The 72,089-nt window shown below is 36.1% G+C and overlaps 1 protein-coding gene, 1 long non-coding RNA gene and 1 other non-coding gene across 4 annotated transcripts; 2 read left to right on the top strand and 1 right to left on the bottom strand.

Annotated features, from left to right (window-relative positions):
* The first annotated feature begins 16,791 nt into the window (after positions 1 to 16,791).
* Positions 16,792 to 20,144, top strand: LOC145801409 (uncharacterized). Its single transcript, XR_014342832.1, has 2 exons — positions 16,792 to 17,028; positions 19,491 to 20,144. It is a non-coding gene; the product is annotated as an uncharacterized LOC145801409 (long non-coding RNA).
* A 17,722-nt stretch (positions 20,145 to 37,866) lies between these two features.
* On the bottom strand, positions 37,867 to 38,884 carry LOC145800822 (uncharacterized). The gene is made up of 2 exons (XM_082890568.1): positions 38,779 to 38,884; positions 37,867 to 38,285 (listed from the first exon to the last, which is right to left on the bottom strand). Exons 1-2 carry the CDS (start codon positions 38,882 to 38,884, stop codon positions 37,867 to 37,869), a joined length of 525 nt encoding a protein of 174 aa, XP_082746694.1.
* Positions 38,885 to 41,560: 2,676 nt separating this feature from the next.
* Positions 41,561 to 43,465, top strand: LOC114282609 (uncharacterized). 2 transcript variants are annotated; one of them, XR_014342834.1, is made up of 3 exons: positions 41,629 to 41,906; positions 42,882 to 43,011; positions 43,249 to 43,465. It is a non-coding gene; the product is annotated as an uncharacterized LOC114282609 (transcript). The 2 variants fall into 2 exon arrangements; XR_014342833.1 differs by lacking the exon at positions 42,882 to 43,011 and having other exon boundaries at positions 41,561 to 41,906.
* Positions 43,466 to 72,089: the final 28,624 nt, after the last annotated feature.

Consider the following 72,089-nt stretch of genomic DNA (forward strand, 5'->3'; position numbering starts at 1 on the left):
TAGCACCACATACAGTTGGTAAGACACCAACCCAAAAACCAAAATTTGCACCAGTAGATGAGCACAACATAGACATAACAAATACAAGAGAAATGCACATAGCAACAATAAGTACTCTATCAACCCAGGACAATTTTACTCCCAAAACAGCATCTGATTTGCCTCAAATTGCTCAAGAAATCCTGCACTGTGAAGTGAAACTCCTTGTAGCTTTGATTCAACCACAAATAAACTCTTATCTTAATCAGGACACGCAAATCCTCCAACTTAGGTGTAGCTGCTTGAAAAACACATTCATTTCTAAGTTTTCACAATGACCAAAAGACAACTATAGGTATGACTTTCCATAACATTTTTTCTTTTCTATTAAGTCTTTCTCATTCCTACCATTGTAGTACAACTTCAATAGAACATGGTAGAGCCTGACGAAATTGAGATTTCAAGAAAGAATTCTTATTCAATGAATATACTTTTTCAGATTACAGTTTTATATATATATATATATATATATCAGTTGGGAGTTTGTTATAACAAACTACTAATACACTAGTTACATACACACTAGCCAACTCCTAAGCTAACTGACTTTGTAACCAACTGAGATGATGTGGATGCGACTGCAATATCTATTAAGGGGACTGGCTGAGCCATTGACTGAGCTTCTGAGTTGAGTTTGGAAGCTGTAACTTCTGAGCTGAGTTTGGAAATTGTAGTATTCTCAACTGTGGAAGCTGTAGTATTCTCAACATGCCCCTGTAAGCTGATGGGGTGCGTGAACTCCATTAGCTTGGACTTGATATACAAAAAACAAGCCACAAATAAAGGTTTTGTAAATATATCAGCCAATTGATCTTGAGTAGGAATATATTGCAAAGTCAGTTGTTTAGCAAGTACTTTATTTCTGACAAAGTGACAGTCCATCTCAATATGTTTGGAACGAGAATGAAACATGGGATTGGAAGCAAGAGCAATGGAGGAGACATTGTCACACCACAAAATAGGTAGAGTAGGGGATGAAATAGCCAAATCTTGAAGAAACATTTTAACCCAAGTCAATTCGGCAACAGCATGAGCCAGTGCTCGATACTCTACTTCGGTAGAGGAGCGAGACACAGTGGCCTGCTTTTTAGGAGACCAAGAGATAAGATTGGAACCCAAAAATATGCAATATCCAGAGGTGGACTTCCTATTAATCACATCCCTTATCCAATTGGAGTCGAAAAAAGCATGAAGATCAAAAGTACTAGGTTGATATGTCAAACCATGAGCAATGGTGCCCTGAACATACCGCAATAATATTTTAACAGCCGAAAAATGTCCAAAAGTGGGAGCATGCATGTGTTGACAAGACTGATTTACAGCCAAAGAAAGATCTGGTCGAGTGGTGGTAAGGTATTGCAAAGCTCCGACAATACTGCGATATAAAGAAAGATTATCAAAGGACAAATCAACATTAGGAGAAAAAGAGAGTTTGACAGCAATAGGAGAGGCACAAGGCTTGCAATCAGCCATGCCAGCTTTGGTAAGTGTAACAACCCCCATCACTGTTTACCGATAAACTACCGATTACTGCTAAACTGAGACTGATTATGATAAGTAATTGAACTGATTGAAATACTGAACTGACTGACTAAAATCTGAAACTGATTGATTGAATATATCTATCTGAATTGCATTTTTATCTGTTTGACTGTTCGATTATCTGTTTATGTTTTTATGTTTAAGCTGCTAATTGAAGGCCTTGTCGGCGGCCGAATCTGAATTTGATTAATGTTCTGTGATCGTTAGAATTTATAGGATTTTATGATATAATTATCTGAAAATCGATTTGGTATAATTAAATTAGATTAAATCAAGCTAATTAAAGAGTTTGACTGAATTACCAAATTGCCATTGTGAGTGGGCCCTTTATTAGCACATTTGAACCTTATTACATACTTAGGCAACATTTTGATCAGCCAATTTCCCTTGTTATTGCCGACCAAGAGGGAGAGAGGGAGAGAAGTGAGTGTTTTTGAGAGAATTGGCTTGAATCTTGAGGAATTAGAAGCTTAAGTGCATATTTGAGCCTAATTATCTTGCATCCAAGACATAAGGTAGAACACCCACCTTCTTGAACTTGCATTTGACTTAATTCTTGCATGGTTCTTGTGTTCTTAGTGATCTAGAGCCAACACATGGCTCAAATTGTTGAATTGGAGCTTAATTGTTGCATGCATGTACACATATTGTAGTTTTGAGGTTGTAATTCATCATTCCTCACATACATGCCAATGTTTTAAGTGTAGGCCATAATTTCATCATGTTTTCATAAAAAAATTGGCCCATTAGAGCATGAAATTGAAGTTTTGAATTGAGTTAAACTCATGCATGTTGCATGTTCATCTTGTTCATGAACATTGGTTTGAAATTGGATTTAATTGACTCACCCTTGGGCTTTGGTTTTTCAAATTGAGCTTTGGAACTTGTTTTATATTGAGTTTGGATGTGTTTTCCAGAAATTGGTCCCAAGAGGTCGAGTTTTGAGCTGTAGAATGCTTGGTTTGGGCTTGGGAGGCAAATCTAGAAATTCCAGAATTTGGCTTCTTCGCTCGAGCGAAGGATTATACGCTCGAGCGACCATCGTTTACTCTGAGACACGCTCGAGCAGAGGAATGGTGGCTCGAGCGTAAATTGTAAGCTTTCAGTTTCTTGGCGCATGCAGACGCACGCTCGAGCGAGAGAACCTACGCTCGAGCGAGTACTGTGCCTTATGCTCGAGCGAGCATTGAGCGGAGATTTCCATCACCCAGTACTTTTGCATTTTTACAGACCGCTCGAGCGAGGAAGTCCACGCTCGAGCGACCATCCTGTTTTGACAAGCTCACTCGAGCGAATTAAGCCACGCTCGAGCGAGACCCCTGTTTTCTGAAAATTCTGAAAATACTTTTAAAAGTGCATCTTTGCATCCTCATTCCATTCTAGGCATTCTTAGGCCTAGTTTAAGGCATCTTAATGAGGGTATAGATGTAGAACACACCGAGGCAAATTAAGGATTAAGTTATTATCTTTCCTAAACTATGTAGCTTAGTGTGTGTTCAACCTGTAAACTGTGTAGGGTTGGCGACTGGAGACGCGCTCTAGCTTTACTGTAGCCCAGAACTCTGTGAATAACAACTGTGTAAAGATATGTTCAAAATGATTATCTTCTGAACAATTGAACTGTACTGCTTTTTGAACTGCTACTGTTAATTGAATGAATGTATGCCCTATATTCTGAACTGTATTGTGACATCCTTAGCAACTACTGGTACTGACTGTTACTGTTACAGAGATCTCTGTCGGTTCCCAAGTTTGGAACCATTACTGATTGATGGCCATCATTTACTGTTCGGTCTTTTAAGACCTACTGTTTACTGTACTGCTATGCTAATGGATATACCACATATGACTGAATGACTGATATACTGAATTAATGAACTGTTTTCACTACTGTAAGGACATTCATTCTTAACCTCTTTACGCATTGTGTTATTCACTGGGCTGTAGCTCACTGCTTATATATATATATATATGTAGGTGTTCAGGCACCAGACCGTGACTAGAAGCGTCGGGGTAAACTCCAGTTTTGTCCAGCCAACCACTGTGCCTCACTGCGAGGTTCCGCGCCTGTCAAGCTTTGGCTTAGGAGTGTTTTAATTTCCCCGTCTGTCTCTGTATTTGTTTTGTAATAACTGTATAGACTGATAGCACTGTACTGTACTGGTTAACATGGATTTGGTCCCTGTCCTGATCGACTGTAACTGTTGTACATACTGTTTGTATCGTTCATGTACATATGTATGAAAAGTCTTTTTGCATACAGATTGTCACAGCTCATTGGACATTATTTATTTACTGTATTGGTTTTCGCCATGCCCCTGTACTCTGTTTTACTGTTTTACTGTTAAGCAGGCCTTCGGTAATCTCGGATTACTGGTCAGTTACGGTACTAAACCCATAGGGGCGGGTTTGGGTCGTGACAGTAAGAATATCTTGACCATACTGATGTTAGGAAACAAAGCAATCAGAATCACCAGTGGATTGGACTGAAATGCCAAGAAAGTAGGCAATGAAGAGAGAATACATGATGCATTTGAGTAATAAGGGACTGAATATATGAGATGAATTGTTGCCTATAAGCAAAATATCATGTACATAGATTAACAGGATAGTAAAGGAGGTGGCAGTTTGCTGAATGAAGAGAGATGTATCACATTTGCTATTACGAAAGCCTTGGGAGAGAAGAAATGTTAAAAATGTGGAATACCATGCACGAGGAGCCTGTTTTAAGCCATACAAAGCTTTGTGAATCTTGCACACTTGGAGTGGAGAATAATACTGCTCAAAACTAGGTGGTTGTAACATGTAAACCTCTTCCTCAAGGACCCCATATAGAAAAGCATTGGAAATATCAAGCTGTTGAATCAGCCAATGATGATGAAGGACAAGACAAAATAAAATGCGAATGGTGGGCTGTTTTGGCACCTGGGCTAAAAGTCTCCTGAAAATCAATGCCTTCTTGTTAAAGATAGCCTTTAGCTACTAGACGTGCCTTGTGCCGAGCGATAGTACCATCATAATTCCTTTTCACTTTAAAATTCCATTTACAACTGATGACATGCTTGTGAGGTGGCAAAGAAACAAGAGTCCAGGTTTTTTGGTATTGTAAAGCAGCATATTCCTTAGACATAGCAGTAGACCAAATAGGAGAGAGAATGGCTTCTTTATGAGAAGGTGGCTTAAAATCAGTATAGAGAAAAGAAGAAGAGAAATGTTAAGTAGATAGACAAGTAGGGATTGTTTTAGATTTGGTGAGCATAAGATGAGTATTTGTAAAAGGAGGAGGTAAGAAAAGAGGAAGCTAAATAGAAATTGACTGAATAGGAATAGAGTGAGGAGGTTCAGGAATAGAGTGTGGTGTAGTAGAAGCACTAGAGTGAGAAGATGAGGAAGATAGAGCCACTTAAGAAGGAGTAGAAGAAGGAGAAGCACTAGGGTGAACCAGAGATGAAGGTAAACAAGAAGAAGAATACCAGAAATTTTTTTGTAACTGAGGTAAAGAAATAGATGAAGAAGTAAAGAAATAGGGAAGAGAAACATAATGAAAGTTAGACTAATTAAAAACCACATGACGAGACAAATAAATTTTACCTATAAGAGGATCAAGACAGCGATAGCCTTTGGCAAATAGATGGTAACCAAGAAACACACAAGAAATGGAATTGGGCTACAGTTTATGAGAGACATATGGTTTGAGCTAAGAGAAGCATTGGCAACCAAAAACTCTGAATTGAGAATAATCTGGTAAAGCATGAAATGACATTTCAAACGGAGACTTATTACTCAATTTAGAAGGAGGTAATCGATTAATAAGAATTGTGGCAACATCCACGGCATCAAACCATAATTTCAAAGACATTACAACATGATGCAGGAGAGCAACAACTGTGTTAATGATGTGTCTATGTTTCCTCTCTACCACTCCATTTTGTAGAGGAGTGTAGGGACAAGAATGTTGATGAATAATACCCTAAGTAGAAAGAAAATTCTTCATTTTATTGTTAAGATACTTAGTACCCCCATCAGTTCTCAAAATGTGTAAGGACATGTAAAATTGCTTCTCTACATAGGCCTTAAACTCCACAAATTCAGTATGGACTTTACTTTTACAGGCCAATGGATATAACCATGTGAACTTAGTAAAGTCATCCACAAAAAGAACATAGTACTTGTAGCCAAAATTAGAGGTATATGGACCCCACACATCACTATGAATAAGAGAAAGTGGCTGATCAGAAGTAGAGTTTGACAATTGAAAAAGAAGCCTGTGGCTCTTGGCAACACAACAATCAATACATGACAGTGATGTTTGCTTATTAGCAGTACAATGTAAAAGTTTATGTAAACACTGAAACTTCAAGGGAGAGGGATGGCCTAGTCTATTATGCTAAGTACTTGCACTAATAGGTGAAGATGCAATGGATGCTATGGAGTAGAGAATGAACTAAGGGTAGTAGCAGATGGCAAGAAATGATAAAGACCTTTGATATTAGAACCATTGTGAAGCATTTTCTTCGAAAGCTTGTCCTGGATCACAAAATTAGCATCATCAAATGTGATAAAATAGTTGTTATCCTTTGCTAATTTCTGAACAGAAACAAGATTAGAAGTAATTGAAGAACCATGAAGAACATGATTAAGTTTGAAAGAATGATGAGGTGTAGGTAAAATACCTTTACCAGTATGCTAAATGGGTACAAAATTACCATTACCAATGGCGATGCGATATGTCCCTTAATAAGGCTAATAAGAAGTCAGATTGGTTATGTCATTGGTGATATGATATGTTGCTGCAGAGTCAATATACCAAGGAACTTGAGAAAAAACATCAGGAGGAGAACCAAATAAAGCAACGCTATGGAATGTGAAGGAGCAGAGTTAGAAGAAGATTGATGTGATTGATATTAAGGATCCATCCTATACCAACACTCAAGAGCAGTCTAGCTAAATCCACTACATATTTGACATGGTTGTGAAGTATGGGAATTTCGACCTTTGCCAATAAAACCATCTGTGAATCTACCAGAACCACCACTACCTCTGTAACCATGAGATCGACCTCTATTTCCTCTATAAGAATTTCTGCCCCTGAAACCATTATGTTGTCCTCAAGACTGAAAGTTGGATAAATGATAGGAACATTTAACAGTTGAAAAAGCTACTGTAGGTTTTTAGATATTCTTTTTAGTTTTGGACTCCATATGAATAGCTTCAGAACAAAGCAAAGAGGACAACTCATCCATGGTGATTGGTTCAAATCGAGATCGAATAGAGGTGGTAAAAGCATCAAATTCATCAAGAAGACTATTCAATGTGAGTAAAACAAGATTTTCATCATTGATGATGATTGAAGCAAGAGCTAACTGGTTCACAATCTCTTTGACTTTGAACAAATATGCTTCCATTGAATCTGTCTTCTTGGCAATAGTGTTTAATTTGTTCTTCAACTAATGGATGTGTGATCTGGAAAGTGTAGTAAAACGTTTATGCAAAGCAAACCAGATATCAGATGAATGTTGACATTACAACACAGTTGAGTAGATTGAAGGAGATAGAGTTGCAGAAATACAACTTAAGAGGTGAGCATCAATAAGACTCCATTGAATTTGATCAAGATTGGAGACCTCTGTTCAAGTTGAATCTATGATCATAGTAGGTGGACATAAGATTGTGACATCAACATATCCAAGCAGATTTGTAGCTTTGAGAATATTTTAAAGTTAGCTTTTCCAAACCACAAAGTTACTAGAATCAAGTTTCACAGTAATGAATGAAGAAAGATGTGAGATTAACATTGTGAGATTAAATGGAATTGAAGAAGAAGAAAAAGATAGATTGGCCATAGATCTGTGCTTGTAGGGTTTGTGCTCGTAGAACTGAGATTTCAAGAAAGAATTCTTATTCAATGAATATACTTTTTCATATTACAATTATATATATCAATTGGGAGTTTGTTATAACAAACTACTGATACACTAGTTACATACACACTAACCAACTCATAAGCTAACTGACTTTGTAACCAACTGAGTTGATGTGGCTGCGGCTACAATATCTACTAAGGGGACTGGCTTAGCATTAACTGAGCTTCTGAACTGAGTTTGGAAACTGAAGCTTCTGAGCTGAGTTTGGAAGCTATGGTATTCACAACTGTGGAAGTTGTAGTATTCTTAACAGAGCCCCTTGCACCTCTCACCAATTTAGTATTGCAACCCATACCTTCCAAGCAAAATGATAATGTAACTAAACATGGCAAATTGATTCATTTTCAGCTTTACAGAAAATAGAAAAAGTTGATGCATTAGCTTGAATAACACCAATTTTCTGGAGAAAATCAACCACCTTGACTTTATTTTTCCAAGCTAACTAACAGAAAAATTGAACCTTTGGAGGTGCAAATTTATTCCACACTAACGTACTAGTTCTGAGGGAGGGACCAAGGGATACATCTTCACTTCTATAGATAGAAGACACAGAGAATAGTTTGGAGCATGTAACAAACCAAGCTGGTCTATCATCTAGACCATCATACATACCAGGGCCAGACACTAAAAGCTCTTTGAGTCTAATTACTTCCCTCTTTTCCCACTCATACAATCTTCTTCTAAAGTGAAAGTTCTAGTCCCCTGAAACAACCATCCTCTCATGCAACAATCTCAGGGATTCCTTATTTTCCATCACTGATCTATAAAGGATAGGAAATTCATCCTTCAAACAAAAATTGAAGCACCATTTGTCCTTCCAAAATTTAGTTCTTTCACCATCCCCTACCTTAACATGAAAAATATTAAGATAGAACACCATCAAGTTATTTCTTTTCTCAGCTATGGAAATGATTCCTTTCCACACACAAGAGTACCTATTGCTTGATCTAAAAGAGGGGCACCAATTTTTTACATCTAAATTGTATTTATTGCAAATGATCTTTTTTCACAAAGCATATTTTTCCTTGCCAAACCTTCACCACCATTTTAATAACATACAATCATTTACCAGCCTTTCTCTCCTTATGCCTAACCCCCCTTACTTTACACTCTTTGTTAGTTCATTCCATTTAACTAGGTGAATTGATCTTCTTGTCTCAGACCCATCCCAAAGAAAAGCAGCCTGCAACTTTTCTAGTTCTTTTACTACCCCTTCTGGTATTCTAAATAGAGATAAATAGTACATTGGCAAGGCATAGGTTACAGACCTTAACAAAGTGAGCCTTCCTGCAAATGATAACAGTTTCCTTTTCCACCCTGCTAATTTGCTTCTGACTTGTCAAGAACTGGTTTCCAAGTTGCCTTTTTATTTGGATTAGCCCCCAAAGGCAGCCCCAAATACTTCAAAGGTAATGTCTTGGATTTGCAATTTAGCTTTGAGGAAAAAATGAAGAGAGACTCCTCAAGTACATCTACTTCACACACCTAACTTTTATGGTAATTTATTTTCATCCCAGAGATCAATTTGAAGCATCTTAAAACTTTTTTAATATTACACACTTCCTCCTCCTTTGCTTCACAGAATAATATAGTATCATCTACAAATTGTAGATGAGATAACATCACACAACTAACACCAATCTTCACCTATTTAATCAGGTCTATCTGTTATTCTCTTAACATAAGAATATTAAGGTCCTCAACTGCTAAGTTGAACAAAAGAGGGGACAAAGGATCACCTTGTCTAAGACCCTTTGTGGGCAAAACTCCTCAGTTGGTGAACCATTAACCAACATTGAGAGTTTTGCAGTGGTAACACATTCTTTTATTCAACTAATCCATTTTACTCCAAACACAAAATTCGGAAGCATAAATGATAAGAAGCACCAATTCACAGAATCAAAAGCCTTTTCAAAATCAAGCTTGATAATCACTCCCTTATTCTTAGCTTTTCTCCATCCATCCACAACCTTATTAGCAATAACCACACCATCTAGTTTGTTTTTTCCTCCTAAGAAAGTTGATTGAGTGTCACTGATGATGTGGAGAAGCACTTGTGAAAACCGCCTCCTTAATTAAGTAAATTAATTAAGTTAATTATGTGATTAATGTTGATCATGTGTTTATGTGCTAATTGTGAATTATGTGCCATGTATTATATGCATCGTATTGATTTGTGCCATGTGTTATTGTGAACAGATACATATAGGTATGAATTAGACCTATCTGATTTGTTACTTTTAATAAGTTTGAATTAAGAAATTAGATAGGAATTAGAGCCTTATTCACCTTAGGATAATTTAATTTAATGTAATTAAGATTATGAGATTAATTTAATTTGAGTTAATTGAATACAATTTAAAATAGGAAATGAATTATTATTAAATTAGAGTTTTTCTATTCAACTATCTACTAGGAAACAAAAAGGAGTAGTGGACTTTGGTGAAGTCTAATGTGATTCACGTAGAGAGAGAGAGAGAGAGAGAGAGAGAGAGAGAGAGTGTGTGTTCTTGAGAGTTGAGTCCAAGAGTTCAAGAAGAAAGAAGAAAGGTAGGAGCTTGAGCTTTTTTTCAACAAATCACCAAATTAAGGTAAATTTCATCTCAAAATTCATGAAATTGAAATGATACACTGCTAATTCCTTAGCATCTAAGTTCAAATAGGACGAATTTTTGAGTAATTAAGAATTGTTGGAGAAAAAATTAAGTAGAGAATCCATAAATGCTCATAAGTGGAGAATTGAAAGAGATGGTGTAATATATTCACATGCATGGCATAATTCTTGAACAATCATAATCATACATTTAATTTCTTACATCTAATTTTAAATTTGAAGAGAAACTCCATGGGAGTTGAGAGTTTTGGCTCAAAAGTTGCAAATTTCATGATTTCACATTTTAACATTTGAAGTGAAATTGAAGTTAAGAATATACGATCATATAAATGAAGGATTGGATGAGTTGATTTTGAAACCTTAACATGCATGGCATGATTTACAATGAATTGTTTTCACACACTTAAATTCATGTATGGCTATCCAAATGTGAAGGAAATTCTATGAATTTTAAAGAGTAGAGCTCATACTTGTATGTTCATTACAATTACATATTAGATTGGAAGTTTACTTTCTTCATGATAATTCTTTAGTCATGGTTGTTGTGTTAATGGAATAAGGGTTAATCCTCCATGAAAGTATGAGTTTTTGGCTTAAAATGCATGGAATTGAAATGAGAATATGCACTAGTTGAGGTTCCAAAACATGCAAGATTTTTGGACTTCCAAACACCCAGCGCTGCATGTGCGGAAAACAGGGCAGATTTGAGGAGTAGTCTGCTTAAATTATAGGTGCGGGAGGCACGTGCGGAGATGGTCCCGCACATGCGGCAAGGACCCCTGCGCATGCGGCAGTTAGGTTGGTTCCGATTTTGTTTTTGCTCCTCTTTGCTACTTTCCTGGCCTCCGTTTGCATGGTTTTAAAGTGTTTGCATGTACATTTGCATCTCATGAACACCAACGAATAAAGAATGAAAGTTAGAACTGAACGATTGAACAACAAATAGAAACCGATCAAGTAAACATTGAATTGAATAGAACCGAATGAATGCATGAATTGTATATTGAGTAGTTGTGCTTGAAATTGTTTGTTTAGGTCGGACGCCGCTCCTTTAGTGCCTTTTAGCACGTGTTTCAAAGAGTCACTGTGAGTAACATTATTGTAAAACTATGTTCAATTATAATTAATTTCTGAATGATTAACTGTATTGCTTTCTAAAATGATATTGTTTACTGAATGAATGTTGTCCTATTTTATAAACTGTATTCGTGGCATCCATAGCAACTAACTATTACTGCTACTGTTACTGTTACAGAGATCTCTGTCAATTCCAATCTTTGTAACTAATTTTACTGTATTGATGGCCATCAACTGACTGTTCGGTCTTTAAGACCTACTGTACTGTTCTGCTATGGGATGTACCACGTATGACAGTAATAATTTCATATGACACTGAAATGTATGAATACTGTTTATTGAACTGATTTGTTACTAAAATTGACTGTTTCAATTGTTATAAGGACATCATTCATAAACCTTTTACGCATTTGTTATTCACTGGATTTTAGCTCACAGTTTATTATATATATGTAGGTGGCCAGGTACTGGAGAAAAGTTAGTGGCGTCAACCTGAATCCGTTTTGTCAAGCCAACCTAATGTGCCTCACCACGAGGTTTCGAATTGTTAATGTCAAGGTTGTTTGGGTGCTTTAAATCCACCCTTTTTGGAATGTTATTTGGAGTCAAGAGAACGTTTTATAATTTGTTTTCGCTTTGAGATTTAATTCCCTAACATGTCTTTTGTTTGTACTTGGATGTGTTTGGACTTAAGCTTTTATACATATGTTTGGTTATGGTCTTGGACTTATGTGTGTATCGGTAAATATATATAAAAGTTGTTGTTCATTCAAGTCCTCACAGCTCATTGAACGTTGTATATAATTATTGATTGGTTTCCTCCAGCCCCTTTATATTGTATTATTGTCATTATTGTTAAACAGGCCTTCGGTAATCACATATTACTAGCCGGTTACGACGTTAAACCTATAGGGGCGGGTTTGGGTCATGACAGCACTACTTTTAGTTTACTAGACAATACTTTTGCTAATACTTTATATAATGATCCAACTAGGCTTATTGGTTTATAGTCCCCAAGTCCTACTGGATTTTCAATCTTTGGTATTAATGAAATAAAGGAGCTATTAATTCCCATAACCAACCTGCCATTCCTATGAAACTCCTTGAAGAACTTCAGTAAATCACCTTTTATCATCTTCCAGAATTTTTGAAAATAGGCCATGTTAAAACCATCTGGCCCTAGAGCCTTGTTTCCATCACAATCGCTCATTGCAGTCCTGATTTCTTCCTCTGAGAATTCTGCTTCCAACCTTTCAAAGCCAGGACAATCATGGACTTATTTAAACTGACCACCTAACTTAGGTCTTACTCTTCATTCCTCGATAAACTAATTTTTAAAATGATCATAGACCTCTTTCCTAACTTTAGCAAGTTCTTCATACACAACAGTCCCAACAGTTATAGAAGAAATCTCATTTCTACTTTGTCTGTCCTTGGCCATCACATAGAAAAATCTGGTATTTCTATCACCTTTCAAGTTCCAATTGAGTCGTGATTTTTTCAACCACAACCACTCAACCATTCTCTCAAACTCCATACTTGATCTTTGACTACTACTCTTCTAGCTTTTTCAGTCTCATCTAGATCTCTAGATTCAGGAGATAAATCCAGATGATGAAATTCCTTTTCTGCTTCCTTCAACTTCACACTAACACTCCCAAAGACCTTTTTGTGCCATCTCTTTAATTCTAACTTCAATATTTTCACTTTCTTCAATATGACATAACCAGCCCATCCTTCAACTTATGTCCCCTTCCAGGTCTTCTCCACAAAAGTTGGAAAGCTTGGGTGTAAATCCCAAGCATTAATGATTCTAAAGGATTGAGAACCCCAGTCTCTTTCATCTTCCATTAGCAGCAGAGGAAATAATCAGAGATGAGCCTTGACAAACCCCATAACTTTAAGTTGAACACCTCCATCCATTTTGGATCCACTAATGTCGTTTCTATTCTACTCCACTTTTCCCCTACTATTGAATTGCACCAGGTATATTTTCTGCCAAGTAATGGTAAATCATTCACTTCACATTTCTCAGTAAAATCATTAAGCTCTCTCATTTAGATATATAAGATATAAAAAAACTAACACCTTGGTTAATTTAGTAATATGACATGATAACATTTCTTTTTCTTTTTTTCTTTTCTTTTATATAGTTTAACCAAATAAAATATGAGAGAAATCAATATATTTTCTTTTATTTTTTCACCTATTTACCCAAACAAAAGGAAAATAAATCATAATCTTTTCTTTTCTCTCCTAGGTTACTGAGAGGGAGATTAATGATCTGGTACTGGGCCAGACAGATCTAGGCCAGACAGAGTTTTGCCGGACAAGATTTGGGTCGGGCAAGTGTTGGGTCGAGGATGTGTGGCCCAGTTTGGAAAGAAGTTGCTCGGTTAAGGCAACGCTTGGTTGGACCGAGCTATATTTTTGGCGGAGGCGAAGCCAGTCAAGTGACCGGCGCTCGGAAAGGCGTGGTCAGCCGAGGTACTTGTTTGCTCGGCTTTGCCGAGATGTTGCCTAGCTCGGTCCTCATTTAACTTAGCTAGTGGAGTGCTTGGACATGAAGCACAGTACGACCGCTGGCGGAGAAGATGGTGCAGCTTGGCTGCCGAGCTCCCCATAGAGTGAGCGGACAGTTGAGATTAGGTGACGCTTAGCAGGATTTGTGCTGACAGATGGGATAGCAAAGCCACGTTTCGAGAGACCATTGGGAGCAGGTTTGGGACGCAGAAGGGTATATAAGCATGTCTGCGCCCCCCATACCCAGTATGATGAACACTTTGTAAGGAAATTCTTACACTCAAACACTCGTCTCTCTCTCTTTCTATCCCAAGGTGTGTGCTAACTTGATCGTCGGAGGGTTTTTCCGGCCACACACCGCCGGGTAGTTCACCGTCATTGTGCTCGCAGGTGATTAGATAGAAGCGGAGCTTAGAAAAAAGGAGTACGGGCTTGCCGGAATATTTGCTCCCCGTACAGTTACCAAAGTGTAGACCGTAGATCAATAACAAATAATTTTAGTTATAAAAAACTTTGTGCAACTTCAATTTTGAAATCATTCAAGTATTTAAATTGAAGAAAGTAGATGTGAGTGTGTAGTAATAGAATTAGTTTTAAACAATCATCTCAAGAATTTTTATTTGAAAGATGATGATATAATGCTTGATTTTTGAGTAAATTGTGAGTAAAATCTTGTGAGCGTGTTGTGAATGGAAATGGGATTTTAGAAATTGAAGTTTCAAATCTAACTTAACCTGGTTCAATTAAGTTTAGTTCCACGGATTTTGTAGTTAAATTTAGTTTAAAATTTTATAAAACCATAAATAATAGTTAGATCTTTAATTTTTTTCCCAGACCAAATTAAATCGAACTATGCTGAATGCTCCTAGTTCGCCCAACAGATTGTATGGCAACTACTTTTATGGATTGGGTTATTGGGTTTGATTATGTAATGGTGTGTGATCTGTCTGCTGTGTGTTTTGTGGTCGTTTGGGATTGGGTTATTGGGTTTGATTGTGGCTGCTGTGATCTGTTTGTTTGTGATACTTGGGCTTAGTGTTTCTTAAGGGTTTTTCCCTTGCGGGGTTTGGTCTCTCACCAATCCTTTGTGATTGAGCTTGTAGATGATTGGACTCTCTTCTCAGTGCTAACTTAGTTGGGATTGTTAGTTTGCTATGATACTTTCTACTGTTCTACTCTTTTATTTAATGTAATCTCATTTGATGTATGGTTTTATCATCAATAAAGATTCATTTTTTGCTGATTAAAAAAAAAAAAAACGCCTTTTGTGGAAGTGTTTGTTTCAACCCTGAATTGAGGATTGAGCGAGGTTGGTGGCTATGTCATTCCATTTACAATCAAATGGATGCACTGGATTATGTCAATAACTTTAAGTTTTTACAACTACTCCAAAGTATATCAATTGTTCCAAATAACTAATCCTAATGAGCAAGGATTTAAATAAGAGTATTGAGAGATAAATCGATATTAGTTGTGGTGCGGTGATATTTTGAAGTATTGAGCGATATATATAAAAAATTAACTGATGTAATTGTGAATTTTTAAAAGACACTAGTTGCTAAAAAGAGTTGTGCAACTTTATCACTTGTGAACCAATATTGATATGTATTGAGAATTGGCAAACACGCATGTGATTTTTTTCCACCTATTTATTGCGATGTATGAACATCAAAAGAGCCAAAATTCAATATGTGTCGACCAATACAAAACATTTTGACTCATATTTAAAACCATGCTAATGAGCAAATTCATTGTATGACCGAGATAAAGTTGTATATATCAATATTCATTTGAATAATTGTATAGTATTGAAATTTCATGATTATTTGTTATACTTGTGAGTAAACTTCTTTTTCTTTTTCTTTTTTTAGTAATTTTGTTAGTTTGTATAATATTTATTTTGTGGATGAGTATTCTAAAAACATTAATTAGCGAAAACATTACAAATTTTACATTCCTCGACCAATCTATTTTATAAGAGAATGTAAATTTGTTTCAAGCATGCTAACAATTGGAAATTTTTATAATACACTCTTTTTGGGGCATATCATATGTCCAATTATAATTTTTTTGTGATTTTCGGTTATGAGTTTAGTGGTAGATATTATGAGTCATTGTCGTCATGGGTCTTAATTATTTATTTATTAATAGCCCATTATGGAGCTAGTAATGACATATTGTAATTGATGTTTTGAATATGATGGTCTTTGGCTATGTCTCTAATGTTATTTAATTATGGTGGATGGTGATACTTTGGTTATGACATAAAGTGATTTGGTTATGAGATAAAGTGGTATTAAAAAAATAAAATGTCATATAAAACATTCTATAAAAAAATGTAATTATAATTTTTTTTTATAGTTTTTATGGGGTTGTTTGGGATAACTTAAATAAGTGTATTTTTTATCTTTTTATGAAAAGATGTGCAGAAAAGTAGAGAGATGATGTGATGGAAAAAAGATAAAAAGATAAAAAATGTGTACTTATTTAGGATAGCCAAACTTGGCCTATGGTTTCTAAATTCTAGAGTATTTTTTATTAAAAAATAATAATTTTTCAATGACTTTAATGTGAAATTAAAGTGGAACCTAACTGCCGACTAAGATGGGTTTGAGCTAGTCTACATTCTCTCTAGGGATATTTTCACCGCAGAAAGAATGTCAAAAAATTATTAAGAATATATGATATGAGATATCTATATAATAAAGTAGGACTGTTTTTAAAAATATATCAAAATATATGATACATTTAATTTTAATGATCTATCAATCCTAAATTTAGGAGTTGTTTGGGGTGTCATAAATAAGTGTACTTTTTATCTTTTTGAACTAAAAAATTGAGAAAAAAAACATGAATATTTGGGTTAACTTTTTAATTTTTTATGAAAAAATGTGTATTAAAAAATTGTATAAATTAATATATAGAGAAAAATTAGAATTGAAAATTGTGCAGCTATAATTTTTAATTTTTGATAAATAACGATAACTTTTTAACTTTTTAATTTTTTTTTAACTTGTCAAAACTTTTTAACTTTTTAATTTTTTTTTAACTGGTCAAACATGACGATATATTAACAGTTCAGATCAATGATAGTTCCGCCCAAACATCTGTCTCCCTAGCACCACACCTGTAAACAGTCCCACCGACCCCACCATCTCTCTCTCACTCTTTGTTCTTCTTCTTGAACAGAACCAAAAAAACCCAGCCTCTCTATCACAACTGTTCTTCTTCTCACCCACCCTCTTCACTCCTCCTCCTTCCTTTACATCCCTTACAACCCTTCGGATTTCAATTTACAGCTCGCAAGGGGTAAGATTTCAATTTACTCCTTCAATTTATTATATAGATATTTCTACACAGACTTTACTCTCTCTTTGATCTCTCTCTCTAGCTTTCTCTCTCATCTGTTGCAGCTTCGCGATAAACAGGTATGGTTCGATCATGTCAATGTCCGGGTCTCATTTGTTTCAAATTGGGATAGTTCATGTGTGCGATGACGATAATTAGATTCTAATTTGGAAATCATGATGTTTTCGGGTCTCTCTAACGTTTGTTGTGTTTGATTCTTCTCATTTTTAGGGTTTTGGGATGAAATCGATTCTAATTTCTATTATTTTTATTTTTTTATTTTTGTTCAAATTTTATGTTGTATTCATATATTGGAAATGACTTACCTAAAATAAGATATGGGTAGCGATTGCTGGAGATAGAACTGTTTTATCAAATCGGTTGAGTATGCTTTGTTGAATAGTGGTTTGTTGGTGTTTAGCCATTTAAATTCGCTCTTTCTGTCTCTGGTCCACACTCTCTCTCACTCTCTCTCTCTATATATGCATATGCATATCTGTTTTACTTAACACAGATCCTCCATCATTGCGATCCTTAATTAGAAATGAGAAGCACAGTGGCAATGGGGGTGAGGAAAAGTGCCGATATGTTGGCTTATACTGCCATGGCCACAACATGTTTGATAGTTTGCCTATGAGAGACCTACCACAATGATCAAACACTGTTCTGCTCTGAGTTACTGCTTCTCAATTGTCAATATAGCACACACACTTGGTCTAAAATACATGGCCAGATTTACATTCCAGAGATACACATATATGTGCATATGTATGTATGTGTGCTTACATAATTGGGAAGAAGCTAGGGCATGGTCATTCCAAATTGTGCAGAACACCATTGGGAGATTGATTTCAAGTCACTGTGTGATTTGCAGGCCCATATACAGTTCTTAGACATGCTTGCCCAAAGCTTTTTCAGCTATTAGGTATTTTGATTGTTGTGAAATAGAAGATTGGATTCTTTGATTCAAATTGAAAATTTGAGTTCAATTTGGATTTGAGTTAGTGTTGTGTGGTTTTATCAGTTGATACTCCTAATAATACTAATACACAATTTGCTATTGCTTTGTATCTTGATATAGTGACTTAATTAATGCTACATATCACTACTACTAATTAACAGTTTTAATTGTGTACAACCTTTTCCACACCATTGAGGGTTATTCTCTGCTTCTTTTCTTTTGTGTAGAACACCATTGGTTACCAAGATGAGTTCAATTTGTTGTCAAATTGGAGTTGGTTTTTTGATTTATTGTAACAAAAGCGCACCATTGAGTGTTTATGTTGGTTGTTGATTTAGATTTTGTTTTTCTTTTCTTTTCTTTTTTCCCTATTAGTTAGTGTCGTTTGGTTTTGATCCTAACATTATTTAGGCACGGGCATACACTAGTTGTCTCATAAAGTATGATAGGTGGGATAGGTGGTTTCTCCTCTTCCCCAAAACTTCATTCATGAAGCTTAATTTATGAGACAATTTCGCATTTAATTCTTAATGATTTTTTATCATTCTTTTTGCGGTATAAAGATCTCCCTACAGAAAATCAAGACTCACTCGGACCCACCTCAACCAACGGTTGAGTTCCACTTTAATTTTGGATTAAAGTCACCAAAAAACTATTATTTTCAACATTTTCTTAGATGTGTTTCAGCAGGAAGTCCTTAAACAGACCATGACAAGGCATGTCTCGTGACGCCGTCCATCATCGTCTTGCTGCCATCCGGCTTCACCTTGCCACTGTCATCTAGGTAGACCTAGTTATAGAGGAGGCAGTGTCGCGACCTAGGTTTGAAGATATATCAACTCCACTATGGTACTATCTATCAACTCCATATACTAAAGGCATGATGAAAACCTCCTTTCCCGGTCATTCTATACATCACTTTCCCTTGCATCTGGTAGCCTTTTTTTTGGGTCTGTGCATGTGCATGTGTGCCTATTAATTCTTAGTTTCTTTTAATGTAGTTTGTAGAATTCGCTTCCTTAAAGTTTATCAAAGACACAAAAAAAAAAAAAAAGGCTAAAAAGTCTTCCTAAATGAAAGTTATAATTAAAAATAAACAAATAAATAAATAAAAAACAAGATTTCCAAACAACATGACTTATTTTAACTATATGAGATCATCAAATCCTTTTAATATATAGTATTGTAAATAGGTTTTTTTTAACAAAGAGTATTCTTTTTTTAACAAAGAGTATTCTTTTTTTTAACAAAGAGTATTTTTGTAGCTTTAATGTCTCAAACTGCAAAACTTTTTTAAAAAATCTATTGTTTAAGCCATTCAACCGCAAATATTTGAAACTTAAAATTTCCATAATATTTCCTTAATTCCATTACACAAAATGGTTTGTTGAACCATTTTATCAACCTTCTTACGATCCACTAAAACCATTTTAGTTGAGCTTTTCTTCTCTTTGCATGCTAGGCCATTGTAGGAAGACTTAAGGCACCGCAAAGTACCTCTTCTGCTTGTTGTCAAGGAGAAAGATGATAAGTTGAAAAGGATTGCTAAGGAAATGTTCCACGAAGTCGATCATGGTGCAAGGAGCATAGATGACAGAAGAGATTTGTGAAATAGTTGAGGTTCCAAGTTGTGGTCATGCTGTTCCTTTAGAGAATCCCCTCCCTCTAATTAATGCAATTAGACGGTTTTTGAAGAAGTCAAAAAGAGTTTGATTCCTGAACCAGCATGGTTCCTTATAGATGTTTTCGTTTCATTCTAGAAGGGACAGACATGATATTGAACCGAATCAGTTCACATTAATTGGCAACCTGAATCTTTGTTATTAAGACTGAAGCCAAGTGACTTCATTGAACAGAGAAGATTTAGCTGTACAAGGTTCAACTCCAACAACACAGGCATTCAGTCTTGTTTCTGTGTAATGCTATTGGCTGTGTAAATTTAATTATCTCATAGATCAATCTTGTAGGGTTCAAGATTGAAATATTTGTGTGAAGGGACTGTAAGAAACCTCCTCATATTGGATGTTTATGTAATGGATGTCTTATTGCCCACAATTTTCAAGGTTGTAATGTATAATCCAATTAAAACTATTTATTTGCAGTGCACTTCAAGTAATAGTCATGGGTTTGCTTGTGATAATTTGAGAAAATAGGTTCTTTCATCTCTTATTTTTCAATTTTTATTTAGTTGGAATTTGATTTTAGTTGTACTAATGAAGTGTAAAAGCAATCCTCCAATCTGCCTAGTCAAAACTGCCAAAACCATCCAACCCAACTGCTAGTTTTGACCTTGTGCTCGCCAGCGGAAGGGATATTTGCAAAGGCAGTTCGGTTGAATATAATACTATGCCAATTGCAATTCTGTTTTGGCAAATTTTCCCAACTTTATATATTATATATATGTATGTATATATGTGAAGCTGCCACCCAATGGGTGAAAATCAGTGGTTGTGAATCCTCCAGACTGTGTTTACCAGTGGATGTGAAGGGGGTTGGGGTTGGGGTTGGGGTTGGTGGCGGGAAGTTGGGGAGGGACTGGAGGAAGGTGATTTAATGTATTTTTTATGACTGAGATTTAATATTACAAAAGTTAAAGATACAATAGTCAAAAGTTGAGGGCGTAACAACCAAACAATTGTGTCTCGAAATTCTCAATTCCCATACTCTGTCCCTCTGCTCTTGATTTCACGAAAAATTCTCATTATTGTGTTTTGAATATCTCAATTCTCATTATTATGTTTTAAATATCTCACATCATACAATTTGGAGTGCATCGAATTCCTGATTGTTCAGTCATCAATATCAGCTAATGAAATCACGAAAGGTTATTTGTTCACCTACACGACTGGTATGTGAACGATACGCACCTCTTTGATTAGTTAAAATAGTACGGTAGACTCAATTTGGAGTTGTGGACTACTATTTTAACCAATTAGAAGTAAGTGTATTATTCATTCAATTGCCAGACCTCTTTGATTAGTTAAAATAATGCAGTAGATCCAATTTGAAGTTGTGCACTCTACTATTTTAACCAGTTAAAAGTAAGTGTATTATTCATTCAATTGCTAGGCGAGTGAACAAATTCATGCTTGAAATCATGGCGCATGCAACGCAACCATCATTTCCTACAAAAGAGAGAAGCTAGCTAGCACCATCTCCCTTATGATATAATTTTTGAGCAGCAATTTGTGACTGAACATACGACCACATCAGAAGCTGAATTGATAGCACAAAATTGATGCCATCAACCCAAACTTGTGGGTAAGACTAGCCACAACACTATTCCTAGTGCTATTAGTGTGGAAGCAAAAGCAAGAACGCGACAACGTGTCACAATTTTGGGATATCTGTCTCAAAGCAAAATTGTTACTACAGAAGCAGTGAAAGCAAAGGTGAGAGTCAAGAGAAATGCATGATAGAAGGAAGGCTTGTCCTCGAAGATGACAGTTGGAACTGGGTTACCTTCTATTTCCTCATATGGCATAAATTGTTTAAATCCACAACCTGTTACATATACCACTCCAAAAATCATCTCATCTAGAGGAGGCAGGGTAAAAGTTAAACCCACTTTTTAAATCTAGTGATATGTTAAGAAAATGATTGGTTGTATATCTATAAGTATGCAAAATTTCAGCCAATTACAGATTGCCACGTATTGCAAAGGCCTATAAAATATGACGCGATTATTGACAAATTAAATCTTGTCATGTGTCTAATGGGTCTCAAATCAAAATTATATGGTGATCAAATCAAATATTTCCACATATTAAATTGATGCAATAAGTCTTTTGACTAATCAAATTAAGTAATAGTGATTCAGCAAATAAGTTTTTAACTAATCAAATAAGTTTTATGGTACACCATTAAAGTGATAGTTTGGTATTTATCTGAAAATAAATCAGAGATAATTATCAAAGAGTTAAAATCTATTAATCTCCTCTATTCATTCTTATAAATGGGGTGATGGCCACTATAATTTTATATACAATTTACCATATAATTCTACATACGCAAAATCAAGTTGGAGAATCTATATCAAGTAAGAGAAGGTTCCATCGGATTCAAGCTCTAAAGTCCGGAGGTCTCTTTACCAGAGGCTATCAATTTCCATAAAGTATAAAGGTTGTAGATTCAAGTCAAAATTCATCAAATTTATCTTCATCTACTAAATTGGAGAAGTTTCTACAATCTGATTTGGGAAAAAGCTATCAAACCCTCAAATCAAAGTTCCACAAATTCACCATCTTCTTCAATCTACTTGAGGAGATTTCGTCACTTAATTCGGGAACAAGCTGTCAAGTTCTCAAATCAACTTATTAAATAAAAGAATCAGAGGATTTTATTTGATTAGAAATTGTACTCATTTTATTTTAAATTAATAAATTTATATTTGTTACTTTATTTTACAGACAAGAAATTTGGTACTCCCTCCGTCCCAAAATAATGGTCCCTTTTGGGGAATCCAACTTTTTTTGGTAGTACAATTACTGTACTTTTAAAAAGTTGATTTTCCAAAATTACCCTTTGATAGTACACTTTTTTTAGAATATCAATGTCATAATTGTACTTTTTATATTATTTATGAATTTAAAAGAAGGGCAAAATGGGAAGTTTATATTATTTTTGTACTTGATTTTTGAAGAGGGACTAATATTTTGGGACAATGAAAAATGGAATAAGGGACTAATATTATGGGACGGAGGGAGTATATAATATCATTTTCCAACTCAAAAACATGACATGGATGCCTTTTTTAAATTGAAAAATGATATACAAGCCTACTTTCTAAATCTATTTTTTAGATCCAATGATGTGTAAGTGATATAATTGATTGATGATTAGAAAATATATGAGTGTTTTTTTAATATCTTAATTGATTGCCACGTCACAGGATTTGAAAATTGAGTCTACTTTTTTTATCTTGAATAGCAATGCTCTTTTAAAATTTAATATATAGGATTACATTTATAATTTTTGAGGTAAATTTCACTTTACTTTCTTGTGGTTTGGGTCATATGCAGATAACCTCTTTATCATTTGAAAATAATCACATAATCCTCATGTAGGGGTTAGTCCATAAACCACGTGAGGATTATTTGTTGCTTTTAGTTTAGTCTCTTCACTTTCAAGTATAATAGTAACTTATTACACTTTAAGTCAAGTTGCAATCTTACTCTTTCATCTATTTACTGTTAACAAAAGTAATGGAACTCATCATTTTCAGCATATATGACATTTTTTTTTTTTTCATTTCATTACCTTAATACTTTTATTAAAATCTCGCTTTAATCTTGACACTGTGTCACCAAAATTTCACTTTAGTTCATCCACTTTCAATTTACGTTAGCTTTATTAACGGTAAATGGACGGAATGGTAAAATAAAAATTTGATTTAAAATATAGAGAGTTGACTATTACAATTGAAAGTGAATGTATGAAAGTGAAATTTTGATAAAAGTGTAGGGTACCCAGGGGCGGAGGGCCCAAGGGGGTCACGTGCCCCCTGAGTTTTGGATTTTTTTTTTTTTTACAAACATAAAGAAAATATTTTATATAAAAATATTTATAAAAATATTATTTAGAGTGAAATGTCAATGATATTTTTAAAATTATAAGAACAATAATGATTATTTTGATTAAAAATAAAGAGACTACGATATTATTATCTATGAAAATTTCAATATAATGGTGATCTTTATCATTATTGATATGCAAAAATAATTAATCTCAATGAAAATATAGAAATTATTGAATTGTTAATTACATTTAATATGCACGGTTCATCTTCCATGTGTTTCTTTATTATTGGTTGGTAATATCATATGTCAATGATTGCATGGTAGACTATTATATTGAATTTTTACGCATATTTTGTATAAAAAATTACTTTATCATTATATAATTTATTTTAACACTTTATATCCATGATTTTTTTTAATGTTGTCCATGATACACTAATTACAAATAACATATTCACTTTGTTTGGTTTGAGTTTTTCAAAAACACTTTTCAAAAAATTTCACATTTTTGTTTTTCGTATGTTTTTGTTTTTATTGAATTTTTTTAATATTTTAAGTAATATTTTTAATTTTTAGACACACCTAACATAAATATACTTAAAAAGTATAATTTTTGCGAAAAAATCTTTAAAAAATTCACTAAATACCAAAAATATAAAAAAAATACAAAAAATCAGTACATTTTTCATATTTTTATGTATTTATTAATTTTTTAAAATATTTTTTTACAAATATTTTATTTTTTTTTAGATACATCATGCATCTAAAAAAGTAAAAAAAAAATGCTTAAAATTTTAAAAATATTTACTAAAAACAAAAAAAATAAAATAAAATAAAAAATAAAAACTTAATTTTCAAAAACTTAATTCAAAAAACTCAAACCAAACACACTGATTATTTTTTATTTTTATCTTTCTTGAAGTCAATCGTAAAAATTTATATGAAATATTTTTGTAAATATTTTCAATATTATAATTAAGAAGTACCCCCTCTGATTTATTTTTTTGGCTCCACCACTGGGGTACCCCATTTAATTTAAATTTTAACAATTTTGTCATTCAAGTTTTCAAATTCAGTCAATTTGATCAAATTTTAAACGGACGGTTTAAATAGTTATTGAAATGATAGTGAAATATACATATGTTCACTAAAGCATGTGTTCTGTGTCAGTTTGGCTCTTAAAATTTTTAATTTTGTTAATTCAATCCCAAAACATTGATGAAAAAGATGAAACATAACTTTACAAATATTGAGGGATAAAATTGAAACTTCAGGAATAAAATGACAACTATAGTTGAAATTTATAATTATTTTGTTTATGAAATGATGATTTAAACCAATTTGATTCAAATTGAAAATTTCAAGAAAAAAAATTTGATAAAATTAAAATGTAAAGGACACGAAACACATATTTCAAGAATTATAAACGTAATTTATTCTTTATATAAAAAATAAGAGACATTTACAAACAAGTTTTAATTTATGAGCTTATACTCTATTAAGTCCTAATTAAGATTTTTTGAACTTTCAAGTCCCATTAATTTTTTAATAGTTGGAATCGCTCTTCAAACAATAATTGTTCATAATTTATGATTATCTGTAAAGGAATATAATGATTTAACATTTATTTTGATTTTTAAAACTTTAAAACATCAACTTTCAAATTGAAAAAACTTATAATTTTTTTTTATTATGTGCAAAAAAAAAAACTTTAAGTGTGTTTGGTTTCAGTTTTTTGAAAATTTAGTTTTTAGTTTTTTGTGTTTTTTTGTTTTTAGTGACTATTTTTAAAATTTTAAACATTTTTTTTTTACTTTTTTAGATGCACCTTACTTAGATGTATTTAAAAAAGTAAAATATTTGTAATAAAATATTTTAAAAATTAATAAATACACAAAAATATGAAAAATGTACTGAATTTTATTTTTGTACTTTTTTTTATTTTTGATATTTAGTAAATTTTTAAAATATTTTTTCACAAAAATTATACTTTTTAAGTGCATTTATGTTAGGTGTGTCTAAAAATTAAAAACAATTGCTTAAAATACTAAAAATATTCTGTAAAAACAAAAAAAATACGAAAAACAATAAAATAGAATTTTCTAAAAAGTGTTTTCAAAAAACTAAAACCAAACAATGTTTTTTTTTTTTGAAAAACTAAATTATTTTTTTGTGCAAAATTGAAAATTTTATGTCTATAAAGGAGTATGATGATGGAACATTGATGTGCAAAACTGAAAAAAAAAAAAAAAAAACTTTAAAAATGAAAAAACTAATAATGTTCTTAGTTTTAAAATTGAAAAAAACTGTTAATGTTATCGGTGTTATTGGATAGTTGAATCAAATCAATAAGTAGAAGAGTAAAAACGTTTAATCTCATATTCTGTTTTTTTTTATTAGTTAATAAAATAATTATCTGGAACATTACTATGTAAAATTGATAATGTTCTTAGTTTTAATAATTGAGAAAAATTGATAATATTCTTAATTTTACTAAATAGGACTTATTGATTTAAAAAATCTTAAATAGAACTTGAGCTATCATAATATTTGTGAATAAATTTTTTAGGTAATTAACTAAAAAAATAAAATAAAATAAAATTTTAGTTGGTTTTGCCAAGAAGAGCTTCTGAAAAACGTTGACAAATCAAAGTGGTCCAATCCGTTGAAGAAATTCTATTAGAGATTGGGCTGTGTAATTAAACAATTAACAATTGATTGAAAGTGATTGGTTTGGTGAAATCAATAATTTTGTATGTAAGTCGGATTTTGTGGAAAATGATTGGGCGGTTCTGAAGGGTGATGTGTTTATATTTTTCACTAATTATTATATATTATGTCTTTTAATATTTTTTAATTATTTAATATAAAATCATAAATTTCGCATTTTCTACCTATTACAACACCTCTTAAGTACCTTAAGGACCGTACTGTAGTAACACCCAATAATTACTCCATTTTTTTGACCATTCATGATCAAATAATGCTTGGTTTGAGTTTGATCTGAATTGATAACAGAAATCTACTTCTTTTTCTTTTTCTTTTTCTTTTTCTTCCTTTTTTTGTTTGGAATGTGTATCCCAATCAAAATCAATCAAACGACCTTGATTGAGTTGCCGAATTAACTCTGGACTATCAGTGAAAATCTTAATCGTTTTCATGCCACTGATGGTGCACCATCGTAGAGCTTCCACAAAAATTGCCGAAGGCGCAAGAAAGGACATGCGATTTGTTGTAATATGTTGGCCCAAGCGATCCACACCCACCCATGCCGCTCCTCCTTTAAAAGATTGCTTCTGCCAAGCACCATCTATGAGCAATATGTCTGCTCGGCCCTAGCGATTTGCTGTAACATGAGAAATCTACTTTTCATATGTACAATTCATGCCCATGCTCATTCACTTCCACATTAATTAATTAGTTTATATAATTATTCAATCACCAACCTTATTTGACAAGTTAAATAAAAGAAAATACTACATATGATATGTGAAAAAAAAAGGGTCCTCAAATTAATTTTGAAACTTTTGGAACTATTGTCCCAAGTTCTAATTTTTGGAACTATAAAGCTAATTACAATTAAAAAATTATATTGTCCTTATTTATCTGGGTGTCTATTTGTCTGCAATTTCACCTTTCTGTCTATGTCACCTAATCAAACTCTTTTTTTTAATCAATGAAGGTTAATTGTTAGTTGTTAATTGTCCACAATTCAACCTCTGTTCATGTCACCTAATCAACCCTTTTCTTTTCTTTTCTTTTCTTTTTTTAATCGGCAAAAGTCAATTATTAGTTATTAAATTAGCACTTATAGGAATTAACTTTCTCACTTTTGCAAAGTATCAAATTTTTGCCTCCTAATTCAATTCTCCTTAAAAGGAAAGTTGAACTCATGACTTAGTTAAACTTTTAAAAAAGTCATAGTGACTAACTAAGTTAGATTTAGTTGATTAGCCAATTGACCTATTTGTTCATATCAGTCACCTCTAGCCGCCGGCCACTTCCACCAACTTTTTTGACAATTATTCACTGATTGGCAACCGATGGTTGTCTGGTGATAGTAGGAAAAAAAATATATATATATATCTTTTGAACAATAATTTGCCTTTCACGCTAAATAATTTCCCTAATCACGGCTTTACAACTAAAATAAAGCAATCCTTAGATCTAATACTCTACAGTCCTTAAAATGAATTTCTCAACAGTTTTTTCAAAAAATAATAATAGACACTTTATTTTGAAATGATAATTTACAATGCATTTATAACTCCATAAAGAGTGATTGAGCCACATGTATGGATGTAAATTTGGCCTGGGGTGGCCTATGTTGGGTCTCACAGGCTCCCGTCAAAATTCAGACTAGGCCGGGCCACGGGCCAGGGGGTATTCGGGCTTTGGACAGGCTTGAACATTTTTTTTTTTTAATTTTTTTTATCAAAATTTTATTATTTTTCATAAAAAAAAACACTGGGCCTCGGGCGGGTCAAGTAAGCCTGACCTTGAGTCGGCCTTAAGTGGGTCGATGGGCCGGACTAGGTTTCAAAATGATGGCCCAGGGTCAAGCCTAGGTTCTTGGGCTGGGGCTCAGGTCCGGGCCCAAACGAGCCTACATGGGCTGGGCCTATCCTGGGCCGTGGGCGGGCTTCAGACAGCCTACAAGCCGCAGGCTATTTTTACGCTCCTAGCCACATGAAGTCCATAAAGGGCAATTGTCCCTCCTCAAGATTCTGCAAAATCAAAATTGTATCTATAATTTTAACCTTGTTTTACATTTTGCACCCCCTAAAAATTCTTGTACCCCCTTAAATTTTTGTAGTCCATTCTTTAATTTTTTTTCCCCAACAAAATATCTACAATTTGGCCCTTCAAAGTTGACTTTGTTCCAAAATTCTCATCATATATTCTCTCTCTATTATGATTTTTTTTTTTTACAACAATGATAAAAAATTTTAATTTTGAAACTCTAAAGAGAATTATAGTGACGTGGGATGTGGGAAGAGAAAAAATAGAATTAGAGTTTTTTTTAGAGTTTTAAAATTAGAGATCTCAATTTTTATTCTTTTTTTAACAGTAGAAATTTTTATTAAAATGGTCAAATGATACATACAGAAAAGTCTATCCCATAAAATAAAGCTCACACCAAATAAAGTAAAAATTATCAAAGAAAGCACCTATGTAAAAACTACGAAAATATCAAGACATAAAACTCATACGGCAAAACAAACAAACGTCGATTATAAGAATTCAATAATAAAATAAGTTTGAAATAAAAACATAAGTTACAATCACAAAAAGATAAGCTACAATCACAGAGCCGATAGACTCCTAGTTAAACAACCAAATACTAAACAAACAGGTAAAAAAGAAAAAATAAAAAAAATAATCTCAATGTGCTCACCAAAGCAACACAGACCAGATCAATGTATTAGGGAGGAGGAATCCAGTCACCACCAAGAACCCAAAGGCAGCAGAAAACAAACCAGTGTGCTCACCAATACTACTATAATATAAGAGGGAGTTGGGAGAAGGGAGCTTCTATTTGCACACATTCATTTCACTTTATGCACATGTTTAATGATAATTATTTTTATTATAATTTTATTTCGAAGTGAAATTATTATTATGAACATCACACACAATTCAAATAAACACATTCGGAAGTTGAATGTCGAAAAAATAAAAAAATAAATTCGAAATTCCACTATCAAAAGAAATGATTACTATGTTTGTTTCTGTACGGAGTGAAATATCCGTCGCCTCCCGTACACCTTGAACTCAAGTTTCGCGTAACGACGTCTGTCTTGGAAACACAGAAACGGTGAGCTGCCCGGCGTTGTGTTGCCGGATAGACCCTCCGACGATCAAGTCAGATCACTTGAGGAAGAAGGATATGTTTTTTTGGAGAGAGAGAGTTGTTCAGCTAACATACCTCCAACGGTCCCTTTCCATTCCTTTTTCTAGGCTGGCCATGCAGCCTCAGGGATTGTGCGCGCACTACCTCTGTTGTCCTCTCCTGGACAGGTGGCAGTGCTCACCTCTCACCACCTTACGCGTGTAAAGGCTAAAACCTCCAAGTGGTACATATGGAACCGCCAAACGGTATTGACGCGTGCCAGGAGTGGATTTCCCTTCCGTCTTACCACTGGTCCAGGTGGCACGCCCTACCGGGATATCATGACCGACCTATCCCCTGGGTAGAAACAAAGCCACGATCAAAACGCCCGAGGCGCGTCGACCTCTAACCAGACTGACTGCCCGGTTGGCATGTCGCCCGCCAAACCGGTCTAAGATCACTCCGGGTTATGCTCTGCTCGGTCCAGATACAGCGTTGTAGATCTGAGCGAACAACTAGCCGAATCACAACTCGGCCCGGCGTAGGCACGACTTCCACGCTCCGGTCGATAAGTATAGCTCAGCTTGTCATGACCGACCGGGGAGCTACACCAACCGAGCAAACGGCTCTCGCCTGGTCCGTCGCAGTGCGAGCCAATGTAGCTCGGTCGTACTAGTCTGGCTCAAATCTCCCTCTCAATTGCTTCTTAATCCCATCTGAGCTGAACATGATTGGATTACATATACGGTTGAGCTATCTCATTCGGTCGGTCCCTGAATTGCGCCAATGCCGAGCCGAGCGTGATTGGGGTCACCGCCATGGCTGGGCTATATCGTTTGATCGGCCGTCGAATTGTACCAGTAGTCTTGTCAAGGGTCATATAGCCATACTGACAGCGCTCTTCTCGATGCCACGTGGCTCCACACTATTGGGACCGTGCAGCCCCACAGCTGTCTCTCACGCGCAGAATTCAAACGGCTGCCGCTGTTTGGGTTTCCCACCTTTTTATTTGTACACAAGAGGTCATTCATGCCCCCCCCCCACTGTTCATCTCCATCTTTAAGCCTCAAAACCCTAGCTCTCAAGACCTCTCAACTTCTGCCATTGCTGCCGTTACTGTCCCTTTGCCTCCTCTACATCCGTTTCTGTTCCTTCAAAAGCTGCAATCGAACTCGAGGGACTGAACTCTACTTAGCATCTGATTTTGGTGAGTTTTTCCATTCCTTCCTCGCACTTTAACGCTTTAGTTCTTCGTGTTCTTCATTTCTTCGTTCCTGTTCTTCGCGTTCTTTGCTTGGGACCGTTGGTGCTCCCCTTGTTTGCGTAGAACTTGTATACATTAGGGAAATCGAAATTGAAGGAATGAATGGGGCCTTTGAGCCCCTGGTTTCCCTTGGCTTGAACGAACGAACTTCGTTCTCGGGATGAACAGAACAAACACTGGGTAAAACCGAGCTAAACCCTCATTTAGATCCATAAATAAGACTTAGCCGAGCAAAAAATTGTTCGAGGTCTCTTCTTGGGGCTTCGACCGAGCTGAAAGCCGGAACCGAACTAGAAAGGCCAAAATGGCCAGATAATTGAACCGAGGTAGAGTCGGACCGATCGAATTGCCCAGAAACCTTTCACCAAGCTAGGAACTCCACATTGAAGCCGTGCAATTTATGCCGCGCTAACACTTGAACTGATCTCTTAATAATGCAGAACAAACTAGGACTGACCAGGCCTGACCAGCATTACTTCCGGTGAAGCTCAAAGTCCGAGCAAAGACACAAAATTTTTCACAGAGATACGAACTAAATCACCCAACAAATAAAATCAGGATAGATGGGGAAATACCGGTTCATGGTGAGCTTTCCCGGTGCATTGGCCGAGTTCCGTAGGGAGTACAGCATCCCAGATGGCGTCCATCTAGAGCTGGCCAAGAAGGGAGATACCCCATGGGGCGAGCTAGATAAGTGCCCCTTCACAGTCGTGTCCATAGTGGAAGGAGGGCTTCGCTTCCTGGTCCAGCCACTAATCTGCGAGTTTTTGAGGCAGACCAGACTGTGTCCGACCCAAGCCTCCAACAACACATACAAGATAATAAATGGTGTAGCCGAGCTAAATAGGAGACTCGGTTTGAATCTCGGCCTTATCGAGATATTTCATTAATACAGCCTTAGCAAAAATAAAGGTGGGTTTTGCTAGTATCTGAAGGTCAAGAAGGGCCGAGCAAAACTCATAGAGGGTAATCTAGATAAGGAAACGAATGACGACGATTTCTTGTGGGTGTTCGGTCGTTATGAGGACACTGAGGCGCCCATACCGGGCTGGTACATTAGGAAAGACTTTGGGAGTGCTGGTGAGTAGCTCGGTGAACTGCATTGTCTTTTTTCTGTATTGGTTTTTCTCTTGCCGATCTAACACTTCTTCTTTTTGCAGATTACAAGCTTTTGGCAGAAGACTACAACCGCGCTAACCAGGAAGCCATTAGGGTTTTGCTGCGTCACCTAGCCGAGGAGTGAGAATCAGTAAAGCTGCTCGGCTTTGAACCAACCTACCATTACACAGCGCCGCGCAAGAGCAGGGTCACCGACTTTCTGCATGCGCCTTCCCCAGAACCAGATCCAAGTCTTCCACCGATCAAACTCGTTCCTTTCACAGCCGAGCAAGAAATGGCGAAGATTCGAGCGATTAAATCCATGATCACCGGTGAAGCAAGTGACTCCCAGCCACCGGAAGCCACTGGGGGGGACTTCTTCCACGCTAATTGTGCCGGACAAGGGGGCTGTGCTAGCTCTAGCCAGCGAACAAGTTGCTGGCCGATCCAAGAAAAGGCAGAGGAAATATATGGCCGGATAGCGTCTGGCGGATGAGGACTCAACCGAGCAAGTTTCAACCGACTTGGGGGATCAGACCGATCAACCACTCACCGGGCCATCCAAAAGCCCAAGTGCCCCCTCGGTCTGGTAGCCCGAGTTCAAGTACAAAGGCGGGGCTGTCTCTGCTGCCGACTCAGTCTACGTAGACAAGGATTATTCTCTTGGTTTCAACATGACCAAGGGACTGATCCTTCCCGCTGACATGAAGAAGCACGACGAGCTGTCCGACCTGAAGGTGATTAGCTCGGCAACAAAGTCAATTGTGTTGGTAAGTTAAGAGACTCTTTTGTTCATTAAGTTTTTGCTCGGTTTTTGAATTTTGATAATCTTCATTTGTTTTCAGGCCGCGCAAAAGAACTACTTGGCCCACGAGCGAATGATCACCGTGTGGCAAAGTTTGCGGGAAGCAATTTCCAAGAACAAGGCCAAGACAGTCGAATTGGCTAAGCTGAAGGCCGCACAGGAGGCGGCAGAGGCCGAGCGCGACAAACTGAGCGAGCAATTAGACCGGGCTGAGGAAGATAAGCAGTGGGCCGTCAAGCTGACGATAGCTCGCTACCTTGCCGAGCCGCGCAAGCTTCGCGATGCTCACAAGGCCGAGATGGACAAGGCGGTCGACGACGCCGAAGATCGTGGGTATGCGCAGGGAGAAAGGACTTATGAACGGCAGGTTCAGGCGACCAAGGACATCTTTTTTCAGTGCGGTTGGAAAGTTGCCGTGGAAAAAGTTGGCCTTGGTCAAGACGCCGAGATGTTCCAAAACCCGCCTGTTGCCTTCATACCGCCCTACATGCAAGCATACGTGAGCGCGGCGCAAAAAAAGGCTAATCGAAGAGGCAAAGAAGGCTGCCGAAGAAGAAGCTGCCGCCGCACAACCTGCCGACCAAACTCCTCCCGAAGCTTCCGAGAGGGCCGAAGATGAAGAGGCCGAGCAGGAAGTTGTTGCTGTGGAAGGTGCTGGTGATGGGGCCGAGGAGGGCCTGACCAAGCAGACAGTTGACACTGCCAAACAAACAGTTGACATTGAGCTCAATTGATGTTCGACCGTTCTGGCTCCCCCATTTTTTTTTTTTTTTGGAATGTAACCGGGCTTGGCCCCACTTTTGTAATGCAACTTCTAGTATCAATGAAAATTTGAACTTTCACCCGCCATGTATCTATGTCTGTGCGGTTGCGATTGTCGTGGTTACAATGTGCAAATTTTCTTCGATTTGACAGGTTTGTAAACTTTCTCAACTTTCAGCCCGGGCACGACACAGGTTGGGCAGAACGCCAACTTTTTGCTCGGCTACAAAGTTCGAACATTTCATTTGCGCGAGCAAAATCAGCTCGGTCAATTGGAAGTTTGGCAAAATTCCAACATTTCATTTGGGCGGGCAAAATCAGCTCGGTCAATTGGAGGTTTGGCAAAATTCCAACATTTCATTTCGGCGAGCAAAATCAGCTCGGTCAATTCGTGTTTGGGCGAGCGAAATCAGCTCGGCCCTTACAGGTTGGTCGGAACGCCAACATTTCAATTGAGTGAGCAAAATCAGCTCGGTCAATTGGAAGTTTGGCAAATTTCCAACATTTCATTTGGACGAGCAAAATCAGCTCGACCCTTAAACAAGTTGGACAATTCACCAACTGGTTGTACGGCTTGTCTCTACATCGGCTAGAAAATGCTAGCTCGGCTTAGTGTAAGTTGGTCTTCCTGCCCCTAGTATCCACAGTAGCCCAATATCCTTGTCATTTTACAAAACTCATAATAAAAAAAAGAAGGGTTATCATTCATTACATGCCAGCGATTTACATTAAATGCCAAAGGGCTAAAGGTTCAAAAGGCTAAGTAACAAAAACAATTACATCTCAAAAGTAAAAAATCTTAAGGTTGGTTGCATTCCATGGTTTGGGGATCGCTTTACCATCTAAGTCTTCCAGATGGTATGCCCCTTTGCCGGCAAAGCCAGCTACCTTTTATGGCCCTTCCCAATTTGCACCAAGTTTACCTTCGCCCGGGATCACCGTGTTGCCTAATACCTTTCTCAAGACAAAGTCTCCAATCTTGAGTAGCCTTGGATGCACGACCTTGTTGTATTTCTTGGAGAGCTCTTGCTGATAGGCCGCTATATGGATTAGAGCCCGTTCTATCCTTTCTTCAGCCAGGTCAAGTTCCAAGGCCACTGCTTCATTGTTTAAATCTGGTTAAAAACTTTTAGATCGGATGGTTGGCATGCCGATTTCCAGTGGGATGACGGCCTCCATGCCGTAGACTAAGGCGAATGGCGTTTCCCCGGTCGATCGCCTTGGCGTAGTGCGGTATGCCCATAGCACGTTAGGGAGTTCTTCAGCCCATTTCCCTTTGGCTTTCTCTAACTGCTTCTTCAGCCCGTCCAAGATGGTCTTGTTCGAGGCTTCCGCTTGGCCATTTGACTGAGGGTAGGCTGGTGTGGAGTTGTAGAACTCAATCTTTAACTACTCGCAAAACCCGCGAAAGAGTTTCCCATTGAACTGAGTGCCATTATCTGATATGAGGGCCTTCGGTATACCGAAGCGGGTGATGACGTTTTGCCAAACAAACCTCTTCACATCTTTTTCCTTTATGGTTGTCAACGGCTCGGCCTCAACCCACTTGGCGAAGTAGTCGGTAGCGGCGATGAAGAATTTGCGATTGCCCGGAGCTGCTGGGAGTGGTCCAACAATATCCAATCCCCAGAGCGCGAACGGCCAAGGACTTGTGAGGGAGAGCAATTCTCTGGCTGGTTGGTGGATTTGGTGAGCAAATTTTTGACATTTTTCACACCTGCGAACGTATTTCTGTGCGTCCGCTTGCATGCATGGCCACCAATAACCTTGGGAAATCGCTTGGTAAGCTAAAGACCTGCCCCCAGTATGACTTCCGCAGATGCTTTCATGGTTCTCATAGAAGAAAGCTTCCACCTTGTCGAGGTGGACGCACTTCAGATACAGCCCGGTAAAAGACTTCTTGTATAAGGCTCTGGATGGAGAGAGCCAAAGCCGCTCTGACTTAGCCTGGATTTTGTTGGCCGCCTTCTTTTCTTCTAAGAGAATTTTATCTTTTAGGAAGGTGATGATGGGGTCCATCCAGGAAAGCCCCAAGTCGGTGCAGAGTACCTCGGGCACTTCTGGTTCCTCAATGCTCGGCCGAGCTAAGAATTCTATCATGAAGGGGTTAGGGAAGGCTGTCTGTGTAGATGTGAGGCCGGCCAGCTCGTCAGCAGTGTTGTTTTCTTCGCTGTTGATTTGTTCCACCCTTATGGCAGCGAACTTCTTGATCTCTGCGCGAGCCAGCGCCTGATACTTTACCATTCTTTCATCCCTGGTTTCATACTCCCCAGAGACCTGATTGACCACTAGCTTGGAGTCGCTGAATACTAAAAAGGTTAACGCTCTCATTCTCAAAGCAGTTCTTAGTCCGGTAAGGAGGGCCTCGTATTCCACCTCATTGTTGGATGCTGGGAAGCCCAGCGTAATTGCTTGCTCGATAACCAGCCCGTCCGGGGAAGTCAGCACGATACCCAGCCCAGCGCCATGCCGGTTGGAGGCCCCATCGACGAAAAGCTTCCACATCTCGCTAATGAACAACTTCCAGCAATCCGATGGGTTTTGCGAGCTTCTCAACTCCAATGTTCCGGTCGGTTCATTCTGGTCTCTTTCTATGTCTTGGCTGAGTTTGTCTTCTGATGAATTATCTAGCTTTTCCAGTTCGGCTGCCATTTGCACTTCTTCTGTTCGTGATTCAGCGCTTGGCTCCATTGCCTGAGCCATGGGCTGTGCCAAATCCGCACGACCCAAATCAATCGGGCAAGCCGGATGCAATCCGGGGGCAAATTCCACCACAAAATCTGCAAGAGATTGAGCCTTGATCGTAGTGCGCGGTCGGAACTTGATGTTGTATTGCCCCAGTTCCACAGCCCATTTCAAGATTCTCCCGGTAAAATCTGCCTTTTCAAAGAGCACCTTAAGCGGGAACTCGGTTAGCACAACTATTGTGTGAGCATGAAAATAGTGCGCCAGCTTCCTCGAAGCCATCATCAGGGCCAAGGCCAATTTTTCTAGCGGCAGATATCTCGATTCAACTGGGAGCAGGGTCTTACTTACATAGAAGATAAGTAGGTGCTGGATGCCTTCAGCGCGGACTAGAACGGCGCTTACCGCATGTTGGGAGACTGCCAAGTAGAGATACAGTTCTTCACCCGGCTTTGGCGTAACTAGGATAGGGGCTGAGGAAAGGTATACTTTTAGATCCGCCAGCGCACGGTCACACTCATCATCCCAGAAGAACTTGGCCTTCAAAGTTTTGAAGAAAGGCCTGCAACGATCTGAAGATCGGCTTATAAATCTGTTCAGCGTGGCTGCCATCCCAGCGAGATGCTGCACGTCGTTCGTGGAGTTTGGGCATCCTAACTCTTGTATGGCCTTTATTTGGAAGGGGTAGGCCTCTATCCCCCGGTTCGTGACCAAAAAACCCAGAAACTTTTCGGTGCCGACGCCGAAGGCGCACTTGGAGGCATTTAAACGAAGCTTGTGGCGTTTAAGTATAGCGAACATCTCTGCTAGGTCGGCGAGGTGTTGAGACTTTGCTCTGCTCTTTACCACCATATCGTCGATGTAGGCCTCCATGGTGCGGCCCAGAAGGGGAGCGAACATCTTGGTTACCATCCTTTGAAAAGTTGCCCCGGCGTTTTTCAGTCCGAACGGCATGACTTTGTAATAATATAGGCCTCTCGGAGTGGTGAACAATGTGATTTCTCGGTCTAGTTCATACATGGCTATCTGGTGGTAGCCACGATATGCATCAAGGAAGCTAAACCTCTGATGGCCAGCGGTCAAGTCCACCAGCTGGTCAATTCGTGGGAAGGGAAAACTATCCTTTGGACACGCACGGTTGACCGTCTTATAATCAACGCACACCTGCCACTTGCCATTCTTTTTTGGAACCACTACCATGTTGGATATCCACCGAGGGTATTGCACTTTTTCTATTGCCCCTGTTTCCAACAAGTTCTTGACTTTTTCCACCACTACCTCAGCATGGTGCAAGGCCGAGCGGCGGGTCCTCTGGATGACCGGCCGTGCATTTGGAAAGACATTTAACCGGTGGCAAATGAAATTCGGGTTGACGCCAGGTATATCGTATGGCGTCCACGCGAAGGCTTCCATGTTGGAAATCAGGAAGTCGACGTACTCGTGCCGCTCTGCGCTGGACAGGGATGAGCCCAAGAGAAAGAACTTGTTTGGATCATTCTCATCCACGCGTACCTCTACCAAGTCTTCAATTGATTTCTCCTCGGCCTTTCTCCCTACGTCTTCCAAGACTTCCTTTTCCGTCGGTCCCTCTATCATTTGGACAAACCCTTTGGTGGCTCGGCTGCCGTTCACCGCGACGAAGCACTGTTTCGCCACCACCTGATCTCCCCAGACCTCTTCTATCCGCCCGGTTGGTGCTGGGAAGTGCAAAACCTGATGGTAGGTTGATGCTACTGCCTGCATGGCGTGCAACCAGCCCCTGCCCAAGATTAAGTTGTAGGTTGATGGGACCTTGAGCACCCAGAATTCAACTTGCTTTATGACCGAGCCCGCTTTGACCGGCAGTATGATCTTTCTTATCGGCCATTTTGGCTAAGAGTTGAAACCCACCAGAGGAGACGTCGCATGGGCCAAGTCTTTGTCCTGCAACTTCATTTGCTTGAACGCGTCGTAATACATGATCTCGACCGAACTCCCCTGGTCAATCAAGATTCTTTTAATGTTGAAGTCTTTGACGCGAAGAGTCACTACCAGAGCGTCATTGTGGGGCATCTGAATTCTCTCCAAGTCCTTACTTGAGAAGGTAAGGACATCATTTTCTTCGGTTTTCCCTTTCTTCACAGCGGGCTGAACGGAGAGCACTTCCCTCATGTGCTCGGCCTTTTTAATCATTCCCCTTAGCTCGCAGACCCTTGCCGGTTCAATGATGCCATGGATGACGTTGATTATGCCTTGAGACGCTGCCTCAAGGGAGGCTAAGCCGTTTGGCTCGGTTTTTTCCGGTGGAGCAGCTTTCATACCCCCATTTATGTATTGGTCAAGGTGTCCCACCGCCACTAACTCCTCCAAATGTTGTTTGAGCGGCAAGTAGTCCTCCGTTCGATGCCCCCGCTCCTCATGGAAGGTGCAGCGATACCTCGAGTTGAAGCCTCTCTATGCACTCCCCAATTTGGCCGGCCAGCGGACGAAAGGCTCACCTCGGATTTCACTCAGGATGCGGTAAATAGGGATTTTAAAGACCGTGGTGATACCGGTTCGCGCCTTCAATTTTCTCTTGGCATCTTCCTCCTCGTCACGAGGAGCATTAGCTTGGTCGCTTCTGCGACCCTTGTTTCTATCATCGTGGCTTGAACCACGGCGTTGATCTATGATTAGCCTTCTTGGTAGCGGAAGCGGCGTCATCCTCCACACGAATGTGCTCATTGATCCGTTGCATCAAGGATTCCATGGTTGAGGGCTAGTGCATTGTAAGTGAATCTTGAAGCCTATGTCCGACTGGGAGACCTCGCTTGTACTGAGTGATCGCCAAATTGGTGGGGCAGTCGATGATCTCATTGTAAGTTTCCCAGTATTTCGCGTTGTATGCCTTCAACGAACCCCCAAGCTCCATCTTGACGCCCAGAAGATGGTCAACCTCCTTCGGTGTTCAAGTATTGGTCTTGAATCTGGTGACGAAGGCTTCCGCTAGTTGCTGCCACCCCTTGATACTCCCCTCCGGAAGCCTTTCGAACCATTTTAGGCCCAGTTCTCCTAAGCTTGCTGGGAATATCAGGCACATCAAGGCGTCATTCCGCCGGTGTCCAGCCATTACTTGCCGGTAATGACTCACATGCATGTACGGATCCGTTTTGCCGTCGTACAATGTGAACTTAGGCTGGTGGAATCCGGCAGGGAAAGGTGTACTCTCGATTTCTGGAGACAGCGGTGTAGTCGTGAGTCTTGCCAGTTCTTTGTCCACTAGCGCAGGGGCCACTACCCTGGGCGCTGGCATTGCCACTTCCTCACTATGATGGATTTGGGTGCTCAGCCTTTGCAACGCCGGCAATCTCTGAGTCTCTTTACGGCGCGCCCTCTTCTCCAACACGTCTCTCAGGTCTCCGGCACGGGTGGAAAAAGAGTATCGCAACATCGATGATGGGTGCGAGGGACGGTAAGTGCTGTCGCGAGTGAAGGATCAGCCTTCCCTTGGGTCGGAGTCTCCAACCCTGTAATTCTTGGTGATAGAGAGAGAATGCGTCCTTTCTTGGCAGCGACTGCTAGAACGAGGAGACGGGGTGCGCTCACTGAGGTTGCCCTCTCCAGCTACACCCTTCCGCTTAATCTGGCGTTTTAACATCTCCATCTCAGCTGCCATCTTGTGAATGAGGGTGTCCTGGTCTTTGAGTTTGTGCTCCAGGCGTTGTGCACGGGACTCCCCCCACTGTCGACGGCCCTCTAGACTCTTCGAGCGATCAGTACTCCTCCTGCGTTTGTCTCGCGCACCTCTCGAAGAAGTCTCGAGGCCCGCCATGGCTGGGACATTCGGTGGGCCTTCTCTCCGTCGGACAGACTCTGGTGTGACACCATCGACGACGGACAATGGAGTTTCGTCGTTGCTAGCCATGGAAACAGTCGAAGAAGCTTAAGGAGCAAGGTTTGAGTGTCAAAGACTTCCCACAAACGGCGCCAATTGTACGGGATGAAATATCTGTCGCCTCCCGTACGCCTTGAACTCAAGCTTCGTGTAACGGCGTCTGTCCTGGAAACACATAAACGGTGAGCTGCCCGGCGGTGTGTTGCCGGATAGACCCTCTGACGATCAAGTCAGATCATTTGAGGAAGAATGATATGTTTTTTGGAGAGAGAGAGAGTTGTTCAACTAACATACCTCCAACGTTCCCTTTCCATTCCTTTTTCTAGGCTGGCCATACAGCCTCAGGGATTGTGCGCGCACCACCTCTGCTGTCCTCTCCTGGACAGGTGGCAGTGTTCACCTCTCACCACCTTACGTGTGTAAAAGCTAAAACCTCCAAGTGGTACATATGGAACCGCCAAACGGTATTGACGTGTGCCAGGAGTTGATTTCCCTTTCGTCTTACCACTGGTCCAGGTGGCACGCCCTACCGGGATATCATGACAGACCTATCCCCTGGGTAGAAACAGAGCCACGATCAAAACGCCCGAGGCGCGTCGACCTCTAACCGGATTGACTACCCAGTTGGCATGTCGCCCGCCAAACCGGTCTAAGATTACTCCGAGTTATGCTCTGCTCGGTCCAGATACAGCGTTGTAGATTCGAGCGAACAACTAGCCGAATCACAACTCGGCCCCGCGTAGGCACGACTTCCACGCTCCGGTCGATAAGTATAGCTTGGCTCGTCATGACCGACCGAGGAGCTACACCAACCGAGCAAATGGCTCTCGCCTGGTTCGTTGCAGTGCGAGCCAATGTAGCTCGGTCGTACTAGTCTGGCTCAAATCTCCCTCTCAGTTTCTAACTTTTTGAAAACACTTTTCAGAAAATTCTACTTCCTTATTTTTTATTTTTTTTGTTTTTATCGATTTTTTTTTTATAAATATTTTAAGCAATTTTTTTTTTTTAATTCTTAGATAGACCTAACATAAATACATTTAAAAAATATAATTTTCGTGAAAAAAATCTTAAAAAAATTCACTAAATATCAAAAATATAAAAAAATATGAAAAGTCAATATATTTTTCGTATTTTTATATATTTATTAATTTTTTAAAATATTTTTTTATAAATATTTTACTTTAGATACATTTAATTAAGGTGCATTTTAAAAAGTAAAAAAAATATTTAAAATTTTTAAAATATTTACTAAAAACAAAAAAATACAAGAAATAAAAAAACTTAATTTTCAAAAAAATAAATTCAAAAAATTGAAACTAAATCCACTGAATAATTTTTGAAATTCTACGTCCGAACAAGTTTTTATTTTTGAAATACTATTTTCGAACGGGTTATTTATTAAGGCCAAGTTTGGGTACTTTCAAAAAAGCTAAAAAGCCAAAAAGTTATTCAAAAAGTTAAAAAGTTAACACTATTCACCAAAAGTCAACAATTACGGCTGTACAACTCTCAATTCAAATTTTTCCCTACAAATCAATTTTTATAATTTTTTATTACACATTTTTCCATAAAAAGTAAAAAAGTTAACCCAAACATCCATATTTTCAACCTCAATTTTTTAGTCCAAAAAAACAAAAAGTGCACTTATTTAGGACACCCCAAACAACCCCTAAGAAAGGCGTGGATAAAGTGTAATGGGGTGCGCAAATAGAAGCTTCATTGGGGGAGCTACAGTAACCATGGCTCTCTTTTTTACTTTCCGTTTTTGTCCCTCACCTTTATTCAACTTAACTTTTGTTTGTTTGTTTGTTTGTTTGTTTTCTTTGAGACTTTTGGATTATTTGGTAAATTAACAGCCTTCCTTTACGAGCCAAGTTTGTTTCAGTCTCTGTTTCACTCTTCCTAACGATGCCGAGGTGATGGAGATGGGTACAACGACGATCTGCAAATCTGGACCACAATGGGTTGACCATCTTGACACCAACAAGTTCACGATCTGGATGACGATCTCTAAATCTGATGGGTTCAATCAGATCGATTGATTCGACTACGGCTTCAAGTAGGTTCTCTTTTCTTCTTCTTTTTTTTCGGCAATTTTCTTTTACTTTTTTTTCTTACTTTGGTTTGTCCATCTTCTTTGTGATTTCTTGTTCTGAAAGTAAGCGTTTTTTGTTTTTGTTTTTATATTCAAGTAAAAGCTTTTTTCTTTGTTGTTCTGAAAGTAAGAATTTTGGTGTTTGTACAGGGAAATTTTCAATCTTTGCAGAGTCAAGGAATCTTCTATTTGTTTTTTTGTTTCTTTGGAGAAATTACACCAGTAGTTAGTTCATACACTGACCTTCTGGCTTGATTTTGACCTTCAATTTCTTACCTTTGCCCAATCATTACAACTATTAGTATTACTTTATAAAAAAATGCTCATATGAGTGGATGCCGTAAAATTATAAACTGATCAATTTAGTGAACTCAATGATATTTTTTGTAAAAGAAATCCTAATGGCATTGTCTCGGACCAATTTCACACAAAATTTAAAACTGAGCTAATTAAAAATGTAGAGACCACGGTAACAGGGAATACCAGTGTAATTTGCCCTTTTTTATTTTAGTTTCCCTTGTTTATCCCTTTTGTTCTTATTTTTCTTTCCTTTCATTGTTAAATTTTCTTTCTTCTTTTTCTTTTTTAGGTTTGGCAATGTATCTATATTTACATGTTTAGAGTTATAAAAATAAGCATCTTTAGATTGCAAAATGGTTGTTTTTTCCTTCATTTATTTGGATTTTCCTTCTTTATTTCCTTTTTTTTTTTTGTTAAGGTTCAGAGAAGACACTTGGGCTGATGCTTCCTTTTTTTTTTTTTTTTTTGTGTGTGTGTGTGTGTGTTAATTTTTGCTATTTTTACTATAAAAATATCTGCAAATGCATCTTCATGAATGGATCTGGTAGTGAAAACTTTCTGTTAATGGTTGTGAAAATTTTCTTTAACGATTTCTATTTCTGGTGTATCAAATTTAAGGTTTTGTTTACATACATTTAGGTTCGAAAATACATCAAAGGTATTTTGAAGCCTGAAGTATTAATGTTTGACTTATATGTGCAACCCTGGAGAATATTTAGAATAGTCTGCAAGCAGGCATTGCATTCCCCACAGGATGCTCTTTGGATTGGTAAAATTCTCCTTCAGAGTTCTTTTTTTGCTTTTTGTTTTTTTGTTAATTTAAAGATCAATTTTTCTAGGGTTACATAACTGACTCCAAATTCTGGAGATAAAAGTGTGTTTCAGTATGACAATGTGATAAAATTGGATTTTGAAACTCATGTTGATGCTTTAATCCCTATATTATTGGCAGATTTTAAAATTATAATGGAATGTGTAACTTTTTCTTTTCCTTGGTTACTTGCAGGACGAATAGTTGACTATGCTTTTACAGTGGCATTCAATCCTATGCTTCATCATTTGCTTGAAGCGTCACAAGAAGCCACGAACATAGGAATCCTGGTGATTGAGCTTATCTATAACAATCCTAATTTATCTTATGCGTCAAAAATTGTAGCTGGATTGTGGTAAATCTTTTACTAAATATGCCAACATAGATGGATGACAAGTGACATTTTTTTTTTCCTCCTTGAGTTGTTTATATTAGGTATATGGATCGGTCTTCATACTTGAATTATTGCTTGATAACACACAAGCTAGGAAGCACGGATACAGATACGGGATATGGATACGATACGATACGATACGATACGGATACGGCAATACGACAAAATTTGAAAAACTAGGATACGGGTACGGCGGGGATACGTTCGTAAAAAATATTATTTTAACAATTTTTAGTAATGCAATATGCATAAAAATAAAACCTAAAGCAAAAGATAACTTGATAAAGAAGAAAGATTCCTATAAAACTAAGAGTCTTCAAGGTCAATAGCTTCAACTTGTTCCCCTTCATCAGTGAATATCACAAGACCTTAGCTAAAGCCAAAAAACCATTCTTAAATAAAAATTTCAGTAAATATACTTTTTTTAAGTCATCAATGATAGCCTAGGAAGCACGGATACGGATATGGGATATGGGGATGTGGATATAGCGATATGTCAAAATTTGAAAAAGTATGATACGGGTACAGCGGGGATACATTCGTAAAAAAAAAAAAAATTATAATTTTAATAATGTAATATGCATAAAAATAAAACTTAAAGTAAATTAATAAATAAAGAGAGGGATTTCTATTAACTTAAAAGTGTTCAAACATTCATAAAACATCCAAAACTAAAAGCAAAAGCAAATGCAAATTAAACATCATCCTTACATGCCAACACCAAAAAAAGAATGAGAGCAGAGAGAAGAAACGTGAGAGAGTGAGAAAGCGAGAGAGAAGTGAGAGAGACAACAAGGATACATCAATTTGACAAATTCTATTACTTTAACTCTCACTATATTCTTCTTATCAAAGAACTAAACAAAATATTATAAGTAATATGTAACTTCGAGTATCCGATACTTCAAAATTAAGTATCCGATACTTCAAAATTAATAAAAAATTAATTAAGAAGTATCCGATACTTTTAAGAAGTATCCGATACGTATCCGCGAGTATCCGAGGAGTATCGGTATCCGATAAGTATCCGATACGGATACGTCACCTTTTTTGAAGTATCCGTGCTTCATAGCACACAAGTATGGATAAAATTAGGTTGGCTGAAACAGTATAATATATATTTATTTTGATCGGCAAAAAATATTTTATTGATGAATAACGAAGTACATCATACATCAGTAAAGAAGATGGATGCAAAAGTATCATAGCAAAGCAAAATAATCCCAATTAGGTTGGCATCATAGGGCAAGCCCAATCATCTGTAAGCATCACATAAAGTTGGTAAGCAACCAACCTAGAACAAAACAAAACCCATAAAAATAAAGAAACAAAAATAGAACCAGCACAGCTCCTCTGATTCCACTCAAGCAGCTAACCCGTGTTCCATGTCCATTCCAGCCATCCCTTGCTTGGCATAACCACTGAAGAACATATCATTACCAATAAGAAATAGCTATACTTTCCAAGGTCCCAATGTAGAAACAACCACGGTAAATCATATGAACACCATAGCACCACCATAAGACAATGCTAACAAATGAGCCATTACCTTCCCCTGCTACTAAACCGAATCTGTTGTAAGTTCGAGATAAAATCATTGATCGAATAGAATAGCCCATGTGAATGAGCCTTCACCCAAATCGCCACTCAAACTTTCACTATCTCACATAGATCCTCAAAGATTGGTTGTTTTCCATTAAAAACACAATCACTTCTGGTTTTCCACACAGACCATAACAGAGCACTAGGAATGGAGCTCCAAATCTGCTATTCCAATTTCCAAAACTTAAAGCTCGTCCACCATTCCAGTAGTGAATGCACCGAGTGTGGAGATACCCAGCCAAAGCAGTATAATAATGATATAGTTCTGCAATAGCATTAATTGAACATGATTTAATCTTGTGGATTTGTTGTTTGATTCTAGAGTTATCTTTGTCTTGCATAAATATAGCTTCCAAAAGATTATGCATTCTACACTATAAAACACTCTTTTATTGGAGCGAACTCGATCCTAAATGTTCTTGGATCTAAAGTGTCATGTGATATTAACATTGGTGGAACCAAGTAAGAAAAGATTTATGAAGTAATATTTGAAAAGAAACGAAAAATATATCCAAAAGTAAAGGTAAACTACACCGTCTTAGGATAAAGTTTAGGATGATGATCTATATGTGTAACTACCTCATATCACATCTAAGTGAACTATTGATATGATTGGGTTTAGGTGAATTTTGATTTGCACTTGAATTTTGATTTAGCTTAAAGTGTAATCTCAACTGACTACTATTACTCTTTAACTGTCAAACTATTTGGTTAGATTTTAAAATGGTTTCCTCTTTTTACCATTCTGATTTCTTAGAGCCTTCATGTTAATAAATGTTAAGGGCCCACCATTTGTATCATTTTGGTGACGAACCTCATTATGTTGCTTTGATTTTTCGTTGCCTTTGATATTATACAGTTGCTATGGGGACTGCACAAAAAATTCTCTTCCTTTTGTTTTGACTACCCAAAAAACATGCCTTGTTTGGTTTGTTTTTCAGAAAAATTTTTGGGAAAAATTCTTTACAAACAAATTTTCAAAAGTAATCAAACCAAACAAATTTTTTCAAAAAAAATTTCAAAATTTTGTTTGGTTACCTACTTTCCAAAATCACACACTCTCTCTCATAGACATCAAATCAATCACTTTTTTTAAAACTCCCTCCCCAAAACAATTTTCCAAAACCATTTCTGAAAATAGGCAAACTAAACAAGTTTTTGTACTTTTAATATCAAAAACTACTCTACAAACACAAACCAGACACATAATCTCATAAGAGAAGCAACACACAATAAAGAGAAAAGAAGCATTAGACCAATGCACAAATTGCATACTATAATATTTGTGAACCTGGTTCTACATTTGTGTGCCTAATGTAGGTTTTTTTTGTTGGCTTTTTATCATTTAGAGCATGATTTTTAGCTTGTTTGAAAACTTAACAATGGATGATGTGATTTGAACAATGGAAGTACCAAGGGGAAAAATTAATTTAATAGACAGACCACTAATAACAAGGCAATATATTTTCACTTTGTGTTGGAGAGGTTTTGTACTATCAGGGAGACTCTAGAGAGGGTTTTTTGTTTATTTATTTATTTATTTTTTGTCGCATTTGTTTGTGATTTTAAAGGCATTGCTATTAGTGCCTTGTATCTTGATTATGTAAAGTTGCTATCAGTATTATTGATTGGTTGACTTGCTTGAAGGTCTTGCTAAAAATACCGAAGGCAGGAATGATTTTGTTCTGGTGCATTATGCATTCAAGCAGTACACACGTCAATTACAGTTATTTTCTTAAATGTAATCTATGGCTCAATTATAAATGATATACAAATACCATAGGACATTTTAATGTTGGATATATTAATGCATGGAACTAATATTCTTTTCAATTGAGACAATATTTCTACTTGCTCATATATTCTTTTCCCCTGTTGTTTCTTGGTTTTTGAGAAGTAATATAATTATGCTCCATATTTTGTTGTTGGTTTTCTTCTTTGAATCTTCGAATGCATGCATTTAATTATACAAATACATGCAGGCCCACCATTGGACTTGGTTATTCGTTTCCATATTCATTTCATTTCATAGGTTAGCCATTTTATTTTAAATGGATGCATAAAAGATTAGCAAAGAGCTGTGTTAGCCATTTTATTTTCACTATTGAGACATACAAAAAAAGGCCTGTGAATACCATTTCTATTGATGCTTCTTCAATGCGTTTTGTTCACATGAGTTCTGGCCATTGTTAAGTTCATACTCTTGCGATGAATATATGTACAATACAAGATGTTAATTTAGAACATTTTTTTCCTTTCAAACTATTTCTTGTTGGTTTTACCTTGTGGATGGTGGTTGGTTTAGTGTTATTCATGTATGATATGTGGCATTATCTTAATCTATGTTGGAAAAATTGGGAGTTGCCATTATTTTGCTCTTCGTTTTGATGAGTAGCTTCTAACTATACTCTCTTTTTTTCCCTTTCAAATACCTTTAGAAAATAAAACGATTTGAAAGCTAGGTATTCTTTGTTTTGTTTTATAATACGTTACTTCAACATAAGAATTAACTACCAAGCAAGCATGGATGAAGCCAACAACAGAGTGGATATTCGCAATCCTGTTATAGACATATTGGCCATGTTTGGCTCATATTTGTGAAACAATTTTAAAAAATAATTTTCTAGAAAGAGTGTACAAAGTTTGAAAATTTGTTTGGTTGTAATGTTTTGAGAATAGTTTTGGAGTTTTTGATGATTTAATTTTTTTTGTAATTAAATAGATGGGTGTGAGAGAAAACTGTAGGCATCATTATGTAATGATGCTTTAGGGACCTTGTATCCCAAACCTGTTTTGGACTCTGTTTAAGCTTTTTATAATATCAGTCTTATTACTAAAAAAACGAGAGAAAAAGTGAGTGATTGATTGATGTGTAGGATGTGAGAGAGAGAGAGGAGAAAGAGAGAAAATGATTGATTGATGCGTAATAGAAAGAAAAGTGATTTTGAAAAAAAAAATTCAAAAATTTTTAACCCAACAAAATTTTGAAATTTTTTACAAATCAAAGGTCATTTTTTTCTACTTACAATGAGAGCGAGGCTTACCATGCTAAAATTTATTTGAACCACGGGCACGGGTCATCGCGCGAAGCAGGACTGTATTAACATAATACTTGGAAAGTGAGGCTAAGGAAAGTCCATCCCAGATCCATTTGCTTGGATGGTGAAGAGCTGCTGCGAAGGTGGTTGCTCAGCAGGACTTTATATTCTGATTGGTTTGCCATTTTTCATGGTGCGTGTGGAATTGATTGAAACTGACGTGGTTAAAGGGAGAGGACCGGTGCTGTTTGGGTGAGTGAGGTCTGTTACAGATTTTATTTCGATGATTTGAATAGTTTATTTTCTTGAGCATTTGTGTATGTCTTTCACTCAAAAAATAAGGTTGATTTGATAACTTGTTCAATTTATTATATTTGTTAACAAAAAAATGATTTATTTCGATGATTTATTTTTTAAATCATACATTTTTTTGTTAACAAATATAATAAATTGAACAAGTTACAATTATCAAATCGATTTAATTTTTTGTGTCAAAGAAATATAAAATGTGTCCGACAAAATAAATAGTTTAAATTATTAAAATGGAGACCTATGGTGGGTTTTACGAGCCCAAACAACGCCCTCCAATCCAAAACTAGACTGAAGGGATCCTCGTCCGGTGTCATGAAAAATTAATTTAACATATTTTTAATATAGTATATTTAGTGTTTTAATGTTTCGTGGTAGTTTGAGTTTTTGATATATTTAGAAGTTGTTTGGATTCTCTTTAGTAAGGCATTTTTTTTTATTTTAATGATTTTCTATTTTTAAAATTATATCAATTTTTTTTTTATCGATCTTGTATAGATGAATTAAAAAAGTACATATTTAAATATAAAAAAAGTTCACTATTTTTTGCTTATTTGTATTTTGTGAATTTTTTTATACAACTTTTTGAAATTATTTTTAATTCAACAATTCGTCTCGTTGAATAGAATTTAAAAGCCTATTTTTTTTTTTTTTTACATTAAAAAAAAATCACTAAAAAGAAAATAAACTAATAAAAAAGTCACCAAAAAAGTAAACCCTTGGAAAAAAAATCAATTCATGAGGAGCAAAATTGAAGAATATAAAAATATTTCAAGGTCAACATTTTCAAAATTTTATTGTTAAAGATCATTTTTTTTTTTAAATTTTCCAGATGACCTTTTTAGGCCCATTTTGAGTACAAAAAGTTCGATCTCTAAAATCATTATATTTTGTAGTGTATCTACAAGTTCATAAATATTCTGTTTAACGAGTCTTAAAAAATGAACAGTTCGGATCACAAGCTTAATCCCAAAATAGGTCTACTAAACCCAACTACTCTATGATATTGGATGATCCAACTTGTGATAATCAAAACGCTTCTAATTACTATCTCATGTGTCATGTTTGCATATTTGCAACAAATGCAAACAATGAGACCCATTCAACTAATATAATTGTAATACATGAGACAGTAACACAACAAGAATTCAAATGTTGTTATACTAATATTATTATTCAACGTATTTCATTTATCAAGAAAATTATGAACACATAATCGACTCCAGAACCAACCACATAAAATAATTCTAATTATACATATCACATGGTTGGCAACAGGGCAACCCTGGGCTAAGGCAAGTAAGCCATCTGCCTTAGACCCCCAAATTTTGGCCCAAAATATGACTCTAAAATTTGTTAGTTCTATATTATATTAAAAGTTCAAAACCCAATATTTTTTTATTGTTTGAGGCCCAATCTAAGAGGCCTAAAAAAGATCCTGTTAGACCCAATTAATATATGGGAAAATTACCCACAGGTCCTATTTGAAATATGTGTACACTATTTAATCTAGCAACTTTTTGAGTGGACCCAAAAGTCCTACTTTTCCACTCTCTCTCTCTCTCTCTCTCTCTCTCTCTCTCTCTGCTTTTTGCTTCACTCTTTACGTTTTCCTCTCTCTTTTTTTTTGCATTTTTCTCTCATCTTCTTTGTCATGGACGACGATCGGTAATCACGTCATTCTTATTCTCTTTCTCTTTCTAATACATAATTATGGGTGACCGACGATCACCATTAATTGGGATTCACCGGTAACCACCAACCATCGAAATCAACTCATGACTTCACCCTCATCGACGGCGAAGAAGATATATTTTCGACGAAGAAGATGAGTAAATCTATTTAGATCTGATGTGGATCTACATCAGATTTGAGTGGATCTACATCAGATTTGGCTAGATCTAAACAAAAAATAATTGCCGGAATACAATCCTCTCTCTATATCCGTCTTTCTCCTTCGATCTCTTATTTTTTTTATATTTTCTCTGCTATACACTTCACTTTTTCTGTTCTAATGGAGAAAATTTTCAAATTTTGAACAAGTAGTTTTCGAGTTTTAGTTACAGGCGGTAAAAATTGAAAAATTTTGCAGTTTCAATTTTTTTTTGGTGCTGGAATGAATTATGGTTTAAAACTGTAAAATTTTATAGTTTCAAATTTTTTTGGTGCTGGAATGAATCATGGTATAAAACTGTAAAATTTTACAGTTTCATAACATGTTTTTTAGTTTGATTAATAAAGATAAATGCTTAATAATTTTTGCTTTGAAACTGTAACATTTTACAGTTTCAAAACTTATTTTTCAATTTGATTAATATTGGAGATTATTTGCTTAAACTTTACAAAAATTGAAAAATAGCATATGTTTTTCCCATTGTTGCTGTTTTTTGTCGTTTTATTTTTTTTCCTTTTAGTTTATCAATATTTAGCACATTTTACTATGTTTTTTGTTCTAATTTCTCCATTTATTTTTTTTTCCCGACAATATTCTAGACATTCCGATGAGTCTCTAGTGATGTTCTCAACGTCCAGTGAACGTTCTGAGCATTCCAGCGACTTCCATTAACGTTCTTAACGCTCCGGTGAACTTTCGGCAAAACTCCGGAGATTTTCCGGTGATGTTGAACATTCCGACGAGTCTTCGGCGACCGTTTGACGGAAGTCCGACGGTAGTGAGATGTAACAGTGTCTGTAAATTTTAAAAAAAAAAAAAAGGATTTTTTGGTAATAATTAAAAATGTATAGGACTAATTGGTGCAAGTGTTTTGTTTGAGGATTAGCTGGGTCTGGAACTTTGTATATGAGACTTATCAGTAAGTCTCCCATATATATATGTGTGTGTGTAATCATTGTTAGGCACAATTTAAAGTTTATATAATCAGTTCAAACAAATAAAAAAAATCTTAACAATAGACTCTATTTAGACTCATTATATAAAAACTTAATCTTAATTTTTTTTCTCTCTTTCTTTATCATATTTTTAATTGAATAATTATATCCTAATTTCTTTCTCATAATTTTGTTTGCCCTAATTTTTTTGCCCTCTTTATTATAATTTAATTGAATAATTTTGTCTTAATTTTTTTTCCTATTTTTTTTCTCAATAATTTGTGTTTTGCTACCAAATAGTCAGTGAATTGTGATTTGTGTGGATTATGATTATGTTATTAGATATCAAATTATAACAACATAATCATTTCGTTATTAAATATCAATGCATTATATTATTTGTGTTGATTATTGTTAACTATAAAACAACATGATCATATTTTATCTTTTTTGAATTTTGTAAAGATTTTTTTGTATTTTAATATATGAAAATAAATTTTAATTTATAATTTTAATGATTATATGTGTAAGGAAACTTTTTATGACTTATAACCAATAAAAAATTATTAGTAATTATTATTTTATTTATAAACTTTTTATAAAAAATATATGTAATAAGTCTCACTTTCGAAATCCGCCTAAGGCCAATCCTGGTGAGCTATCATATAAAATATACAATTTCACCCATATTACTCCACGTAACGTTTTATGCGGTTGGTTTTGCAGTCAATTCTATATCCATAAACATATTGTTGTTTATCAGTATTCCTAGGAACAGGAATGGTTTTATTTCATACCACTATTCTTCATACATTTTCATACTCTATTTTGTAGATCTCATCTCAGGCGCACAATAATGATCCGAATTATTCATCTCACAAGCTCAATAGTAAATATGAATTGTGCAAGAAATTAATTTCATCGGACATCACTAAACATGAACAAATTACAATTTATTTTTTAAACTAGACATTATGAGTTTAAACTTTAACTGTTTATTTTATAAAATAAATGTGATTTGTTCATCTACTTATTGATATTTGATGAAATTAATTTTTAGCAATCATTTAAGGTTACGAGATGAATGGTTCGGATATCATAATTGTGGGCCTAAAGTAAGGCCCACAAAATGAAATATAAGAAGATATAAAACAAAAGATAGTTGTATAACTAACTAGGTCTAATCTAATTGGCCACCATGACTTTCTTAAGAGTTTGTAATCTATCGGACAGTTAGTCCCGGGATATATTGTCCCCGGACTATTTGATTGGATTGAATTTGTATATTATGTTTGTTTAGTCATGGGATTAGATGTCTGGATTGGACTATTTTTAGTGAATCTAATGTTTGGTTAGACGGACTAGATAAGGATAAATGTTCAAAAGACTATTTTACCCTTGTAATTTAAAATTTTTATTTAATATATAATTTTAAATTTGTAATCTATAATTTATAATTTATAATTTAACAATACTAAAAAAATTTAATTTATAAGGCCATAATTTTTAATTTATTATTTTCAATTAAATTAAATTTATAATTTATATTTTTTATTTAATATATAATTTTAAATTAACAACAATAAAAAATAATTTTATTTAATATATAAATTAAATTTTCAACAACACTAAAAAAATTTAATTTATAAGGCCATAATTTATAATTTATTCTTTTCAAATAAATTTAATTTATAATTTATAATTTAAATTTTTTATTTAATATATAATTTTAAATTAACAACACTAAAAAAATAATTTATAAATGTTCAAAAGGCTATTTTACCATTTTTCTAATTGTTTGCTAAGCAATAGCATGGGGTAAAATAGACATTTTAGAGCCTAATCTCACGGGATACCAATCCCATGAAAATAATCCCACCCACCCCCATGGGATAAGATAGTCTCATATTTGTGGGACTAATAGTCCGGGGCAAAATTTTTCAAACAAACAATCCCACACTCTAATCCTTCAAAACAAACACACCCTTAGGCCATGTTTGATTTACAAGACTAATAGTGAGGTATTAATAATCCTATCAAATTAGTGTGGTATTCACTATCTAATTGGATTAATAGGATAAATTATTCATAGGATTAATAATCCTACCCTTACCCCATTATTAATAATTCTACAAATTTGTTGGATTAATTATCTATTAGATTAATAATCTTAAAACAAACATAGAATAATTAGGCTCACAAATTAATAATCCTAATCCCATACTCTAATCCATCCAATCAAACATGCCCTAATAATGTTTTGCAAGAGTGGGAAGAATAACGCTCACAGGTCCTAATATAATAATTAACAATGGATTTTTGCCAATAAAAATAAATAAAAATAAAAGATAATTGTATGCAGAGGAACCATTCTCGCAATGAACACAAATCCAAAACACAGAAAAGGACACCACCCTGTATGAGAAATCAATAATATGTGGACAGAAGGCTATGTTGATATGTCTCATTCAACCAATATGTCGAACACTGCGAGTGCTAAAACTTTGCTAACTTCTAATTTAATTTGGGAGAGCTGAGCACTTCAAATGGATTGTGACTGACAAACAAGAAATTGTCTATCAATCAAGAAATTGTCTATCAATCCATTTATTATTATTATTATTATTATTATTTTGGTAATCAAAAGCTTTAACATAGTTTTTCACCACATGAACACTGGCCAAGAAGACACTCAGGGGCTAGGCACCCCGGAGGACAAACACTCCTGCAGTTATAGCTAATTTGGCACCTTTTCCGATGGAAAGCCTTCACATTTGAGTCTTTCTTGTCGATTTCTTGTCGATTTATGCACGCTGCGCCGTCGTTGCAGCCTTCTCCAACCACCTTGGAGGATCGCAAATCTGTCAACAATTCAACGTGTATCAGAGTCGAATAATGTCCACACACACACACACACACACACATATACTAGCTTCTAGGAATGAGAGAAGAGGGAAAGGCTCCATATACCAGATACTGTGAACAAGAAGATGGCCAAGAAAACCACTTTGAACAAAAGATTCTTCATGTCTTTTGGGCTTTTATGGTAGATTTGAACAAGACAGTCAGTGATTTATGATTTGTAATATGTTTTAATATGAAGTGTGGAGTTCTTTGTGCAATATGTATAGGGAGGGAAGGTAGAGGAGTCTTTGGGGACAATGTTGGGATTTTTTTAAAAGCATTTTCTACGTAATTAATAGGTTGGATAAATTACACAATAGTCTTTATAATTTAAAAGAAGTGTCAATTCGATTTTTGAAATTTTAATTTGAACAATTTGAACTTTACACTTTCAATTTTGTTGCAATGTGATCCCTCCATCACGCATTGTTAACATTTTAATGAAAAAAGACCATGTGCAAAATTAGAAGGATTAAAGTAAAATTAAAAAATATGTAAAGACCACTAGAATAATTTATTTATTATACCGGTAGTCCCTATAGTGTCTATCATAATCCATTTTGATCCCTTCAAGTGATGGAGGGACAATATTGCAACAAACTAAAAGTATTTGGTTGAAATTGAAATTATGAGAATCAAAGTAAAATTTTATCAAGGACCAACGATGAAATTTACCTTAATAGATTGAGGGTTGCTATTAGCACATACCTCTTTACTTTGGACCACCCAATCTTTCATTTTTTTTAAAATTCCAGTTTTGTCTAAAGATAAAATTTTATTTCTACCATCATCCTTAACCCTCTAACTCTAATTTTTCAAATCCTAACCTTAATTCCATCACCTCCAATAGCCACCGTTCACCCCAATGCCAACCATCCACCATGTCAGTCGTCCACATTCTTGTCACCCCCAACATTACAACACTCTCTCATTCTTTCCACCGCCGCGCCATTGGCATCACCGTCTACCGCCTACCGCTGTTGCCATCACTATTGAAACCCTAACTCTATACCTCATCGTCGATCCTCCTTATCTCCAAGTCTCTCCCCCTTCGTCGTCTCTGGCCATTTTCACCAAACCTTAACCTTAGACCTAGGGTTTTCAGAGAGAGTAAGGCAGAGATCAAGCGAAAGAGAGAGAGAGTAAGCGATAGTGATGGAGATGATGGTGGCGATGGCAACGAGACGATTGGAGATGGGTTTTGCAACGAGAAGAAGAAGAAGAAGAAGAAGAAGAAGAAGGCTAGATTAGGGTTTACGATCAGGGAGGGGGTTCGCGATAGTGTTATGGTGGTGTGATGGTGAGATAGAGGAGGTGGTGCGATTCAGATTCAAATCTCTCTCTCTCTCTCTCTCTAATTCAAATTGTGGTGGTGCGATGGTGGTTTGCTGGAGTTGAGATAGAGGAGATGAAGAAGAAGAAGAAGAAGAAGAAGAAGAAGAAGAAGGGTAAGAGGTGGGCCGCCGAAAGCAACCACAGTGGTGTCGGAGGTGGTGGTTGGAAGTGGGGGCCAGGTTTAGGCTTTGGGGTATAGTTGGTATTAAGGTAGGGGTTCAAAAAGAAAACGCTGAGGACTCATTTTGCTTGGTAGGGGTTCAAAGATTGGGTGGGCCAAAATAAAGAGGTAGGTGCTAATAGCAACCCTCTAATAGATTAACTATCACTTCAATGGTTTCACACTGTGGTTATAAAACAAAATTTAAAACTAAATCGACCCTTATTAAATTTGCATTTACCTTCAATCTAATCTCATAGTTCACACATAATTGTTTCAAAATCCTTGTGATCAAAGTATGATTTGATATTAATCCGGGCCTTTTCTATAGTGATTGTGTAACACCATAAGTTGTGAGCCTGAATCTGATGAAATGGAGTTCGAGATACAATTTAATTCTCCCTTATTGTGAGGATTGTATTTGTATTTAGAAACAAACAAATTTACAAAGGGTCAGAGGGTCACATGGCCCTTCAGTTTTGGATTTTTTTTAATACATAGGTATATAAAGAAAATGATTTGTAAAAGGAAATTTATACATAAATAATATTCATAATAATTTGTCAATGATGCTTTTAAAATTATGAGAACAATTAAGGTTGTTTTGATTGAAAATGAATGAATCATAATAAGCCAAATTATTGTGTATGAAATTTCTATCAAAAAAATTAATCCAACGATGATACATCGTTAACATGCAAACATAGTTAATCCTACTATGCAGACGTGAAAGTTACTATATTGTTAGATATATTTGATAAGTGGGGCTCACCTTCCAATTTTGTTATTGGTTGGTGATACCATATTTTCGATCTTCCTATAGGTTCATTATAAAAGTTTACATTAAAAAAAATTTGTACAAAATATTTAATTTTTTATGCTTAATATTAATTCAAAAAAATATTATTATCTAATTGCAGTTAATTAAACAGCAAAAATTTCGAAATTGTAATAAGTAAATGTCCGTTTTAATTTAATTTTCTGACTTCACACTAGTTATATTGAGTGATTGTTGGGTTTGGTGGTTATTTGTGGTGATTGCTGGGTTTGGTTTGGTGATATCTCTGTGTTAGTTTTTGGCTTGTAGATATATTATTGAATTACAATTGTCTTGTTGATGTAATTATTTTTATATTTATAATTAAACTGATATCGATTTGGCACCAAAAAAAAAAAAAAGAACAAAGAAAAAAAAAATGATTTGAAATCATAAACTTTAACTTAAGGAAGTGCTTCAATATATAAATTAATAGATTCGCTGATTATCACTTTAATGATTTCACATCGTGATTATAAAAGAAAAAACCAATTCTACCCTAATTAAATTCATATTCACCTTTAATCTAATGTCATAGATTTGCTTATTATCACTTTAATGATTTCACACTGTGATTATAAAAGAAAAAAACCAAATCTATCCCAATTAAATTCACATTGACCTTTAATCTAATGTCATAGCCATCACACATAATTGTTTCAAAATTCTTGTGATGGTATGATTTGAAATTCCAATAAAATTTTTTTTAAAAAAAGGTTAATTATTCACAAGTTATGTTATAAAGGCCTGTGAACCATTAAGTCCCACAAATATTTGTATAGATCGAAGTCCTAATAGTTGGATTTAAAGACTTTTTGTAACGATTTTACGAATCTATTGCTAAAAACTAACAATTAGTAACTTTTTTCTATGACGAATATTTCAAATTGTCACTAAAAATTAACAATTAGGCTCCCTTATTTTACCCAATTTACCGCATTTGGTTGAACAAAATCTTCCATCAAAGAAGCGTAAAATGACTTTAGTTTCTGAAATCCTCCAGTCAATTGTGGGGGCAACCCTATGGTATTTACTCTACTATAAATTGGTATAATTTTATTACAAAATTTCGTAATATTAATTACAAAATATCTAATCTCACCACAAATTGGCCTAAAAAAAATAACGTAACTAATTTACAACATTTTGTTGCTCTAATTTGTAACGAGGTCACTAATTTTGTAGTTGATATTACGAAATTCAGGCTTAAAATTACGTCAAATTCCGGCCGGGCCGGCTCACAAGTCAGAAAAATTAGGCCCAGGCCCAAGAGATATTCGGGCATTAGGCCGGGCCGCTGGACCTGGGCCTGGGCCTGGGCTAGCTTGAACATTATTTATTTTTATTTTGTTTACCAAAATTTTATCCTTTTCCACTAAAAATGACACCAGGTCTTGGGGACGCTGGGTCGGGCCTCCGAATGGGCTTTGAATGGACCTTAAGTGGGCTGATGGATTGGGCCACAGGTCGGCCAAAAGGGCTGGACTGGATTTCAAAATGACGGCCCAGGCCTACCTAGGGTTAGGGGCCTCACCAGGTCGGGCCCACCCCGGGCGACAGGCGGGTTTTGGGCTACCCATGAGCCACGGGCTATTCTTACACTTTAATATAAAAATGCATACCGAAAATATATTTTATCTTATCTTTTTAGTGTTTATTTTTGTCAAGTTTCTATTTAAAAAAAAAAAAATTAAACTTTAAAAATAGATTTTTAAAAGCAAATAAACAAATTAATTAGACAAGGGACTAACCAGATGCTATGACCAGGAAAATGACTAGGAAAGCCAAGCATTTGAATGAACCGTTATCCATATTAGCTTTTGAACCAACTATGTCTTTCAATGGCTATGATGGAGTTGTTTGCAGGGAGCTGGTAGAGCTATTCTTAGACATATATATAGGTAGAGATATATGAGATGAAAAATGTTATAGGTCCTAAATTTTCTATTAAATAAATAATTAAATGTCTTATATGGGTATGAGGTCTACAAAATTGTAGATCCTTCATGTATATGAGACATTTGGTTATTTGTTTAGTAGAAAATTTAGTATCCCTAACATTACCCATATGAGATTTCTTAGATTACATTGTAATCAATTACATTAAATATTGTGCGGAGATATACGAGATTTCTTACACTAGATTAATAAATGACATAATTAAAGGTATGTATGGTATCTATTTTTTAAAAGGGATGTATATTAAAATTTCCTTAGATTGTAACTACATTAAATATTCAAAAATGTTAAAAATTTTAAAAATTTTATCAAAATTTTTATTAAATGACTCACATGGATGGGTCCCACACCCATGTAAGATATTTGGTAGAAACTTTAGTAGAATGTTTGGTGTCTCTACTATTACTTTTAAATATTGTGTGAAGATATATGAGATTTCTTAGATAAGTAATATTAGAGACTCCAAAAAATTGTATCAAAATTTCTGCCAAATATCTCACGTGGGTAGAAATTTTAGTAGCACTTTTGGAATTTCTAACATTTTTGTTCTTAGATTACATAGTATCCAACTACATTAAATATTGCTAGCAATTTTTTGTAATTTTATTTTTAGAAAATGATATACAAGTCTATTATATAAATTATTATTTTAGATTTAATGATATAAAAGTAAGATGATTGGTTGATAATTATTGATCCCGATGTCTTAAAATTAACAACCAAACAAACTTTCAGTGAACTCAAGATTTAGAATGTTTGGCCTTTTGTGGGATTTAACCCTTTGACCTCTTGGGTGATAGACCCTTTAATTGTCTCTTATTCCACTAAGTCAAATCCCTTGGGACTGATTGGTTGATGATTATGAAAATATGAGAGAGAGAGGGAGAGAGGCGTTAAATATTTTAATAGACTGTTACATTATTAGATTTCAAAAGTAAATTTTATTTTTAGGTCGAAATAGCATCACTTAATTTTTTTAAAATTACATTAATATGATTTTCTTGAGAGAACCCGTTAATGAAGAGTATACGCAATTTTTTTTTCTTCTAAACTCATCATTCCTAAGTGAAAGGGTAGTAATTAGGCCTAGTGGCGGAGCCACATGGCGGCCAGGGATTACATGCCTCTCTTAGATTTTTATTTTTTTTTACATAAATAAAATTTTAAACAAAAATAATATTTAAAATAAAATGTCAAAGGCATTTTTAAATTTATGAAAACAATAGTCATTGTTTTATTGAAAGTGAAGTAATTACAACAAATTATATTTTTATATATGAAAATTTTGTGAAAAAAATGTAAATATAAAGATAATATCTATCATTATTGATATACAAATATAATTAATCTCACTATATATGTAAAAATTACTAAAGTGTTAGTTATATTTACATGTGGAGTTCACTCTTCATATATTGTTTTACTATTGGTTGATGATATCATATGTAAATAATGACGTGATATCACTATTATATGAAATTTTTATTCAAATTTTGTAAAAATTTGATTTATCTTACCATTATATAACTTATTTTAAAACTTAAATATATAACTTTTTTATATTGTCCATGATATACTAGTTACACGCAATACTTTCTTTTCAATTTTACTCGAAGTTAATTGTAAAATTTTATGTGAAATACTTTTGTAATAATATTAATTCAAAATTATTATTATCTTCTTATTGTTGGTCATGAAAAAAAAAAAAAAAAAAAACTAAAGTTGCAATCAATAAATGCCTCTTCTGATTTAGTTTCCTGGCTTCGCCACTGATTAGGCCACTATTGGAAAGGTAAAAAAAAAGCCAATTTATTGGTTTATTTGGGTCATATCATCTCTCAACTTTTTTATATGTTTTTTCAAAATAAACCAATAAATCAAAAAAAAAAAAAAGTCACTTTCCAAAATAGGCCTAATTGGGTCTTAATTGATTGATTTTTAAATAAATCAATGACTAACATTAATTGTCTATGCTATGAAAGACAAATTTAGAAAAATGTTTGAGACCCATAAAAAGTATACACAATTCTACTTACAATGATGTGGCAGGATATATGTCAATTTTTGACTTGTTACACACTTGATGATGGTGGGCCTTACTCCCATGGTACATCATTGTGAATAAATTTATGAATCGGTGGTATTATATGCATTAATTAATGTACACATTAATATATCAACTAGTGTTATACCATATTATTGACCCCATTTATTATACAAATTACAAATATCCAAAACATTTAAAATTATACCACATCATCTATTAATATATTAATTAGTATATTAATTGATACATATAATATTATCTATACTATATATTAAGCAAAATGAGATTTTCAACCTCAAGTCCCGTGGGAGCTCCAATCTTCCAATCCAAATTTTCTGATTTTTTGATTTAAAAAAAAAATCTTAGCATTTATTAATTTCTCCCAACCTCCAAGTCTTATCCTCATAATAACATTTTAATGCATTAAGAACAAGCACAAAAAAAAAAAAAAATTCTTTAAAATCCAACACATATGAATTCCTTGAAAAGTCCCAACACATATGATTATTATCCTTCATAATAATACTTTAATGTATTAAGAACAAGCTTAAAAAAAATTTCTTGAAAAGTTCAACACATATGATTATTATCAAAATATTAAACTTTAATATAATATAATAAAAAAAAGACATTTAATTCATTGAAAAGTCTAACACATGTGATTTTTATCAAAATATTAAACTTTAATAAAATATAAAAAAAGAAAAAAAGAAGACATTTAAAAAAAAAAATTAAAAATCACAATTCATATATATAAATAATTGTAAACACAAGCCGTGAATGACACGGATAATATGACAGTTCTTTATAAATATAAATGCGTAGATGTTTAACCTTACTCATAAATTTAATAGTTATATTTTAAATTTATTTGTAAGCATTAGTTACATTTAATAGGTTTCGGGTCGCTTCAATGATTTCACGATGTGGTCATAAAACCAAAATCCGCCCATCTATGTAATAAAATAAAATGATTTTTAAAAATGTCTCTCCGACACAATTATTTAGATAGGTTCAGATCAATTTATCTATGAGATTAACAGTTAAATTCGCTTGACCAAAATTAATTTTCCCACCCAAAGAAGCTTTAGTACTTTCCTAGTACCTTCCTCCCTCTTATATATATATATATATATATATGAGAAATGATTTTTCTCCCGAAAAATCATTCTCCCGAATCTCCCGAATCTGAAGAAATCGAAGGCAAGAGAGAGAGAGGGAGAAAGAGAGAGGAGAGGAGAGGAGAGGAGAGGAGAGGGGGAAAGAGAGGGAAAGAAGAGAGAAGAGGGAATGGAGACACAGAAAGGCCCCTGCATTCCGGCCGTGTCACGACCCAAACCCGGCCCTATGGATTTAGCACCGTAACCGGTCAGTAATCCGAGATTACCGAAGGCCTGCAGAACAGTAATACAGTAAAACAGAGTACAGGGCCTGGCGGAAGCCAAAACAGTAAATAAACAATGCCCAATGAGCTGCGACAGTCTATATGAAAAGATTTTTCATACATTTATACGTAAACAGTACAGAACGGTATGCACAATATTTACGATCATTCAGACTAGGGACTCAACCCTAGATAACAGTACGGTAAACATTCAGTCTATACAAAACAGTGAAACAGTACAAAAGGGGGAAATGTAAAACACCCCTAAGCCCTAACACGTTAGGCTCGGAACCTCGCAGTGAGGCACAAAGGCTGGCTTGACAAAACTGGAGTAACCCTGACGCCTCTAGCTTCAATCCGGTGCCTGTACACCTACATATATATATGAGCAGTGAGCTAAAGTCCAGTGAATAACATAAAGCGTAAAGGGGTTTAGAATGAATGTCCTTACAGTAATGAAAACAGTTCATTTCAATCAGTATTTCAGTTGCCCAGTATAGTAAACAGTCATATGTGGTACATCCATTAGCATAACAGTAACAGTAGGTCTTAAAAGACCGAACAATAATGATGGCCATCAGTCAGTAAACAATAGTGATTCCAACGAGGGAACCGACAGAGAATTCTGTCATAGTAACAGTAAACAGTAGGTGCCAAGGATGCCACAATACAGTTCAGAATATAGGACATACATTCATTCAGTTAACAGTAATCAGTTCAGAAAACAGTACAGTTCAGTTGTTCAGAAAATAATCATTTGTGAACATATCTTTACACATTCGTTACTCACAGAGTTCGGGCTACAGTATGCTAGAGCGTGCCTCTCCAGTCGCCAACCCTACACAATTAACAGATTGAACACACTAAGCTACACAGCTGGGAAAGATAATAATTTAACCCCTAATGCCTCGGTGTGTTCTACATCTATATCCTCAACAAGATGTCTACAACTAGGCCTAAGAATGCCTAGAATGAGATGAGGATGCAAAGATGCACATTTAAAAGCATTTTCAGAAAAACAGAGTTCCGCTCGAGCGCAGGTTTCCTCGCTCGAGCGGTAATGCAACAAAGGTACACGCTCGAGCGTAAACTTTCCCGCTCGAGCGTACTGTAAAAGTACTGGATGGGTGAAATCTCCGCTTGACGCCCGCTCGAACGTGAGACATGACTCCACTCGAGCGCCCTATCCTCCGCTCGAGCGGACTGCAAAACAGTGCAGAGAGATGCTGGATGCTCGGATTCCACGCTCGAGCGCCACTTTCCCCGCTCGAGCGTAAGTGCAAATCTGGGAATTCCAGATTGCACCTCCAAGCTCCAACTCACACTCAAATGCATCAAAACCAATCCTCTTGGGCCCATTTTCTGGAAAACATTTATAAACACATAGTATAACATGGTTCAAAGCTCAATTTTGAGAAATCAAAGCCCAAGGGTGTTTAATTCAAGCTCAATTTCAAATCATTTTCAAGAACAATCTTCAAACATGACATGCATGATCTTTAAATAACTTTCAAGCTTCAAAACATGCTCTAGTGAGCCAATTGATTCACAAACAAGATGAAAACATGGACCATTACAAAATTATGGACATGCATGTGACAATTTGCCATGAATTCAACTCAAAATCCAACAATTCAAACATGCATGCATGAATTATGTTCTATTTCAACATGTATGAACTAAAACAAGACTTAGCTCCTTAATTTGACATGAATCATGCAAGAACAAGCTCAATTCATAAGCAAGAGGGTAATTACTCTACCTTAGGTCTTGAATTAGAAGACTAGGAGCTCAATTTAGCAATCTACACTTCAATTCTCTTCAAATTCTAAGCAATATTGAGATGAACTCAACTCCTCAAGTCTCTCTCTCTCTATGGTCGGCTAAGGGTCTCACAAATAGGCTAAAGAAATGTTTGATTCAATGTATAAGGCTCAAGTGTGTGTGTGAGATAGTGGTCCACTAGGGGTAGTTTGGTAAATAAGGTCAACTCTGCAATTGATCAATATTTAATCTAATTTAATCGTACCTAATCAGTTTTCAGATAATTATACCATAAAATCATATTAAATATGACGATCCTAATACACTAACCCATTTCCGGTTCGGCCGCCGATAAGGCCTTCAATTAATAGTTTAAACATAAAACACGAACAGATCAAACAAACAGTCAACAGATAAAATGCAATTCAAACAGATGTATTCACTCAATTCAGTTTCAATTTCGGTCAGTCAGTTCAGTACTTTAATCAGTTCAATTCTCAGTCAGTTATCAGTCATTATCAGTTCCGTTTAACAGTAATCGGTGATTATCGGTAATCAATAAGTCATTCATCAGTAAACAGTATGAGGGTTGTTACAGGCCGATCGTCCGATCCTCGCAGCTCGTCCGCTCCTCGCAGCTCGTCCGCCTCTGCCTCTGCCCGGCCGCCGTCGCCTCCGCCTCCGCCTCTGCTTCTTCTATTCTTCTTCTCCTTCCTCATTTTTCCTCCGATTTTCTTCTTCTGAAAAAAAAAAATTCAAAAACGACGTCGTTTTTTGAATTCGGGGGATTCGGGGCTCAAATTCGAGCTACCAATCACTACTCACATATATATATATATATATATTCTTTTCCTAACCATTTGTAATTCACTCTTCATCTCTCTCTCTTTCCTTATTTTCTGCATAAAAGATAGGATTCTCTGTTTGTACAAATTTGAATGCGTTAGACTCTAATAGTTATAGTTATTTTTTGCATGTATTTTTGGAGGCGACATAAAAATATACATTATACATGTATTTTTTTTTTAATTTCTTCATACATGTGCATTGCAAATTTTTTTGACTAATAAATATGTCATAAATATTTTAACTTTTAAAAAATTCTTAGTTTTTTAAACGCCAAATGTATTTTTTAGTTTTCAAAAATAAAAAAAAAATAAGTAAATATTTAATATAATTTGAAATTTAAAAATCTTAATTTTGAAATTTGAAATTAAGATTTTTAAATTTCAAATTATATTATGAGTTAAGTATGATAGGTTAGATATGGCTTTTTGTTTTTTTGTTTCTTTGACTTTTTATATTAAGATTTTTAAATTTCAAAATTATAAATATGTAGATGAGTTAAAATTTATATGTTATTGTTGGCTATATATTTTGTATAGGCCAATCACAGTTTAATGCGTGGCAGGATGAGGGTAATACGGGAAGACAATTTAAGTTTTCAATCATAATCACACACGTGATAGTTAGTATTGGTTATTGTGGATCTATATAGCATGGAATCAGCAGAGAGGTGCAAGATGACGTGTCTTTAACGGTTACTCATATTCAAATCCAAAATCAAGAGGGAAGCCTACCTGCAGACATGGCGTAGTGGAGCTAACTGTGAGGAAGCATGATCAGCAATCATGGAGGAATGATTCGACGGTTAGAAGCTCATTTCGACAGTTATCATTGAGAAGTATAAATAATAGAGAAGGTCCCAAAAAGAGCCCCAGACTCAGATCCAAAAAATCAGTTTTATCTACTTTATTTTCCTTCCAGCTTTTACATTTCTTGTTCTTTACATTTCTGTATTTCAAATTCCTACACTGCATTTCGTTCATAGGAGTAGTTTCAAGTAGTTTTTTGCTATAAACCTCCACGAGGCTGATTTGGATCTTTGTAAGTCTTCCATTTTACTTAATGAAATGTTACAATTATTCTTCATTTAATCATTGTTTGCTTAATTCTCCTAAACAAAGCCACTAGTAAAAGCCCTCTTCATTGAGGCTGAAAGAACTAAAACACAATCGTCTGATAATTGGTTGGAAATTAATATTCTGTAAGGACTGATTGATCTTTGCTGGCACGCTCAAAATTACAATAATAATCTTCGAAAGCTGAAAAAACCAACATATATTTTTGGCACGCCCAGTGGGACTAATTAAAATGGTTAGACGTAGGAGACAAGGAGAAAATGAACGCTTGGAAGAAGGCGTGGAATGAGAGATAGAAATGCCTAATCTAAAGGATAATGTGATAACACATCCAGTGGAAGTACCTGTTTTATCAGAACCAATGGTCGAATAGACCAGCACTTCGGAACAAGTACCACATGTTCAAAATATTGGACGAGCCCAAGGAATTGGACCATCTACTGTTCCATCTACTCAGCCAATGAATCCATGGGGTGGCCTAGTAGATGCCATGGGACAGCAGTTAATAAACACAATGGAAAGGTGGACAACATCCTTCATGGATCGAATAAATACCCATCAACCAACAAACACAAGACATATGGAGGAAATTTCAAATATCCCTCAGTAAAGATTGGCTAGAGATAAACAGCCTATGCAAAATAATGGACATTCTAATGGTTAAACTAGTAACCAAAGCTACGAATGACCGTCACCTTAGTCTTGGTATGAACCTCTTTCGAGGCCTATGACAAATCAAAATGCCTCATTATTTAACAGTGAAGCCATGCAAATTGGTGGATCTAGTCCAACACAAAAAAATGGCATAAGGATGTTTCCAAATCCTATGTTCGAAGCCATACCTGGCATAAAGGGGTTCACTAATCCTTTGTTCAAATTTATACCCAGGGGGTTGGAAGGGTTCCCTGCAATTAGGAGAGACGCAACACCTGTTCCAGTACCTTTCGCATGTCCTTTCGCAGGACAGGCTCAGAGGGCTTACCCATACCCTCAACAGCAGCCAATACCACAGGGACAACCAGTCTCAAATGTGCCACCCCATGGACCAAGAGGACCTTAAGCACAAGGTTGCCCACCAAATCTTGTGTTTGTTCCTCTAGTACTGGTTCAACAAGCACAAAATATGATTCATAGGGACCAAATTACTGATATTGTTAGAGAGATGTGTGGATGAATGACTCAGGGTATTCAAACTCCTGTGTACAGGAAACCATATCCAGAATGGGTAGATAGGGTACATAAATACCTAAGAGGATTTAGGATACCAGACTTTGCTCTTTTTTATGGGAATGGAAACCAGTCAACGGTGGTGCATATTGCTAGGTTCGCTGCTCAATGTGGTGAATTTACTAATAATGATTACATGAAGTTAAGACTGTTTCTAAATTCTCTAACTAGGGTAGCTTTTGTATGGTATATTAACCTTACACCTGGCTCTATCCAAACTTGGCAACAAATAGAGGAGACATTTCATGCCCAATTCTTCCAAACGGAACTAGAAGTTTCCATGGTAGACTTGGCAAGGTTGAGTCAAAGGCCTGATGAAAAGGTTGCTCAATTTATTGCTAGATTCAAAAGAGCACGAAACAAATGTAGGATTATCCTACCAAAGCCTGAGTTCGTGAGAATGGTTCAAAATGGTTTAGAGTTTAGGCTTCGAAATAAGTTTAACTCAACTGAGTTTAGAGACTTAGTGAAACTGACCTATAAGGTGTCTAGGTATGAAGCATTACTAGAAGAAGAATAGGATCGAAGTAATGCATCATACAAGACGTACTATAGAGATCCTAATTATAAGATTGATGCAGCAGAGATTTTAGGGAAAGGGCCTGTGATTTGTGAAGCATTAATTCATAAAGACACAACAATAGACCAGCAGTTTAAAAAGAAAGACCTTCATAGGAAATACTCTTTCGATTTAACAAGGCAGATGACATTTTTGATCATTTGCTTGCGGCAAACTTCCTGAAGTTACCAAAAGGAGTCAAAATTCCGTCTCCGGGGGAACTTAAAGGAAAAGTGTATTGTGAATGGCGTAATTCTTGGTCTCACTCAACTAAAAACTGTATTGTTTTTCGAGACAGGATCCAAGAGCAGATTCGAAAGGGGAGTTTAAAATTCCCAGCTAAAGCAGGAAAGGCCATGGGGATTGACACTAATCCATTCCCAGAAATTAGAGAAGTGGTAGCAAATGTTATTGTGCCAGACTTCCAGATCTTATCCTTGAAAGAATTGAAAGAGGTTAATGTGCAAATGCATGTTGCCAGCCAAACCACTGTCAAGAAAGATGCTAGAAGTTTACCAGCTGTTGGACAAGGTTTTGTAGACCAGAGGGAAGACTCTGATGAAGAGGCACTAGATGATGATTCTTTAGAGACAATTGTCATGCAAAGAATGTGTCCCAGATGCAGGTTGAGCTACAAGTGGTTGAAAGGACTTCTGATTGATGGGAAGCAATATTACAAGGATGTGCAGAGGCGTCCTAAACCATCTAGTGCTTATAACAAAAGGCTATATCCAACTGGTATTAGGCAGCAGCCATTAATGGTTGAGCCAACAGCCGTTAGAGTGCACTCCAAGGGCAAGAGACCTCTACATGAATCCAGACCACTTAACTATTACAGAATAGAGGGCAATCATTTTGAGAAGAAACTTGAAGTGGGTTCAAGTCATGGGAGCAAGTTCAACAGCTGGGCTAGTAGGTTCATGGGTACCTAGAGTTCCAGATTAGTTTGTCATGTAGAACAAACCTAGGGAAATGTCTACCCGAAGAAATGTTGTTGGAGACCAAGGTAGGATGGTTAAGCCTCCTTTGGTGGCTCCAAATAATTGGGTGTTACTTAAGCATCCAAAAACAAATGAACCAAATATGGTCCTAGTGATTTCTAGGTCCCAAAGGAGGAAGATCCAGCGAAGGTACACTCAGTACTAGAAGGATCTGAAAAAAAAAGCGGAGAAAGTTCTCATTGGTCCAGCCAAAGGGCTAGACAGAGGGAGAAAAAAGTTCAAAGTTAGATCATAATCCAAAATCGACTCCTCAAGACAAAAGGAGTTGCAGTAGAGAGCAATTGGCCAAAGTTTATTCTGAACTGAAAGCCTAAGAAAGATCCAATTTGGCAGGATTGGAAAAGGCTTTGATGAAAAGTGGTAGTGAGACTGAGGGAGAAGTTGACCCAGGCCAAAGGAAGGAGATGGTTGAGGAAGAAATGTTTGAAGCCTTCATGGCTGAACAGACATTTTTGGTCGAAAAGCTAGCAGAAATAGACCATTCGAAGGAGGTTATTAGTAATGAAGTGCCAGAATGTAGCATGAAAGATGCTTCTGAAGTAATTGAACAATTTGGCCAGGAAAAGAAGCAGGTACAGCCAGTTGTCCAATTTGGCTCGTTTCCTCCTGTGTCAGTGAATATGGTGCATATACTACCATAGGAGTTTCAAGCTGAAGATGAAAACCAATGTCAAGAGATTGACTTAATTCTAGTTTCTAGTGAAGACTCACAAGTGAGTATGGTGCAAGATGAATCCGAAGTGGCCATACCAATGGAAACTGGAGATGAGAGTGAGGAAGAGGTAAGTATTAACCTCTCATACCCTTTTGAGTATCCACGACATCCATGACACAGCATGTCAAACCCTTGTATACCAAGGCCTTCTTCGATGGGATACAGATGAACCGGGTATTGGTGGATAATGGGGCAGCAGTAAACCTGCTTCCGAAATCTTCTTTGAAGAAACTAGGAAAGAGGAACCACAGACTAATCCCAACTAGTACAACCATTGCTAGCTTCACCGGAAACAAATAGATGGCTCAAGGCATTTTGCCCATCAACTTGAGTGTGGGAGCCAGAGACTGCATGACGGCATTCTTCGTCATCAACAACAATGCTAAGTATAATGCTCTACTTTTTAGAGATTGGATTTGCACTAACAAATGTGTGCCTCCCTCTTTACATTATAAGATAATGATGGCCTTGGGCAATGGAAAGACAGAGAAGATCAATGCAAACCTTAAACCCTTCATAGCTTGTGCAGATTTTGCAGAGGCCAAATTGTATACTGAAGGAGTGACACCACTTAGTATACTGAGAAAGCCTGATGGATCAGCCGAAGTGACGGCTAATGAGAAATTAGCACACCTAAAGCACTTAGTCCAGGAAAGTGCTGATGAGGAATTTGTCACCAAGGATGACAATGATGCTTGGTTATAGGCAAAAAGATGGAACCTAGGAGGCCAGATCTTTGGCTTTGATTAAGTTCTCAATATTGGACGTAAAATCAATAGTCCAGAAAGTGCAAGAGCAAGAGAAAGAAGTCATGGTAATTGGCTGTAAGCAGGAGCAGCAGCAGGTCAGGTTTCTGGCCTTGGATAAATATTGCGCATTGGACATTGAAACAAAAGTCCAAAAAATACAGGAAGAAGAAGCCTTATGGACAGATTTTGCCTATAAGGAGGAGGACAAAGACGTTGAATCAAAGAAACTGGGAGTAGGACAAAGCAAGGAGTTTGCTTCGAAGACAAAAGAAACCAAAAAAGAAGCATCAGTGAGTTCTCAGATGCAAGACCCTTTGGAAGAAGTGAACTAAGGGGAAGGTTCTATACAGCATCCCACCTATATAAGTGCTTGGTTGAATGCTCTTGACAGGGACTAGTTGTTGGTGGTCTTGAAGAGATATAAAGATTGTTTTGCATGGTCTTATAATGAACTACCAGGATTGGATAAGTCATTAGTAGAACATAGGCTCCCTATGAGGCCTAATTTCAAGCCATATAAGCAAAAAACCAAGAAGGATGAGTCCTAAAGTGATTCAGAAGGTTAAGGAAGAAATTCTTAGACTCCTTAAAACAGGCTTTATTAGGACAACCAGATATGTTGAGTGGCTATCCAATATTGTGCCTGTAATTAAGAAGAATGGTAAAATGAGGGTATGCATCGATTTCAGAAACCTGAATTTAGCAACTCCAAAAGATAAGTACCCTATGCCCATAGTAGATTTATTGGTGGATAGTTCAGCAAGGCACAAGATTTTATCAATGATAGATGAGCACTCTGGTTATAACCAAATCTATATCGCAGAAGAGGATATCTACAAGACAGCATTCAGATGCCCTAGGAACATTGGTACCTTCGAATGGGTTAAAATTCCCTTTGGCCTGAAGAATGTTGGGGCTACATATCAAAGGGCTATGAACACTATCTTTCATGATCTCATTGGAGGATATTTAGAGTGTTACATTGATAATATTGTAGTAAAGTCCCAGTCCATGGAAGAACATTTGTTTCACTTGGAAGCAACTTTTGAAAGAATAAGAAAGTTTAAGTTGAAACTTAATCCTCTCAAATGTACTTTTGGCGTATCAGCTGGAAACTTCTTGGGCTATGTAGTACACAAGAAGGGACTACAGATTAATCAGAACAAAGCCAAAGCTATCATTGAAGCCAGACCTCCATCAAGTAAGAAAGAACTACAAAAATTCCTTGGAATGGTTAATTTTTTTTGAAGATTTATTTCTAATACTGCAGGGAAAACTAAAGTATTTTCTTCCTTATTAAGACTAAAGATGAAGAGGAGTTTGTGTGGACAGCAGAGCATCAAACTGCTTTCGAAAGAATCAAAGCCTACTTGGCCAACCCTCCAGTGTTGATGCCACCAAAGGGTGATAAACCCTTGAAGTTGTATATAGCTGCAGCAGAAGATTCATTGGGAGTTTTTTTAGCTCAAGACAATGAAGAAGGCAAAGAGCAAGCAGTTTATTACCTTAGCTTGTTTCTAAATTCTTGTGAACGCAAATATTCAGTTGTAGAAAAGCTGTGCCTTACATTGTATTTTGCTGCAATAAAATTAAAATACTATCTTTTGCCTACAACTGTCTTGGTAATTGTAACCACAAATGTGGTTAAATATATGTTATCTAGACCTATGTTGAGAGGGAAGAATTGGCAAATGGATACTAGCTTTATCAAAATTTTATCTAGAATATGTCCCTCAAAAGGCAGTAAAATGACAAGTTTTAGCTAACTTCTTGGCAGACCATCCATGTCAAACAGAAAACCAAGAGATAATGGAACTTGGTATGGTTAGTGTTGAACCATGGCAAATGTGGTTCGATAGATCAAAAGCCAATGGCCTAACTGGAATTGGTGTGGTGATTAAGTCACCACTAGGGGTAGAAACCACACATGGTTTCAGAGTGTATGAAATTTCTTATTCCAATAATCAAGCTAAATATGAAGCTTTAATAGTAGGACTCGAAATACTTATTGGATTACAAGCTCATGCAGTTGATATATTTGGAGATTCCCAATTGGTGGTTAACTAGGTGAAAGAGATTTTCAAATGTCAAAGTATAAGCATGTTGCCATACTATGTTGTTGCGTGATATTTGCTTTCTCAGTTTTAGATAGATTCTTGAATAATAAAGCTAATGATGTGGCTCAAAAAATTTCGAATTTCAAAAGAAGGGATAACACTCAAAGGAACATAAGCCAAACAACATATCAAAAGGTAATACCACATTTGAACAGAAGGAATATGGTCTTAGAGATCAATCATAATGACTTACAAGAACAAGAT

The sequence above is a fragment of the Camellia sinensis genome, chromosome 10, assembly GCF_055761805.1.
Source record: "Camellia sinensis isolate YWXY chromosome 10, ASM5576180v1, whole genome shotgun sequence".
NCBI classification, from domain to species: Eukaryota; Viridiplantae; Streptophyta; class Magnoliopsida; order Ericales; family Theaceae; genus Camellia; species Camellia sinensis.

Excerpts from the sequence above, each read along its gene's own strand:
- LOC145800822 (XM_082890568.1), bottom strand. The coding sequence starts at position 38,884 with ATGGAGCTTGGGGGTTCGTTGAAGGCATACAACGCGAAATACTGGGAA. Across the intron at positions 38,286-38,778 it reads GATCACTCAGTACAAGCGAG|CTGCTCCACCGGAAAAAACC; the intron begins GTCTCCCAGTCG and ends GGGGTATGAAAG.